Source organism: Garra rufa, chromosome 4, assembly GCF_049309525.1.
Source record: "Garra rufa chromosome 4, GarRuf1.0, whole genome shotgun sequence".
Classification (NCBI taxonomy): Eukaryota; Metazoa; Chordata; class Actinopteri; order Cypriniformes; family Cyprinidae; genus Garra; species Garra rufa.
This window is the reverse complement of record NC_133364.1, coordinates 16541135-16613223: the sequence shown is the minus strand read 5'-3', so window position 1 is coordinate 16613223 and position 72089 is coordinate 16541135. Positions and strand designations below refer to the sequence as shown.

The following is a 72089-nucleotide window of genomic DNA, read 5'->3' as shown; positions in this document are numbered from 1 at the left end:
GAATTCGGCATAAGGCTAGATGGTATACAGACAGGGTTGCCAGGTTTTCAGAACAAAACCCGCCCAATAGCTACTCAAAACTACCCAAATCGCACTTTGTGGGGGTTCCTCATTAAAAATCGCATTCTGCGGGGTTCCCTGGTAAAATTAGCAATCAAGGGGAAATATATTACGTTATTAGAGTTGCTTCAACCCACTGACATGAAAAACAACCCTTGTCAACAGTGTTAAAAAGTCCAATTCTACGGGAAAACCACGGACTTGGCAACAATGTCAGATGTGGCTACTGCTACTTAAAAGCTAGATTAGAGTATCATCTGCTGTAAAAAACTAAACTTCAAATCAATTCCAGACAGAACATGATGTGTTTAGAAAATCTCAGAATCAATCCATCGTCGCCGCCCCTAAATGTTGAAGTTCACCATTTAAATTCCAGAAGAAATGGGATAAACTTTCATAGGTGCAGATCTGTTGGTTTGTATTTTCATATGTGTTGACTCAGTATTAAAGTTTTTTCCAACTATGATAACTTTTTAATGAATAGTTAGCCAATGTCTTCATCTTGTTGTATAGAGGGTTTGTACTTACGTCACTATTTGGTCAGTTACCCGTATGCACAGCCATATTGGATACTCGGATGTAAACAACAGCATACGTTGTTCTGCTAATTTATGCTTTCCAAACCACAGAAAAAGCATGTAGAAGCAGCTAAATCATATAGAGATGGACTTAGCAAGTAGGAAGGGGCACAATATTTTGACAAACTAAAGTTAATAGGTGGTAAAGATATGTACAAGCAATAATAATTAAAATATTAGCCTAATATTTCACCTACCTGACTGGAAATGATAAGCTCAAACATAAATGTTGTCAAGATTCTTGCCCTGGAAATCCTGGTTCGGTTTGGCCAACCACAAACCCCTTTTGTTCCTCAGACAGTTTTTTGCACTCTTCTGCTTGATTTGTTATAACTTTTGGCAGTCTAGAGTACTCCAGATGTTTTTCCTGGTTTGACCAATTAGTACAGCCCAAAACATGACAATAATTGACCATCTTAAGCAGCAATAATCAGCAAAATATGTAAGTTTCATTGAGTTCAGTGGCATTGTTTATGTTCATTGGCGCCAATATGGCCGAATGATGACGCGTTGTGAAAACACTCTATTGTGCTAGTTTAGACAAATCCTCTACCAAAGTGTTAGTGCCCTCCAAAAAAGGCATGTTCAATGTTGGTGATGCTAACCCTTTTAGTCAGCATTGGCAATTACTAGATGCTGTCAGAAGTGGTTTTGTACAGGTTAAGTGTTTTTTCCCAATCAATACCTATTTAAAACTCGATTAATGGAGCACAGAGCGGTGTGTGTGTGTGTGTGTGTGTGTTTACTCTGTCACATGTGAAACCCTTAATTTATCAGTTTTCTGTTGGCAAACAAACTGGCACTGTACAAAAAAATAGCTTTGAATATCTCACCCAGCTTTCATTATTTAACTGAACGCATCTCTGTATATTGATGCATGAAAAACACAAAAAGAACAAAGAGCCAAATTAGAATTAAAACAATAAACCGCTTTAACTGAATCCTTTCCCCTGCTGGGCAGGTGGATGCCTGCTCTTCTGAAGATCTGAAGAGCTGCGAATGTGAATATGAAGATCAGAGAGAGAGAATGAGACACCTGCTTGCTACAGTCCTGCATGGTGATGGTAACATCATAGTGAAAACCAGTCAAACACAAAGGCTTTCAAGAGCCAAAGCGAAAGCGGCTTTATCAGATAGATCTACTCACAGAAATCTATTAATACAGAATATTAATTTTTGGTTTTCCACCAGAATGTTTAAATTGTTTTTTTCCCCCATGATGTAATTTCCACTACATGTAATTCATGTTTAACACCATTCTGTAGTAAAAAAAAAAATAATTTCAAAGATTTTTTAAATAATAATTTCACATTTTATGTATCCCAAAAACACAAACAAGTATATTTGTGCACTTTTTCATAACAAAACTACAACTTGATTTGACTTGGTAAATGTCCAACATTTTCTCATGATACAATCTTTGTTCTCATATGACTAATTAGGTTTAGGAGTTTAGCTTTATACTTGCTTTTATTAAAAATGATCTGCTTTCCTATACAAATCGCATTGTACGAATTCATATGAAGTTGCTACTCATCAAAATACTTGCATTGTCATGTGAAATCTGGTTAAAATGTAAAAACAAATATGTAAATATATGATTTTTCTTTAGTACATCACATCTGATATTTTAAGCATGCTCGTATTTGACATTTTTGTGCTAATGATGCTGACTTTATGAATATTTATGGTTCTGATGGAAAAAATGCTAAAACTGAGAGACTTTTTTATTGAGTTGATTTTTGATTATTTTACTCTTAATCAGATGTTTTTGAATGGATTTACATTTTAATGACAGGTTTTCATATTTAAGTCTGGGACAAGAATGAAGGAATTTAATTAATGAATAAATTAATTTTAATTAATGGCAAAAAGTAAAAAAAATAATATGACTGACTTTATAAATAAGAGCTATTTATTTATTTATTTATTTATTTATTTTAACGTAACAATTATAATCCTTACTCTTTGATCTATCTATCTATCTATCTATCTATCTATCTATCTATCTATCTATCTATCTATCTATCTATCTATCTATCTATCTATCTATCTATCTGTCTATTTGTTTGTTTGTTTATAATTTTAATGCAATAATTGTAATCCTTATTCTTTGCAAACTAAAGTTGAACTGTTGTTTGTTTGTTTTCTTTCCTTAGTCATTTTATTTAAAGTATTTTTTATTAAAATGTTTATTTATTTTCTTTAGTTAGTAATTTTATTTATATTTATTTATTTAAAAGTTATTTTATTAACGTTAACTTATTAAAAAATATTAATTAAAAAGTGTTCATTCATTTATGTATTTATTTATTCATGTATTTTTAAATGTATTTTCATTTTAATGATAGATTTAAAAAAAAAAAAAGTCTGAGAAGATTGAAGGAATTTATTTAATGAATAAATGAATTTTAATTAATGGTAAAAAGTTTCCAAAACCATATTAATATGACTAACTTATAACAATCATTTTAACAAAAAATGGAAATAAATAAATACAAATCAAAATATTATTTATTTATTTATTTATAATTTTAACATAATAATTCTAATCCATACCCTTTGCAAACAAGAGTTGAACTGATGTTTGTTTATTTTTTATTATTTATTTATTTATGAGAAGTTTTTAAAATTAAAATAGTTATTTACTTTCTTTAGTTATTAATTAATTTATGTAGTTGTTTTATTAACATTAACTTATTAAAAATATGTATTTATTTACGTAAGTTTTTAAAAATAAAGTTAATTTATCAAAAGTGTTTGATTAGTAATGTATTTATTCATTCAGATATTTTTGAATGTATTTACATGTTAATAATAGATTTTCATATTTTATGAATAAGTCTGGAAGGATGAAAAAATGTAATTAATTAATAAATTATTTTAAATAATGGTAAAACGTTTTAAAAACCATATTAATATGAAAAAAGTAAATATCGAAATAATAGCTACTTATTTGAATTTTTTACATAATAATTTGAATCCTTGCTCTTTGCAAACTGAATTTTAGTATGTTTATTTTCTTTCGTTATGTAAGTTTATTTAAAAGTTAATTATTAATATTTATTAGTTTGTTTGTTTATTTCTTAACCATGTTAAATAAAAGTGCATTCATCATTGCATGTAAAGGTAATGAAAAATAAAAACGGTGGGGTGTCTGACCTGTTTGCTGAAGAGTTTATAGACACTAAAATAAAAGAATACAACTCTAGCATCTATTTGATTGGATGCATTTAAACTTGCAGAATGAGGTTGTTATATAAACAGAGTAAAAATGTTTCTTTATGAGCTGTTAGCACGTTTAAGACGGGCCTCTGCTTCCCATTACACTAAACTGAAGAGGGAGCTGACAAACCTCTCCTACTACTCAGTAAAAAGCGAGAAACCCACACTTGTAATAATCCAGACGGCTGACAGAAAGGCCCTGCAGTCCCGTCTACGTCTCTCCTGAAGATTGAGCTACATGACTGTGATGTGGGCAGGATCATACTGACATTTTTCCCAATAATGCATTATAATGATGAAATATTCAGGCTTAAATGTCAGGAGCTGCAGCAGAAACCTTTAGACTTGATTGCGCGCGAAGAAGAAAAATCTCTTGTCCGACAAAAATGCCGAAAAGAAAATGATGAAACCGCTCCCGAGTAGAATAAAACACTAATTGAGGCGCAAGATATATTTCAGGCCAAAGCATTGGCAAGGTTTATTTGAAAATATAAGGGTGGCAATAAATAATGTTCCTAAACAGGCTGCGCTCCATCTCAAATCAACAGCATTTAGTTTCAAAGTTTTACTTGTGCATTTTCCATAGGGAATTTGTCGGCAAAGTTGTCAGAGCCAGATATTGTAAGTTCAGCACAGTCATGTCATGAATGCTCTGTGATTTTCAGGCCTTTGGGTCAGAGAAACCGAAGTTGCTCAAGCAGAGAAACCCTCCTTCAGTTACTGAAGAAAAATACAAGCCTTCAGCTGTCTGTGTAATAACTTTTATTTGAGCACTCACTCTCTTTCTCTCTTTCTTCCCCTCATGTATTTATACGTTGTTTTTGTAATTCCATTAATTTTCTAGACTGCTGATGAGCTAATTCTTTGCAAACTAAAGAGTTGAACTGATATTCATTAATTTATTTATTATTTTATTAAAGTTAACTAAATATTAATTCATTCATAAAAGTTACTTTATGGAAGTTTACTACTTTTTAAAGTTAATTTATTAAAGCAATTTATTTATGTTTTAGTTTATATTATTTATATCCTTTGTATTTTTAATTCTTAGTTATAATTTATTAATAATTTTAACATCATTTTAATACTTAGTCTTCGCAAACTAAGGAGTTGAACTGTTGTTTGTTTTCTTTTTCGTTAGCAAATTTATTTATTAAAAGGTATTTTATTAAAATATTCATTCATTCATTTATTCAGTTAAAAGTTATTTTATTATTTTATTAACGTTAAGTTAGTTAAAATATTTTTTAAGTTATTTTGTTGAAGTTATTTTTTAAAGCATTCATTCATTTAAAATTATTAGCAATTTTATTTATTAATTTATTTGAAAAAATAAAAAGTTATTTTCCAAAAGTTGATTTATTAACAGCATTCATTCATTATATTTTTTATTTATTTAAAGTATTTTATAGTTATTGTATTATTTTATTAATGTTAAGTTAGTTAAAATATTTATTTATTTAAAAGTTATTTTATTGTTTAAAATTATGTATTAATTTATGCATTCATTTTTTCACTTATTTAAAAGTTATTGTATTAAAGGTAATTTATTGAAAATATCTATCTATCTATCTATCTATCTATCTATCTATCTATCTATCTATCTATCTATCTATCTATCTATCTATCTATCTATTATTTATTTTCTGGTGCTAGTAATTTTATTTATTTATTTATTAAGATTTTTATTTATTAATTGTTTTCTGTAGTTAATAATTGTATGTATTTAAAACTATTTGATTAATGTTCATTTATTAAAAGTATGTATTCATTCATTTATAGATTTATTTATTTAAAAGTTATTTTATTAAAGTTAATTTATAAAGTATTTATTTATTGATTTATTTATTTTTTTGGTTAGTAATTTTATTTATTTATGTTTAAGGTATTTTATTATGTATTAATTTGTTTATTTTAAAGTTATTTTATTAATGTTAATTTATTAAAAGTATTTATTTATCTGTTTATTTATTTTCTCTTGTTAGTAATTTTATTTGTTTATTTAAAAGTTATTTTATTAACATTAACTTAGTTAAACATTTGTCGATTTATTTATTTATTTACTTTGGTTAGTTATTTTATTTATTTATTAATTAAAAGTTATTTTATTATAATATTTATTTATTTTATTTTTGTGATTTTATGTATTTATCCAAAGGATATTTTATTAATGTTAACTATAATAAATATTTATGTATTTATTTATTTAAAAAGTTAGTATTTAAAGTTTATTTATTTATTTATTTATTTTCAAGCTAATTTATTAAATGTATTTATTTACTTTTTAGTTCATTTATATTCTTTGTTTCCTTTGTATTTTTAATCCCTTGTTTTAAAAAAAACACAATTAACTTCCTTTATAGCTGTCTTTTAGTTGAATGAAAAAATAAATATTTTACATCAAGAAAAATGACATCTTTAAGAAGTATTTAATATTTCATTGTTTCAAAGGCCTGTTTACAGAACAAAAAGGCAAGAGTTTGCAATACTTCAGCACATTTGATGCAGAATCCAAATCAAATCCAGCTTCAGCGGTGTGCTTCATTGGATTCCTAAACCTGCTGAATGTGCAGGACAGCCTTAATGCTTTTTTCCCCCAAAAAATATATAATTAAAGCAGATTGTATTCAGCTTTTATTGAGGACCAGAGAGCCCTGGTGAATTTCTAAACAGTCCAGAGTCCAGTAGTGGGTCGAAAACTGTCAGCCACTGCAAGCAAATCCACATTTATCTTCCTGCACCCGCTCCGACTCGCTTATACTTGCGTTTTAATACCTCGATAAGCAGCTGCTTTCCTTAAGGACTCTTGTTAGTGGAGGTGCTAATGGTTTTTTTTTTCCCCCTCTTAAACTTTTTTCACTCCTGCTGCTGTTTGCTTTCACCTTGCGCCTTGGGTCAGTCTGAGGTAGCGGCGCGGCCGTCGCCCCTGACAACAGTCACTATGGGATTCGAGAGATGCTTACGCAAATGTGAGCGACCGAACGAGCAACAAACGGTACCGTGGGAGACGGACGGTGCGCTGGCCTTTCCCCTCAGAGCCCGACTGCTTTTAATGAGCTAAATTGTCAGCTGTGAACAAACAAAAGCTCGGTCCCAGCAAGCCACAACAAAATAAGCACAATGTAAAGTCTGAGTGACAGCTGAAAGGGCAAAATCATTACGGAAAATGCATTCACATCTTTATGAAAATAACAGCTTTCATGTGGCCTCTGCGTGTGATTTCTATGAGCCGCGGTCTCTGGAGTTCGAACATGTGCGTTTTAGCGGATACATATGGCAAGCCGTTTTAGCCTAAAATATACTAAGTTACTCGTCGTAAATGCATTTTTACAAGTAGAAATTCAATTACAGAGCTTTTTAACCCTTAAAGAACATTTTTGGGGCACCTGTATATTTCTTTGTTTTTTCAGACCTATTCTAGCAGTCAGCATCAATTGTCATATATCATTATAAACATAAGAACTTGAACTTTATGTCTAGCTAATTTAAAATTACAATTTTCCTTTTGTTTTCTCTAAAAATTAGTGAATTTCCAGAATTTTAAGTAAAACACTAGCAACAGTTGGGTGTTTTTTACTGTGATTTTTTTCTTTAAAAAATTGCATTTAGGTGTTTTACACTTCCAAATAAAATTTTGTCTATGTATAACATTCCCCAAGCAAGTTATAGCCAATTATTACAATATTATTATAGGCGCTTTTTAGTGAAAAACCGGCCCATTTAGTTTATTGACAATATAGATCTGTCCAAAAACGTTTCAGGAGTAAAGTCATAGCAGAAACAGTGTTATATAATCGCAAAACACAGTAAAAATAATTTACTTTTTCAAATAAATATATTCTTAATCCAAAGATGAACAATAAACACAAACAGTGTAGAAAGTAGCACAAGAAAAATTGCACAAATTGTCTTGTGCAACAAACAAAAAAAATAAATAAATAAACAGTCCAGATTATTCACAAACTTCACACAAAATGAAAGAGAAATATACGGAGTGCAACCGAAAAATCTGTGCAAATTATCTTTAAAAACTATTTAAGATTTAGTTACATAATATAACAACCAAATAGATGGATCTGCTGGCTGTAGTTTGCTTCGGAATCTATTTTACCGGGAGATCGCCTAGTGACTTGAAACTTAAATTCCAGTGCTTTATCCAATATGTACTGCTGTTTCATCCTTGTTTTTGGTTTGTGTTATGTCAAAGGGCTCTGTCGTGAGTATTTTGTACATTTTCAAAGAATGCTGTCATGCAAATGTGTTATTTTGCGTTTGTTTTCATGCAAGCAAGACACACTTTGCTTTCACTTTGCGTTTGTTCAGATTTGCAAAGAAACATACTAATTGGTGGTTCAAAAGACCAAAACCTATCTTTATTGGTTGAATAGATTCAGTTTGAACCAATCTGGGCACAGGGGTGGGACTAAGCATCAACAATCGTTCCTGTTTGGCTCAGAGGACCGAAACGTATTGATTTCATCTGACAAATCAGTGCTGAGGAAATGTGAGGACGTAATCACGCTCATCACGGAGCCTCTGAATATCCAAATGAGACAATTCAGAAATCACTGAAAAGAGTAGACTCTGTACATTATGAGACTTTTTAAAGCATTCAAACTGGATTAGCGGTTATTTTTAGCCGCCGGCGGCTGTCTCGTCTTTGAGGGTTAAATCAATTTTTGCTAGTTACAATTACAATTAAAATGCTCTCTAATTCAATTCTTACTTGTAAATTAGAGAGCTCTACAAATGAATTTTCACTAGTCATATGTCTCCATTCACTCCCACTCATTTTTAATTACAGAGCTCTACAACAGAATTTTTACTAGTAAGAATTTCAGTTAGAGAGCTCTACAATTGAATTATTACTAGTAACAGTTCCAATTGGAGAGCTCTCTAAATCTATTTTTACTAGGAATAATTCCAATTAGAGAGCTCTCTAATTCCGTTTTTACTAGTAAGAATTTCAGTTAGAGAGCTCTACAATTGAATTATTACTAGTAACAGTTCCAATTGGAGAGCTCTCTAAATCTATTTTTACTAGGAATAATTCCAATTAGAGAGCTCTCTAATTCCGTTTTTACTAGTAAGAATTCCATTTAGAGCTCTGCAATTAAAAATATCTTTAATGTGTTTTACTAGTACAAATTGAATTATAGAGCTCTGTAATTGCATTTTTACTAGTAATAATTAAATTAGAGAGCTCTCTAAGCGGAATTGTTACTAGTAAAAATTGATTTAGGGAGCTCTCTAATTGAATTGTTACTAATAAACATTAAATTATAGAGCTCTCTAATTGAATTGTTACTAATAAACATTGAATTATAGAGCTCTCTAATTGAATTGTTACCAGTAAAATTTTAATTATAAAGCTCTCTAATAGAATTGTTACTAGTAAAATTTTAATTATAGAGCTCTCTAATTGAATTGTTACTAATAAACATTGAATTATAGAGCTCTCTAATTGAATTGTTACTAATAAACATTGAATTATAGAGCTCTCTAATTAAATTGTTACTAGTAAACATTGAATTATAGAGCTCTCTAATTGAATTGTTACTAGTAAGCATTGAATTATAGAGCTCTCTAATTGAATTGTTACTAATAAACATTGAATTATAGAGCTCTCTAATTGAATTGTTACCAGAAAAATTTTAATTATAAAGCTCTCTAATAGAATTGTTACTAGTAAAATTTTAATTATAGAGCTCTCTAATTGAATTGTTACTAGTAAGCATTGAATTATAGAGCTCTCTAATTGAATTGTTACTAGTAAACATTGAATTATAGAGCTCTCTAATTGAATTGTTACTAGTAAACATTGAATTATAGAGCTCTCTAATTGAATTGTTACTAATAAACATTGAATTATAGAGCTCTCTAATTGAATTGTTACTAGTAAACATTGAATTATAGAGCTCTCTAATTGAATTCTTACTAGTAAACACTGAATTATAGAGCTCTCTAATTGAATTGTTACTAATAAACATTGAATTATAGAGCTCTCTAATTGAATTGCTACTAGTAAACACTGAATTATAGAGCTCTCTAAATGAATTGTTACTAATAAAAATGCAATTATGACGAGTAACGCTTAGTATATTTTAGGCTAAAATGGCTTGCCATATGCCATAGATACAAGTACTTGTTTGTTGTAAACTTGTACATTATCCCTTGACCTTAGCATTGTTAGAGTAATGCTAATGCTGGAACGAATCTCTGAAGAAACGAGCGGAAATGAACTGTCCAAGGGCAGCGGTTTGTGTCGTCTGTTTTGTGTTGTGGTTGTTTTGTCTTTGTTAATATTAATATGAATCAGCAGGAGACACGGTTTGGTCATGACAAGACATGCTTGGTTAGTTTTCACATGGCAGAGTCAATAAGCATCTCACACTCATCTCCAAAACAATAACCTGCTTATTTTCAGACCGCCGTCAATTCTCACTCAACGTGACGTCCTGCAAGTCTGAAACTGCATCTTTCAGTGATTAACACCTGGTAGAGAACAAAAGCGTTTGGTAAGACAATGATGCTAGTGACACATTTAGGTTAAGATATTTTGGGACTATAATCACTAGGCTCAGACAAAGTTTCTATTTTATGTTTATTGTATTTTAATGTGTTATATCATATATCATATTAAATAGTTTTATTATTTCATTGTTGTTTCATATTGAGTATTTGATTTTATTTCTACTGCAATCTCACAAAAAACACATATATTATTGCAGTACAAAAAATAATATAGATTTTTGATATATAAAAGCACAGCAAATCTGTATACGGGAAGCATTATTTTATTTTATTTTATTTTATTTTATTTTATTTTATTTTATTTTATTTTATTTTATTTTATTTTATTTTATTTTATTTTATTTTATTTTATTTTATTTTATTTTATTTTATACTGCAATCTCCATTCCAGATCTGTATGCATAAATATTTATTTTCTTATTTTATTTATTTATTTTATTTTTTGCTTTAGTTTAGGTTTTATTTTTATTTCTTCTGCAATTTTGATTATGGATAGCATGCCAAATCGGTATGCTTAATGCATTATTTTCTTCTTATTTAATTTAATTTTATTATTTATTCTTTCTACTGCCTTCTCCATTATAAATAGCATGGCAAATCTGTATGCCGAATTCATTATATTTAATTTTATTTAATTTTATTTTATTTTGCTAGATACTGCGCTCTCTGTTATGCAAAGCATGCAAAATCTGTGTGCTGAAAGCATTGTAAAATGATTATCAAATTAGTCCAAGTATTTCATAAATGAACATGCAAGCACCGTTGGATGTGTCAGGCTTGGTAAATGATGACCTTTCCAATTCTGCTGACTCTTCTGCTGAGTTCTATCAGCATGACAGCCACTTAATCAATCGTTAATAGACTGTCCTTCTTTCTTATTAAACTGCCAAAGAACTGTCTGGAATTATCCTGAGAATACTTTTGCTTCTATTATGGATTTAAAACTACCTTTCCTGCCCATATATTTTCCTTTGTATTTATTATTCCTTGGTTTCTACTAGAGTTCATGCTCATATTGCCATTTTCTGAGACAAAAGACTATCAAGTCTAATGCTCACTCATCAGTTGTGTTAATATCAATGCTACTGTGTTTGTTTGTGAGAGAATGAGGGAGAATTCAATGGGTCTGAATGTATCTCTCCATCTCTCGCCCATTGAAAAAGCTGATTTGCATTGGTTATGTTCTGTGTCCCTGTGCGCTTTGTGAAAGGTGCACCCAGACAAATATTGATTCTTCTCTCCTTCTACATACTTGTTAATGACTGCTATTGTTTAGTCAGCCTGCAGTCGTCCTCACTGCGGTAGAGCCATTGATCCAAACGGAGAGTTTGCTGCACTTAATACTCCTCTATGCTTAAACCTGTCAGCAGCTAAAGTGAAAGATGCAAAGACCTTTCACTTTATAGGGTATCTGACTGCCGCTTTCTGTCATTATAAACAAATAAGCTCAAGATGAAAAAAAACCCTCCTAGCAGTACCTTAAATCACTGAAAAAACCTCTCAAACCGTGACTCGTCTGATTTCACACAATAAAAACCATTTCAAATGACTTGCATTACAAGTGAGTCTATAGAGCGAGGGTATTTATTTATTTACAGTATCTATTTATTTATAAATTCCATTTATTTTCATTTGTTATATATATATATTTGCTTTTATAAAATATGGCAATTCATAAATATTTAGTTTTATTTACATGCAATTTCTATTGATCAATTAATGCTTTTAAATGTTATATATATTTTAAAAAATGTTTTAAATTATTATATAACCATGTATATAGTTACTTAAAGAAATAGTTAAAAATATTATCTTATAATATTTATTTTCAATTTCTATTCGTGAATGCATTGTTTGTAGGCCTATTTATAAATAATTTCTTTAGATTTTATTTATTTGTATGCAATTTCTGTTTATTTATTAATGCTTTTATTGTATATATTTGTTTATATATATATATATATATATATATATATATATATATATATATATATATACAGTATATATATATATAATTGTGTATATATATAATTTATATGCAATTTCTGTTTAATTGTTTTTTATTGTATAAACAAGTATATATTTGCTTATTTAAATAGTTAAATATTTTAAATGTCTTTAGTTTAGCATTTATTTATTTGCAATTTCTATTTATGCACACATATATATATATAAACATACATATATTTGCTTATTGAAATTGTTAGTAAAAAAATTAGTTTTTAAATTAATTTATTTGCATTTTTTTATTTATTTATGAGTGCAGTTTTTTATTATATAGATATATTTTCTTATAGAAAATGTTTATAAATATTTAGTTTATGTTGTATTTATTTATATTTGTTTATTTATTAACAATTGAATGTATTATAAAATGTGTACATTTGCTTATAAAATATTCATATAATATTTTGTGTAAATATTTGCTTATAGAAATTGTTTAAAAATATTATCTTTTGTTTAGAATTTATTTATGTGCAATTTCTATTTATGAATGCATTGTTTTTATTTATTATATAGATATATTTGCTTATAGAAAACGTTTATAAACATTTATATTTGTTTATATTTAATTTAAAATATTATATCTTTTGTTTAGAATTAATGGATTTGCTATTTCTATTTATGAAAGGATTGTTTTTATTTATATTATATATTATATTGTTTTATTTATATTTATTATAGAAATTGATCAATATTTCATTTAGAATGTTTTTATTTATTTGCAGTTTCTGTTTATGAATGCATTATTTTTATTTTTTTATATAGACATTGTTGCTTATAAAAACTGTTTATAAATATTTAGTTTTTCGTATATAAAATATTTATTTATTTATTTTGGATTTACATTCATTTTCTGTTGTATTATGAATGTTTTTATTATACACACATGCAGACATGCATGCAATACAATACTGTCAATAAAAATGTATTGCTCCCAGTCAAAATTCGCTCTTGATTAAAACAAGTAGTGCTTTGAAGGTACTGGAGTATAACACGTGTTGTGGGCATGAAACTTCAGCATTCTGACACTTTTTCATCAAAAACAAAAGAGCACTAACAATAACACGCAGATGTTATCTAGATCAAACACAAAGTTGCAATTCTGCTTGAGATTTCCCTAGACACTCTACTACAATACCCCTTAATTAAAAACAAAGCATGATCAATCCAGCTCTTCGCCGATTCAAAGCGTATGCCTCATGCTTTGTGTTTTGTCACTTGCAATTAGGTGGAACAGCTTTGGCTGGTGGCAGATGGTCTGGCAATCAGGGACCCAACTTTCAATACACATCTGCTCGCCAGAGTTTTTTCTTTGACTCCTTATTCGCTTCAACGCAGGAGTAGATGGGAAGCCGCTTTGATATGAAATAAAGGCTCCTTCGCAACAGGGATTCAATGCAAGTTGCATGCACTGCTTTAACCTCCACATGAAAAGTACTGGAGATAACTTCACAAAAGGGCAATTTTAACATGTTGCTAGGTAGCTAGGAAGCATGAGGAGTGGACAATAATAAAATGAAAATGTGTGTTTGACCTTAGAAAAGAAAAAGGTTCATCGCTTGTACAAAAAATGTATAAATAATAAATAAATAGAAAATACTATAGTAGTTTCAAGTGAATATATTTATATAATAAAAGCAATGCATATATTAATAGAAATTGATCAATAGAAATGAATAGAAATATTCAATGGCAATTTATAACTATTTTACATTTTGGCGAATTGGTGGCTATTTTGTAAACATCTTCATACAAAGAAAAAACACACAATCACCACTATGTAGATTTTAATTACACAGTATTTTTTATTTATTTTATACATTTATTTATTTATTTTTTAATTTCTGTTTATTTACTAATGTATTATTTTTGGTTGTATAAATTTATATATTTGCTTATAAATTATTTAAAAAAAATTGTTTTTGTTTTGTTTTTGTTGGTCATGTGTTCTAAAACAATTCCACGGTGATTTATAACTATTTTACATTTTGGCGAATTAGTGGCTGATTTGGAAAAATCTTACTACTACTAATAATAATAAATAAATAATTAATTAATTAAGTAAATACATTTTAATTCCATAACATTGTATTGTATTATATTGTATTGTGTTGTATTTATTTATATCAATTGTGTAAAATGTATTTTTTTTCAATTATATTTTATTTATTATATAAAAATGTATATTGTTATAAATAAATTGTTTAATTAATCTCTAAAAAATGTGTTTATTTATTTATTCTTTTATTTATAATAAATATTAATTGCATAAATGTCATTTATTGTAATTTATTTTTACATTAATAGTTATTTGTTAACTTATTATTTTTGTTGTGTGAATGTAGCCTATATATTTGCTCGTAAAATGTAAATTTGTTTTAATTTTTATTTTAATATTATTTTAAATTGTATGTTCATAACAAAAGTTCTATTTAGGTTTTAATTCCACACTATTATATTAGATTTGATTTTTATATATTTAAATTATGTAAATGTGCATTTTAGTTTTTATATTATATTATATTTTTAAATATTTAAATTATATAAATGGGCATTTTCTTTTTGAATTAGATTTCTGTTCATTATATAAATGTATTCTTTATAAATAAATGTTTTATCTAAAATATTTATTTATTTATAAATTATATAAATGTAATTTGCCATCTGTTTATTTATTTATGTTTTTTTTTAATTCTGTAAATGCATATATTTGCTTATAAATTCTTTAGAATTTTTTAATTTGTTTAATCAAAATTTTTTTATTTTATTATTTTAATTTTTATTTTAATGTATATTTTATGTAAGTGTGCAATTTCTTATTATGAATTATATTTTTATTTATTTTAAAATGTATATTTTCCTAAAAAATAATAGTTTTATTTAATATCTAAAATATTTATTAATTTATTTATAGTACACATAAATTTTATGAATGTAATTTCTGCTATTTCTGTTTAATTATTAAAGTATTATTTTTATGCATGCAATGTATGTAGTTTTTTATAAAGACATTCTTTAGAAAATTTTATCCTGTATGTATGTATTTATTTATTTATTGTGAAACTTCATATTTTTGGATACATACGAAAAAAAAAAAAAAATCATACAATACAGGGAGATTGGATTGTGTGTCCCGATCTGCTACTACTTCTACTACCAGCATCTTTTGGTAAATGTTAAGCGCAGTCAAAAGCATGTTTCTCAATTAACGGAAATTCAAAAGTGGTTGTTAATGGTGTTTATTTTGACAATTTTTTACTTTGCCAACTGGCACTGAACACGTAAAACTTTCAGCATCTCCACCAATGTGAGAAATTCCTTTTGTCTGTTAACAAACCTCTTCAGCCAAAGCAAATGTCAGTGCACAGACTGGTGGTCAGCATGTGTGTGAGTGGCTTTGGGTCAGGTCTCTGGCAGACTGTTGCTCCTGACTCTCTGAGGTCCCTGAGGGGGAGGCTCATCTATTCTCTCCCCATGCAAACCGAGGCTGGAGGCAGGTATCAGATTCCAGGCTTTCTCGCTTTGATCTCCCCCTCTGAGAAAGCCGATCGAAACCCAACCAACTCCCCTCCATACCCAACACACCAGCTCCTGAATAATTCAGTGCTGGAGGCCTATTTAAATACCACGACCACCCTGCCTGCCTGTTCTCTTCTAAAGGGCTGTCAGAGCAGATTCAAAGAAGATTTGAGCAGTTTTAAGAGATTATTGCTAAGATTGGGGATAAGGAGAAGGGCGTTTGGGGGTATGAGGGTTTGTTGCATTTCTTTTGCGCTTTTTGCATTTTGTTTTAGACCCTATTCTATTGCTATCTACAAACACACGAACACCATACCTAGGCCAGGAATGCTAGGCCACAATTCTGATACAGCATTTTATCTAAAGCATCAAAGACAGCTCAAAAAAATACAGCAAAAATGTCTAGTTTTTGGAAGTAAAAACTGATTTATTTACTGTGAAATATATATGTATATATAATATGATCAAAACAATACATGTATTTAGCATGTTAAAATTGTTTTTGTAAGTAAAAAAGGAAATCTTCGGTTAAGTCTTAAGACAAGACATTTGTATAACAGTTTATTAATATTTGCATGTAGTTTGTTTATTTATATTTTTGGATTCATTCATTCATTTATATTTGTATATTTAAATGTATATATTTATACATTCATGTTTATTCATTTATTTGTGTTTTTATATTTACATTTATTTATTTGTTTTTCCTTCATCATTCGTTGCAAAATACATGTTTATTTATATTTGTACATTTCAGTTTATTTATTTGTATGAATTTATTTATATTTGTACATTATTTATTTGCTCATTTATGTTTGTATTTTTAAGTGTATTTGTATAGGTTTATTTATTTATGTATTTATTTATTGTCATTAGTTTATATTTGTAAATTGTGTTTATTTATATTTGTACATTAAGTATTTATTCATTTAGGTTTGTATTTATTCATTTTGTTTATATTTGTAAATTATGTAAAAAAAAAACAAATGTACAAATATAAAGATTATAATTTATATAATATAATTTATATTTGTACGTTTATTTACTCATTTATTTATTTGTTTTTGCATTCTTTATTTATTTATTTATTTATGTTTGTATATTTACATGTATTTATTCATAATTATTTAATTATTTATTAATTTACTTGTTGTTACGCCAGGCCAGCAGAGGGAGCCCTTACCCCCACTGACTGTTGCTGCTCCCTCTGCTGCCTCTATGGTTACTTCCTGTTTGTCTACCATAAAAGCCAGCTTCACACACACACTCATTGCGAAGTATTGATTTACATTTGTGGACATTACTGAGCATTTTTCCCTGTTTGTTTTCCCTGTTTTCCTAGTCATAGTCATAGTCAGTTTATCCCTAGTCTTAGTCGTAGTTTTCTAGTTTCTGGTTTTCATTTCCCTGTTTCCTTTGGACTGCTCACCTGGATTTTGACCCACGCTTGTTCTTTGGATTACGCTATTGGATTATCTTTGCTGTTGATGTTTGCTGGTGATCGACCCTGTCTGTTCTGACCTCGTCTAAATAAAGCCTTGCATTTGGATCCCCACTCTCAGTCATCCCGTTTGTAACAGAATACTTCGCCACACCCGGATCCAGCGGCTTTATTCACCACCAGCAGAACAACCATCAAGAATGGATTCAACAGGAAGTTTGTCCAACCCCGTAAGTCTGCTCTGCTCCATCTTTCAAAATGGCCGTCCCATCGAGCATTATGTGAGGGATTTCATTGCTTATTGTTATCTGGCACCTTACGATGAGACCTTAATGAAGGAGTGTTTTTGGAGTGGGTTGGACACAGATATCGGTTACAATTTACCCGATGAGGACCCTAGTTGGACCCTCGCACAGTTTATTGACTTTGTGTTGTCGCATTGTGGATCTCCGTTCACTGTGGGAGTACTAGAAGGGCCTCAGCACAGGATGTCTGTTAGCTCAGAACCACAGCACAAGATGTCTGCTAGCCCAAAGCCACAGCGCAAGATGTCTGCTAGCTTCGAGCCACAGCACAAGATGTCAGCTAGCTTCGAGCCACAGCACAAGATGTCTGCTAGCTTCGAGCCACAGCACAAGAGGTCTGCTAGCTTCGAGCCCAAGCACAAGATGTCTGCCTTTCAGGAGCCCGTTCACAAAATGGCCGCCTTTCCCGAATCAGCTTTCGGAATGACCATCCTTCCTGAGTCCGCATTCAAGATGGTCACCCGATTGGACCCAGCTCACAAGAAATCTACCACGTCTGACTTATCTCACAAGATGGCTGCCACCCCAAGACCCGATCACAAGATGGCCGCCATTCCCAAGCCGGTTCACAAGATGGCTGCCACCCCCAAGCCAGTTCACAAGATGGCCGCTGTCCCAAAGCCTGTTTCCAAGATGGCTGTCCTTCCCGAGTCAGCTCATAAGATGGCCACCTTTCCTGAGTCTGCACCCAAGATGGCCGCCCTTCCTGATCCTGTTCGCAAAATGGCCGCTCTTCCAGACCCTGCTCACAAGATGGCCGCCGTTCCAAAGCACGTTCATAAGATGGCTCCCGTTCCTGAGTTCCCGGTCAGAATGGCCACCACGCCAGAGCCTGCTGCGAAGATGCCCGCCACGCCAGAGCCTGCTGCTAAGATGGCCGCCACGCCAGAGCCTGCTGCAAAGATGGCCGCCACGCCAGAGCCTGCTGCAAAGATGGCCGCCACACCAGAGCCTGCTGCAAAGATGGCCGCCACGCCAGAGCCTGCTGCAAAGATGGCCGCCACGCCAGAGCCTGCACCCAAGATGACCGCCACGCCCGTGCTTGCACACAAAATGGCCGCCACGCCTGAACCTGTACGCAAGATGGCCGCCATACCTGAGTCTGTTATTAACAGGGTGGCTACAGCGCCAGACTCACACCCTTCCAGGACGTATCAGAGACTAATGTCTAGCTTGGAGGACCCACCACTGCGGTCGGCTCGTTCAGCTGGTCCCTTACTGTCAGCCGAGCCAGCATCTGCTAGCGCCACGTCAACCAAGCCAGCGTCTGCTCACGCCACGTCAACCAAGCCATTGCCTGTGAACGTCATATCTGCTTCTCTCGAACCTGCACCAGCTGCCGTTCCTACCAAGTCAAGTCACGTCACAATCACTGTCCCTGCCAGGACAAGTCAAGATACAGCTGCTGTTCCTGTCAGGCCAAATCATGTCGCAGCAGTCGTTTCTTCAGAGCCAAGTCAAGCAGCTGTTCCCTCCGAGCCAGGCCAAACCACAGCTGTCCCTGTCACGCCAAATCAAGTTACAGCTGCTGTCCCTGCCGAGTCGAGTCACGTCACAGTCACTGTTCCTGCCAGGACAAGTCAAGATACAGCTGCTGTTCCTGTCAGGCCAAGTCAAGCAGCTGTTCCCTCCGAGCCAAGCCAAGCCACAGCTGTCCCTCTCACGCCAAATCAAGTCACTGCTGCTCCTGTCATGAAGAGTCAGGTCATAGCTACTCCTTCACTGCCAAGTCACATCTCCCCTGAGCATCCAGAGCCTTCACTCTCAAGCCAGACAGAGCCAACGCTCCCAAGCCATACAGAGCCAACGCTCCCAAGCCATGCAGAGCCAACGCACCCAAGCCATGCAGAGCCAACGCTCCCAAGCCATGCAGAGCCAACGCTCCCAAGCCATGCAGAGCCAACGCTCCCAAGCCATGCAGAGCCAACGCTCCCAAGTCCCACAGAGCCAACGCTCCCAAGCCCCACGCCAAATGACCCGGAGGGCATTCCTCCGCCAACTGTGCTACCTGTTATGGCTATCGCCATTTTGAGTGTGTGGGCTGCACACTGTGTCCCAGTGGCCTCTTCTGCCCATGAGTCTGCCCACAAGTTTGTTCTGGAGAGCTCTTCTGCACGCATGTCCGCTGCGCCTATACCTCCTTCGGAGGTGGCGTCCATAGCGGAACTTCACGCTCTGCCCGCTCAGCCAAGGCTTCACGCTCTGCCAGCACCGCCAAGGCTTCTCGCTCTGCCCGCTCCGCCAAGGCTTCACGCCCTGCCCGCTCCGCCAAGGCTTCACGCTCTGCCAGCACCGCCAAGGCTTCACGCTCTGCCCGCTCCGCCAAGGCTTCACGCTCTGCCCGCTCCGCCAAGGCTTCACGCTCTGCCCGCTCAGCCAAGGCTTCACGCTCTGCCCGCATCGCCAGTGCTCCCTGCTCTGCCAGCGCCGCCAAAATTCCCTGCCCTGTCTGCTCCGCCAAGGTTCCTTGCTCTGTCTGCCCCGCCAAGACTCCCTGCTCTGCCTGCACCGCCTAGGTTCCCTGTCATCTCTGTCTTGGCGTTTGGGGCCGTTCCAGAAGTCTCTGTCTGCCCAGGAACTGCCCCGAAAGTCGGTCCTGAAGTTCTCGTCTGCCTGGTCACGGCTATGGAGGCCACGTTCTCCCATGAACTCTCTACTTCTCTCCTTGCTCTGTCTGCCTCCTCTATCCCTGTTCTCCCCAGGTCCCAGTCCATGATGCGGCCACCTGTTCCGCCCTGGAGGGCTTCTACGCCTCCTGTTCCGCCCTGGAGGGCCCCTGCGCCTCCTGTTCCGCCCTGGAGGGCTTCTACGCCTCCTGTTCCGCCCTGGAGGACTCCTGCGCCTCCTGTTCCGCCCTGGAGGGCTCCTGCGCCTCCTGTTCCGTCCTGGAGGGCTCCTGCGCCTCCTGCTCCGCCCTGGAGGGCTCCTGCGCCTCCTGCTCCGCCCTGGAGGGCTCCTGCGCCTCCTGGTCCGCCCTGGAGGGCTCCTGCGCCTCCTGCTCCGCCCTGGAGGGTTCCTGCGCCTCCTGCTCTGCCCTGGAGGGCCGCTCCGCCTCCTGCTCCGCCCTGGAGGGCTCCTAAACCCCTTGCTCCGCCTTCGGCTTCGCCCCGGAGGGCTTCTACGCTTCCTGCTCTGCCCCAGAGGGTCGCTAAGCCTCCTGCTCCGCCCTGGAGGGCTCCTAAGACTCTTGCTCCACCTCAAAGGACTGCTCTGCCTCCAGCCCTGCCCTGGAGGGCTCCTGAATCTCCTGCCCTGCTCTGGAGGGCCTTTGCCCCACCTGTTCTGCCTCAGTCTCCTGGCCCCCCCACCGCTCCCCTGGACTGTTTCCTCCTGTTGTTTTTTGGAGCGTCTGGAAGCCGCTCCTTGGGGGGGGGCTATGTTACGCCAGGCCAGCAGAGGGAGCCCTTACCCCCACTGACTGTTGCTGCTCCCTCTGCTGCCTCTATGGTTACTTCCTGTTTGTCTACCATAAAAGCCAGCTTCACACACACACTCATTGCGAAGTATTGATTTACATTTGTGGACATTACTGAGCATTTTTCCCTGTTTGTTTTCCCTGTTTTCCTAGTCATAGTCATAGTCAGTTTATCCCTAGTCTTAGTCGTAGTTTTCTAGTTTCTGGTTTTCATTTCCCTGTTTCCTTTGGACTGCTCACCTGGATTTTGACCCACGCTTGTTCTTTGGATTACGCTATTGGATTATCTTTGCTGTTGATGTTTGCTGGTGATCGACCCTGTCTGTTCTGACCTCGTCTAAATAAAGCCTTGCATTTGGATCCCCACTCTCAGTCATCCCGTTTGTAACACTTGTATAGGTTTATATGTATTTATTTATATATATAGGTTTTTTATATATTTATGTGTTTATTAAATTATATTTGTAAATTTGTTTATTTTTTGTATACATATATTTATTTGTTTAATTAAATGTGTGCATTATATATTCATTCAGTTATATTTGTATATATAAATTTATTTATTTGTATAGGTTTATATTTATTTATTTGTTCATCATTAGTTTATTTATATTTGTAAAATACATTTTTATTTATATTTGTACATTTCGGTTTGTTTATTTATTTGTACAAATTTATTTATATTTGTACTTTATTTATTTACTTATTTCTATTCCTACATTATTTATTTGTTCATTTATGTTTGTATACTTAAGTGTATTTATTTGTATAGGTTTATATTTATTTATTTATTATCATTAATTTATATTTTATTATAATATATAATATATAATTGTACATTACCATTTCTTTATTTATTTGTACTTTATTTATATTTGTGTCTTAATTATTATTTCATTTATGTTTATATATATATAATGTATTTATTTGTATAGACTTATGTATTTATTAATTACTATTTATACATTTATTTGTGTATACATTTATTCATGTATTATTTATATTTTTGCATTCTTTATTCATTCATTGATGTTTGTATATTTAAATTTATTTATTTGTGATTATTAATTTATTTGTATAGGTTTATATGTATTTATTTATTTATATTGATAATTAGTTTTTTTTTCATTTATATTTGTATATTTGTTTAATAATCTATTTATTTGTATATATTTATTTATTTAAATTTGTGCTTCATTTATGTTTGTATATTTAAATGTATTTATTTGTATAGGTTTATATGTATATATGTATTTATATTTGTAAATTATGTGTTCATTGATTTATTGTGTAGTTTTTGCATTTTCTTTTGAGTTGGCAGTGCAACTTTTCTATCTGAAACTGATTTTTCTTCCTATGAGGAATTTGCTGATTTATGACAATGAAGTTGTGATGGGAGTGGGACTCGCTTCAAATGAAGCATGAAGCCTAATAATGCCAGAAAACTTGACTGGCAGTGTTAAAATGTGAAACAAGCAACAGCGAGACATGATGAATTAAATATTTCCCAGGGCAATGAGGCATTGCGGATGCCTGTCACAAGCTCATATGCAGGTGTTAAGTGCTATATGAAGAAATGGATGTTGGTACATTCCCATCAGATCACATCCTATTGTTTTCTAAGCCAACACAAACTGCATGACGGTATAAAATATTATGCTTCCAGATTTGTTTCCATATCACATTTTGGCCAGGAAAAAAAAATGGAAAACACACGCTTTGAATTGCCACATAAAATCCCTTCTGAGCCAAGGTCAATGCGGTTTATGTCCCGTTTCAATCAAAGTATTACTGGAAGCTTCCTCCCTCCCTTCCATCTTTCATTGCCCTCCTGAGCTCGGTTTCAATGAGAGGCCCTAGTCTGGGATTTCCGAGGGGAAAATCATATTTCGCAGGAGCGCGGCTTCATCCGTTAATCTATCCGATCCAATCATTCAACATCCAGTCACCTCCAAGATGGCTGTTTAAAGCGCCGCTGTTGGGAGCGTCACATATTCATTAGGCCGCCCTTATCAGGGCCACAGCAGGGGCCACAGCCAGACTTTACCTTCTAGAGAGCGTCCACAGACACCCATTAGTCTGACTTACAGCAGGTCGCTCAGCTGGGCTGAATAAATTGCTTTCCTCTATCTGATGTGGACAATTTGTTTGGGATCATGATTTGTTTTTTAGTAGAGTCACACTTTCCTGTTCATCTCCTTCCTCTTTCTCTGTCTCACACACACAAACTCAACCTCAACTTATTAGTTGAGGAATTGGAGGAGAGAGACTTTCAGAACACCAGCTCTCAATCTACTTTACAGAAGCAAAAGGCCTTTGAGCTTTTGAGTGCTACTTTATTTCACAATTCCTCTCTGAAAAGAAAGAAAAAAAGTTTTAACTAGGAACAAAAACAACTTAAAATATAGCTGCAAGCAGCAATTACCGGGGTTCAAGCACTTTAAGGCATTTAAGCACATTTGAAAAAAGATATTATTTAGCAAGACTGTGACCTCCTAAATCAATCATCTAAAAAGTTTTTTTTTCAAATCCAGTTAATTTACCATGGAAATATTATGTTTTTTTTTTTTTACTTTTATGACTGTTATAGCACCAACTGTGGTCTGATCTCCTTAAAACTTTGCAAGCTTGTTTAAAATCACTTGTCGCATAAGCTCACCAGGTTTCATGAAGTTTTAAGTCTTCCTTTTGGCCTTGAAGGATTTTGGTTAAATTTGGACAGGCCCCTTTTCTAAAGGACACCGTTATAGCTTTCCAAAGGGTAAAATTCAACATTTAAAAAAAATAATTATTGACCTAGAGGTTCCAGAGAATTGTATTGCAGTGTTTTTTTTTTTCCAGACTGAGTGAAAAAACCTAGGACTAGTTTGCAAAAGTATTTTTTTTTTAAATATATTTAATCATTTAACAAACAATTTGATTGACAGCAGTGGTTCTAGAGGCAAAGTTGTCCAGAATGAGGAGTCCTATCATACAATGAATATCGCTTGTATGTGTGAAAAACTTGCAATGTACAATAATTTACGATTGCCCTTGAAAAAATGTGATATTGCCCCCCAGTGGCCGAATTCTTGTAAATTTCTCACCGACCTTTGGGGCTATGAGTCAAACAGGTCCACCAAGTTTCGTTCCGATCGGCCTCCGTTAACCTTGTCTAATAGGTGGTCAAAATTAATCTTCCAATGGCGGCCATGTTTTTTGGAAATACACAAATGTACTTATAGACACTTGTGGCACTTTGGACCAAGACCGTGCACAGCGATTTTCATGTTGATAGGACAAGTGGTTGCGTAGTTGTAGCCATTTTCCAGTTTTTTTCCCTCTTATAGCACCACCAAGTGACCAAAGCTCAGCGTTTATTTATTTTTTTTACTGTGACCTCAGATTGAGCTCTTATATAGGTTTTCTGAGTTTGACAAAGATACCGCATTCATCTTAGGAATTTCACCTTTCAAACGTTTTGGTGTCCTGTTGTGACGAGTCGAAACTTTTTTTTTTTTTTTGATAATTATTATCACTCTCCAGAGAATCTTTCTGCACTGCACTGCTGTTTGCTTCTGATCGGGCAAAAAACCCAGCACTAGTTTGCAAAACATCCAAAATACCTGAAAATTTTGCCAGGCTTACGATCAAATTTCAGGTATGCGTTTTGTCCAACGTGAGCCAAGGATTTAGTTAGCTATCAGTTTTGTGCATTCAGATACTACAAATTCTACTACATGTACTAATATAAAACGCACTAAGGTTTAATGAACTGCTGGGTTCATGAATATTAATCATGTTGTCTGCGTTCGCTTGAAATGATTTGCTGAAATCAAAGCAGGGATGCCAATAGGTGAGCGCCAGCCAATGAGATTGCCATTTGTGCATTAGTCCCACCCACTATCACAGAAACCCTTATCTTAAAGGGATAGTTCACCCAAAAATAAATGAAAATTTGCTGTTTATCTGCTTACCCCCAGGGCATCCAAGATGTAGGTGACTTTGTTTCTTCAGTAGAACACAAACGAAGATTTTTAACTCAAACCGATACAGTCTGTTAGTCATATAATGGCAGTCAATGGGCACCAAATCTCTGAGAGTAAAAAAAACATACACAGACAAAACCAAATTAAACCCTGCGGTTTGTGATGATACATTGAGGTGTTAAGACACAAAACGATTGGTCTGTGCAAGAAACTGAACAGTATTTATATCATTATTTTTACTTCTGATTCACCCCAACATTCAACTGTCCTGAGTGTGTTCACAACAGCTCGTCCCATACACTGATGAGTAAAATAATCATTTAGTCGCCAGAGTGAAGATTTACTCTCATTGTAGAGGGTTTGATTTGTTTTATTGTTACTTCCCAACCTGTTTCATCCATCATATCGAATTCATATGCTAAATCCTGACATTTGGTGGCTTGCAACCTTTTATGTGACCCGTTTATAATAAGCAATCAAAAGCTTTTTCCACAAACTGATTACAAATAAATATTCAATGATTTATTTGAAAGAGTCAATGAGATCACATCTAAAAGGTCACACACTGCTGACTTTCTGATTCGAATGATTAATTTTTATTAATGGCTACACAATCAGACCAATAAAAGCTTCCTCCTACTTTTCAGACTTCGAGAAGAGATAATCAGCTTCAACTAAAGAGTTCATCTAACTTTATGAGGCACTTTTAAGCTGTGTGCCGACTGTTAAGCTCCTGACCTTCTGACTAAAGATTTTAATTTCCATACAGATTTGGCTCGAGATTAGCTTTAAATGATAAATCATCTCAAATCATTACCACTGCTAAGAGCTGAAGGATGGGCAGCCATTAGGATTCAGCTGAATCATCGGTTCAAGGTTAGGCATCGGTATTGACTGATGTACAAACTAAATCAGCACTGACACTCGAGTCGATTGTAAAACAACGCATTTGGTATTTTCAACAGCCGTCCTTTTGGTTTGTACTATCCTCAGCAAACATTTCACTGGGAAAAAAAAAACATAAATACTAGTAAATTAGCTGTAAGGACCAAAACAAAGTTGTTTGTTTTAGTGTAAGGCTATGGACAGGAAGAAGCTTTCAGAGTCTGGACACATTTCATCTCAAGTAATTTCATCAGGATATTCTACTTCCTTCGAGTTCAAAATACAAAACAGGGCATTATAGAGACATATGCGAATGCTCAAAACGCAGCCATCCGCTTTGTCTAATACCCTAAACTTCACTTGCACAACCATAAGACACATACATGCATTATAATATAAAAAACACTATCGCAGACATATGCATATAACAGATCCACAGTGCTTTTACTATTCTTAATGCCTTTACCATTAGATTTATGGCCCTGAAAGACTGCAATAAAAGCATTGAGGGTCCTTACGCAGAGGAAGTGATGCATCTTTTATAAGATCTGCAGGGGAGAGATTAGGAGATAATGGAAGACGAGATGAAATGAACAGGAGGGTCGAAGCAAAACAGGATGAGATGCTCTGTAACCTTTTAAAATCAAGTGCTGCTCTGTATAAAGATCAGCGCTTAAAGTGCATTTACACGTCGTGATCGATGGACTTTACACAGACAGGAAAAAAGCGATGACCATACGCTGACTAAAGGCCAAACTGATATATATTTGTATCATATTTATGTATTTATTATGAACTTTTTATTTTATTTTATGAAAAGCTTGTTGACCTTATTCCACATTCTTGAATTAAATTAGATACGCTACTGATTCAGAGTTCACTTCTGAATTAAAATTTCCTGATGATTTATTCACCCCCATGTCTTCCAAAAAGTTAATGTCTTTCCTTCTTCAGTCAAAAAGAAATGAAGGTTTTTGAGGAAAACATTCCAGGATTTTTCTCCATGTAGTGGACTTTAATGGGGATCAACGGGTTGAAGGTTCAAATTGCAGTTTCAGTGCAGCTTCAAAGGGCTCTCCGAGGAGTAAGGTCTTATCTAGTGAAACGATCAGTCATTTTCTAAAAAAAATAAAATGTTTATATGCTCTTTAACCACACATGCTCGTGTTGCATTTTTTTGTAAAGGGCGTTTGACTTTCTTTGCAAGTTTGCTTTATAAACACTGGGTCGGTACTTCCACCTACGTCACGAGTAAAAATGGCTTTACTCATTTTCAAGTTGGTCATGTGAAATTGCAGAATTGACAAATGGACGCTGCTTGATTTGAAAGTGACTTCTGTGAAAGCTGTGATTTATTGACTATAAATTGTAGTCCGTTTTTTGTTTACCTCTGAAATTTCATTGACATTTTGCTACTGTGCCCACACTTCTAGTTTTAGGGCTACACGATTAATCGAAGGTGATTGCCACGCGCATTTTGTCAGTAAAGCCGGTTGTGTAATCAGTAGTAAATCTCCAGCACATGCTTTCAGATAGAGCAGCATTTACTACACAGAGCCATAGTTCACTGACAAGCTATGCAATATCGCATTCAACTCAAAGCTATCGTTCTGCGATAATGGCAGGTGCTTGCTTAGCTTCTCAGTGAACTACTGTTCTGTGTAGTAAATGCTGCTACATCTGAAAGCATGTGAAAATACCACATTTAATAACATGTTTTTACTCCAAACTCACTAATAACTCCAGTCGAGTGTTTGAAATGAATCCTTCTGTGAGATGATGTGGCTTCTTACACAAAATAAGGCACACAACATTGTGTGTTTATTGGTCATGTTGAATCAATGAAAGCAGTTAAATCTTCTGTTTATTCAGTAGCAGCGATCATTATTTCCTGGTTTTCTTCTTCGGGCGTATTTGGAATTTCAGAGCGAGAGCACTCTCTTGCCTTTGAATGGAGATTTACTACTGATCACGGAACTGTGCTTCCCTGACAAGATGTGCATGACAGTCACAGCTTTTGCTTAATCGCAGTTGTGATTTCATTTCAATTTATCTTGCAGCCCTAGTTACTTTAGTACTTGTTGTAAGCGACCTGAGAATTTTCTCTGTAGAGCTGATGATAGGGCAGTCCATTTCCAGTTCCTCTGGCAGTTACAGGAGCAGAACCAGGAAATGGTGACTGAGGTGTTCAGTGGTTTTGCTTTCCAACAAAACAGATGGGGTACAGAGGGAGCTGTGGTGCTGACGGCTGGAGAAAGGTTAGGTGGAGGTAATGGGTTTTGGCCCGGACAGGCTGTTTCATGCTGTGCCTGAGGATGACTGAGGCTGAGTAAAGAAGAGATCCATGCGTTTTGATGTATAGCGAGGTCCAAAAGTCGACATTTATTGCGACCGTTTTTCAATTTTCTAGAGCTTTAGTGGAAGCAAGGACATCTGGCCATCAAAGTCACACATTTACTTAATTGATTAGTGACCTAGAAATAATGCATTATAAAACTTTTTCAAATCTGATTGATGGCTCAATTGGAATGAACAGCCTTCATCTGAAACCCTTAATCAATCCAACTGAGCTTGTTTCAAATTAAACTTTGATCGGATTGAAATTGGATCAGCTCGGTGGTGCATACCTGAAAAAATAAAGCATGTAAATGCTTGAATCCAACAATTATCTCAGTTGGATTGAAAAATATACTGCACACGTCATACGAACATGTGAATGTTTAAGTCTTATGTTTTATGAACTGGTCAGTGAATATTTACCTATTATTTTCTAAAAAGCTCTTCTTACATTAAATTTGTCCAAATAAAGTGCTTAGCAAAGCATAACACTAATCAAAAATTACATTTTGATATATTTACAGTAGGGAATTAACAAAATATCTTCATGGAACATGATCTTTACTTCATATCCTAATGATTTTTGGCATAAAATCGATTATTTTGACCCATACAATGTATTTTTGACTATTGCTACAAATATACCCCTGCTACTTAAGACTGGTTTTGTGGTCCAGGGTCATATTTGGGGTTCATATAAACCAAATCGGATTAATTCCAACTGATGAAAATTAGTGCATGTAAACATATCAATGCTGACCTCTCAAGCTTTTGGTGTCTTTGTCCAGCTTCTCTTTTTCCTGCCAAATTCAGAAGTATTTATTTCACTTCGCAGCTCAGGCAGGTATGGTTTACTGAGGCCTGTCCCTGCTGATATCTGTACCTCTCGGTTGTAAGGACGTGCTCGGGCTTCTATGGCGAGCCATTAGCCAATGGAGCGAAAAAGCAGAACCCCACAGCGAAGGCGACACTGACCGCTTACGCTACCTCTCGACTTACTTACTCTCTCATGGTTCAATGGAAAAAGTAATCGGATCACGAAGTTTGATCGCAGCCAGGATCGAACCTCACCCGTTCCATCTCCTCTCAGCCCCTGGTGGGTTTCAGCTTTCTCCTCTGAAAGCTTCACTCGGTGAAGTCATGCGTCCTCTTCCATCTCCACCTCTTTACCACAGGGCCTCAATACCCCCATGCATAATTCAGTGGAGTTTTCTCAGGTGAAGGATAGGTTCACCTTGGAACAGTGAGGTGTTGGCTGGACAAGGCTCTTTGGGGAAAGAACATCTCATCTGAGATCAAACGTTATTGAGCTTGTCGCTCTGAAGACAGACAAACACATCAGAGCAAGCAAAAAGCACTGAAGAATCCCGAGGGGGAGGCTTAAAAGGTAAAGCAATGAAAGTGGATGACAACATGGACGTCACATACGCGCTATGAGTCAACAGGGCACTTTGCTAATGGGAAACATTCTATTTTAGCACCCAAATGCTCAGGATGTTCAAAAACAAAATGTACAGAGATGGAGGGATGGCACTCGGGTGACATTAGGAAAACACTCACTGTTTCAGCTTGTTTAATTTACTGTAATTTGCCACAAATCATTTCATTTGTTGGGGCATTACAGATGACGTGGGAAACCGAGGGGACCGACTCATTAAATGCTGTCTGTCGTGAATGAAGCGATTGATTTGCATTAATCTGTTGAGAGTGAAATTTAATGGAGCTCTGTTCTCTCATTTGGGAAATGGCAAACACGACCATTTAAGTAATGGGAAATATAATCTGTTGTCTGATCATATCAGGCTTTTTCCGTCGTTCGTTTTCCTGCATCATGCACTTAATAGCCAAAATAGCCTATTTAGTTTTTGGTTACAGATAATGAAATCTAATTATATCGGACGCTGTGACCGCATAAACTGTTTGGGGTGCGGTACATGCATTAATACATCCTGTTCCACCTCAAATTTAATATATTTTACCCTTAGTGGTGGAAGATCAGTTTGGTGGCTCAGGCTATACATTTACCGAGCTTTGATGACTGATGATCCGAAAAATAGTTAAAAGTTAACTATTAAAATGAATAGCTGAGCTTAAATTCGTAAATACAATATATTGTTCTAATTGTTACTGCCTTGAGTTATTTCGAAATAAATGTTAATTGCTTGAAAACACTAACTTGATGAGATTCAGTCATTTTAATAAATATATTGATTACATTGTTAATGTTATTTTTCTTCTTTTTCTGATAGTTTAAGTAATGTTTATTTAGTTCACTTCCAGAACAAAAATTTGCAGATAATGTACTCACCCCATTGATGTTCATGTCTTTCTTTCTTCAGTCGTAAAGAAATTATGTTTTTTGAAGAAAACATTTCAGGATTTCTCTCCATATAGTGGGCTTCTATGGTGCCTGCGAGTTTGAACTTCCAAAATGCAGTTTCAATGCAGCTTCAAAAGGATCTAAATGATCCCAGTTGAGGAATAAGGGTCTTTTCTAGCGAAAAGACGTATACTAACGTATACTCAAATGCTCTTGTCTAGCTCTGCCATGCATACTCTGTAGTCCTGTTCAAGACAGTTAGGGTATGTCAAAAAACCCATCTCATTTTCTCCTCCAACTTCAAAATTGCCCTACATCACTGTTTGACCTAACTGTATTGAACCGGAATGCTAGACAAGAGGAGCATTTGAGGTTAAAAAAGTATATACATTTTTATTTTTTTTTTATAAAATGACCAAACATTTCATTAGATAAGACCCTTATTCCTTGGCTGGGATCATTTAGAGCCCTCTGAAGCTGCATTGAAACTGCATTTTGGAAGTTCAAACTCGCAGGCACCATAGAAGCCCACTATATGGAGAGAAATCCTGAAATGTTTTCTTCAAAAAACATAATTTCTTTACGACTGAAGAAAGAAAGACATGAACATCAATGGGGTGAGTACATTATCTGCAAATTTTTGTTGGGCTCTAAATGATCCCAGCCAAGGAATAAGGGTCTTATCTAATGAAATGTTTGGTCATTTTATAATAAAAAAAAAAAAAAAAGTATATACTTTTTTAACCTCAAATGCTCCTCTTGTCTAGCATTCCGGTTCAATACAGTTAGGTCAAACAGTGATGTAGGGCAATTTTGAAGTTGGAGGAGATGGGTTTTTTGACATACCCTAACTGTCTTGAACAGGACTGCACAGAGTATGCATGGCAGAGCTAGACAAGAGCATTTGAGTATACGTTAGTATACGTCTTTTCGCTAGAAAAGACCCTTATTCCTCAACTGGGATCATTTAGATCCTTTTGAAGCTGCATTGAAACTGCATTTTGGAAGTTCAAACTCATGGGCACCATAGAAGTCCACTATATAGGGATAATTCCTGAGACATATTCTTTAAAAAACATAATTTCTTTACGACTCAACAAAGACAGACATGAACATCTTGATTGACAATGGGATGAGTACATTATCTGCACATTTTTGCTCTGAAAGTGAACTACTCCCTTAACTAAGAAAATTACACTATTTAACCAATATTTTTCATGCTTTGTTCTAGTTAAAGTTGTGGTGTGGTGTGGTATGAACTGACTTCCCAATAGAATTAGAATGATTATTTTTAAAAACTTTATTAAAAAGTGTGATGCGCTTTCATATCAACATACTGTCATGCAGGAATACTTCATCAGAGCTCAGTCAATGAAGCACAACTGTTTAATTAACAAAGGCTTTATGGGCCATGTGCTCTTCAGCATGCCAGATAATTAGAGTGAATGAATGAATTTGTACAATGTTTTTTTTTTTTAATGTTTTTTTCACGTAAACATTTCTATTTCTTTAAGACAAAAGTCCACCTACACCTAACCCTCAGCAGATCATATCAAATGAGATTTTATGATTTCACACAAATTAGTCACTAATTTGCAAAAACATAATGTTGCTGCTTAAATCTGCTCAAATGTTTGTCTCAGTGCAAACCAAAATCTTAAAATCTGACTGGTCCATCTGGATCATGATTTATTCGTCCCAAGGTAGCCTAAACAGATGTCTCAACATGTTATTTCATTGCCAAAGCAATAGGAAAAGACAGTAATCAAGGGAATAAAACCTTTTTACAAGAAAGCAGGTCCACGGGGGTCGCAGTACACCATGTGCTAAAACACGATGTTGCTAGGACATCACAGACCCGTCAACAGCAATCCGGCCGCTGTCACTGTCCAATAAAACCTCCATGAAGCTGACGAACGAGCATGTCACCGCAGCAAATTAAAGTGCTCTGACCTCATAGGAAGAAACCCTTACCTAAAAATACCAGTGGACTGTAATTCAGAGGGACAGGTGAGGTATGGCTGCTATTGCTAAAGAAGACCGCGTATGGAACATTCATCATCGTCACATTTGATGAGCGCCCTTGCTTGGGCTGCATTTGATGGATGGGTGCGTGTGTAATGCCAGCAGGGTAGGAACAGGAAGTGAGCAAGGGTGTCACAGCTTACATTTTCCAAAGAAAAGCTCCTAGCCTTCTATATAATGTACAGTAAATGAACTAAAATTCCCAGAAATGCTGCACTTCAGATATCCCATAAATCGCATACTCTATCGAACCACAAACTAATATTCCTGACAGACTCATAACTGAGAGTTAGTCCTGGCATCTGATTGATGCATGACTAGGAGGCATTGAGAAAACTCACCGCAAGCCCTTCATCACTGTCAGGTCACTGTCTCTCTCCAGTCCCAGACATGTTTTAGAGCGCAAAGAAAATTGTAAGTCTCTGTAAATGTAACATTGGTAATCTTCTCTTTCTGTGTAGTAGAAAACCCATGAAAGACTGTTATTTTAAAAAATAAACATTGTTTTATACATATTTATGACGTAAAATGTTTGCACTTGGTGAGCTACTGGCGCTATCTTTTGCTATTTTTACCGCAACACAACTTGGAAAATAAAATTCTGATATGATGACCACAGCTACTGAAAGATCTTACAGGTGGCTTTGGATGTAAGCGTAGGCTTAAACCAAATGCCGTACCATCAATTTTTTCCCACAAGGAGTCTAAACTGATATCCCCTGATATCGAGTGAAATCCATGCCGAGAAACACATTCAGTGGCTACAGTGTCATGACAAGTTTTGGCATGTTTACATCTAGCGTTTCTTGTCTCTGCTGTTTGTAAGCTCTTTCAGTAGCTGTGGTCTACTAAAAGAATAAAAAGGCATCAGGGCCAAAGTGGAGAGAACAAAGACGCAGGTCTTTAAGAAGTTTTATACATCCACAGGCATCTTCTCTTATTATCGCTAGGAAAAGCAGTGAAGACTTATATCATCGATTTATATTCTTCTTGCCCTTTGACTGAAAATTACAACAAAAGCCACACAATGCGGCATTGTATCAGTATTGTATTTTCCAAGTTGTGTTGCGGTAAAAATATCAACAGGTTGCGCCAGTAGCTCACAGAATGTAGCCATTTCACGTTATCGAAATACTGGTGCCACCCACAGTCCAAAATACGTATAAAACGATGCTGATTTTTAAAATAACATAGTCTTTCATGGGTTTTCTACTATGAATTTCAGTAAGAGACATCATTTATGATATATTAAGCCATACATGTCTAAATACCTGGGGTTCCTTTTTAAAAAAGTATGTTCTAGATAGTACAAATGTGTATAATATGTAATCTGGCTAGTTGTCATTGTCATGTGACCTACCAGCGTCAGTTGCGTTATTTCAATGGCATTCACAATTCCTCTTCCATGGCCTCAGTACCCACTTCCTGTCCAAATACTCACACTTGTGGTCTTGGCCACTTGAAAGCGTGTGTACACGACAGGAAGTAAGTGCGCAGGACTGTCCCAGGTCTTAAAAACGCCAAAGCGCAGTGCCTTTAGCGCACACCGAAACCTTTCCAATGTAAGTTAAATATTAATAATAATTAGATATTACAAATAATTGTTAAAAAATAAATAGTTGCCCGTTTTATTGGAGCAAAGATAAGTATATTTATTTTGTACAACATTTGCAAATGCTTTTTATCACTTAACTGGAAGCACCACAAATTGAATTTGTATATTTTGTAAATTTGAAACCTTTCCAAAAACGACAGTGTGATTTTGAGATCCATCTTTTTACACTGAGGACAACTGAGGGACTTATATGCAGCTATTATATTATTACAATAGTACAGAAGGTTCAAACGCTCTCTGATGCTCCAGAAAGGACAACGATGCATTTAGGGCTGCATTTAGTATTGCCCATCTTAAGCTACAGAAGATACTTACATATTTCTCAGAAGACAAAATAACTTAAATTTACCCTAAATTCTTCAAATTCAAAAATCTGTGAGAGTTTGAACTTTCTGTAATAGTTGCATGTGAGTCCCTCAGTTGTCCTCAATGTGAAAAGATGGATCTCAAAATCATACAGTCATTGTTGGAAAGGGTTTAAATACACAAAAATGCTGAAAAACCAAAGAATTTGTGGGACCTTAAGGATTTTTCTGAAGAACAGCAGGCAGTTTAACTGTTCAGGACAACTGAACAACTCATGAACAACTATCACTAACAGAAAAACAGTAATAAGAATCAAGCGTATGAAATCTTTTGAATGGGGTCAGTTTTATAAATGTAACTTATTTTCAATTGTGGACTATATGTAAACGTATTTTATGTTAAATATCTTATTCAGGTCAGTACTAAATAAAAAATAAAATGGATTTTGTATGATCCCTCTTATTTTGGGCAAATTAACATTTTGCACATTCTGCAAGGTGTATGTAAACTTTTCACCTCAACTGTATTTTAAGAAAAAAAAAGTTTTTTTTTTTTTATCTTGCATGTATGTAAACCTATTGTAGGAGACTCCCAAAACAATATTAGCATCGTTAAAAATTACATAATATCAACACAAAAACCAGTTTAGGAAACCTTGCATTCAAAAACCACGGTTAGCCACGGTTGCTATAACAGCACCATAGTACTTTTTTTATAGTAGCAAGTTTTCCTTAATCCATTTTTTCCCAGAAAGGTTTTGATAGTACGCCGAAGATGTATTTGCATTACAGTAACATGATTAAATTTTAATGACGACACACACAGATCCTATCCATGCAGAAATATAATTTCTCGCCATTCTAAATTTAAAACATCCCCAGGGCTTAAAACCACGATCAAAGTCAATCCATTCCCTCCAAACCCACCTGAGGCCCCATTGTAGAGGGACCTGTGACTGAGCTCAGAAACAGACAGGCTGAAAGGTTTGGGTTTTTTTAATGAGATGATGGGTACTAGTGTGAACTGGCACACCTGTGCCCTGTGTGGCAGGTCTCATCAGTTTCTATTGACCCAGTTTAATTGGCTCCAGTGGACAAGCGGGAGTTAGTGAGAGAGGCGCCTCTGCATGTATTGATCCTGCAACTTACTGTCTGACTCTTAGAATTCCTAGCTTACAATCTTTCAGTCCGTTGGGTTTTAAGGTCATGTGTAATGTCAATGTCAAAGATTAATTTATTTAGATGCCAATATCAGTGGTTATTGACTCCAGTTAATAAGCTCTACCCTGCTGAAAAAACCAGCATATGCTGGTTTTTTCAGCAGGGTAGTAACAGCTACTAGTTTATATCTGCTCATAAAATGCATTCACAAGCATCGATTAATTCTATAACAAAGCAAAGCTACTCCAAATACATGTCATTCCCTTTAATCAGTCTCCCATTTTAGCCTTTGAAACCAACAGAACTGTAAAATTAACTCTAAACGATCTAAACGATAATGCTACTTTATCACAGAACCCAAGTTATGAATTAACATTTAATTTCCAGGGAAATGTCTTATCTTCCCACTCTCTTTGGTTACATAAGCTGACTTTGGGTGATTTAGTGGCTAAATCGTATTGCACTGCGCGCACACAACGACAGGCGCACAATGATAATGTGCCAGAGCATGACGAGAGAGAGTTAATTGGGTTCGCCCTCTCTCTTAGGGTGCATAGATTAAGAGGAATCATAAATTAACAGACCTATTGAGTCTTAATCGTGGCTGGTGAGTGGAAATCTCACCCTCATTATGGCCTCTGTGCTTTTACCCTGGTGATCATCGCGCAGGCATCACACAGAGACAACTAAAGGTCATGTACTGCTGCCAAACAATAAAGAAATTCATAAGGGTGAAGAAACTAAGATGCGTTTTAGTATGCAAAACTAGCAACCACAGTGTGCTTATACTAAAATCAGTGAGGTAACTGGTAAAATAGCCATATTTAGATAATGGCTTGAGTAAAGTCGAGCGTTTTTGATCTCACTTTATGTAGTTTTAAGGTGATGGTGATAGATACAATGACATCCCTGCTGAAAAAAACAGCATATGCTGGTTAGTGTTTGGTGCTGGGATGCTGGTTTTAGCTGGTTTATGCTGGTCCTTTGCTGGTTTATGCTGGTCCCTTGCTGGTTTATGCTGGTCCTTAGCTGGTTAATGCTGGTCCTTTGCTGGTTTATGCTGGTCATGTTGCTTGTCAAGGACCAGCATAAACCAGCAAAGGACCAGCATTAACCAGCAACATGACCAGCATAAACCAGCAAAAACCAGCAAGGGACCAGCATAAACCAGCAAAGGACCAGCATATACCAGCTAAAACCAGCATCCCAGCACCAAAACATACCTAACCAGCAAATGCTGTTTTTTTCAGCAGGGATAATTCATTTCAGATATACTTCCCCATTAACCAGTTAGTGAACGTGACTGACTCAAGTTTGTTTTAAAAATAACGTTTTCATATGAAAAAAATAATATTTGACCAACTGTCGTTTATTTAGTAGACTGACTCAGATAACATTGTATAATTGTAGTACCTCAATGTATTTCCCGTCGAATTTAAATGAGGAGTGTAACTGAGTAATTTGTTTGTAAGGCTGCCCTCTAGTGTATACTTTGAGAGCACAAAGTGGCTTCCAATACATACTGTACCAGTTTTTTGTTGGCTAATGAAAAATAAGGTAGATTTCTGAACCGAAAACAGGAGACATTTCCTAGTTCAGTAGTCAAAATATCATTGAAATCTCATTTGTAATTATCAATGATGTTTGCAAACATTTTGGCATCCCTTTGCGACGAAGAAAGTTCAGCAGTTTGTCGTCTCTGTTTGTCAATCTTTGAAGCAACGTTGAATCCGTTGCCAAAACTTTCTAGGTAAAACGGAAGTTTTCCATCCGCTCCACCAGGCGGCGTAATCGGGCTTTAGGTTTAGTTTGACACCTTAAGATGGTTGACAACATGACACTTGATAACAGGTTTTTGATCCCGTAAATTGGACGCGTCTAAAAATTTCAGGAGGACGCGTCGCTGTGGAGGCTGACTTTACGGGCGGGAACTTCAAAACAGCGTTTGGTGATTTCTGGAAATTACCCCAGTGATCTCAATACAAATTCTTGTGGACATAAGACGGACTGAAATACGAGGTAGTGGTGAGTCGAGTGGGGAGTGGTGTGGGGCGCATTGGCCGACGGCCTGTATAGGTCCGGTAGCGGTGTTGCCCCGCGGCCTCTTTGTCGGCTAACCCTATCAACATTAGCAAATGGCGGGGAGGAATGTGGATTGTATGGAATTTAGTGATCGGGAGGGGATTGAGAGTGATGAGAGAAGAGAGAGTGAGTGGGAAGAAGTAGGGAGAGGAAACCGATCAAAACAAGGGGTAGGTTGTAAAAGAAAGAAAAAAAGTAGAGCTAGTTCAAATGAAACAGGAAGTGAAGGAAGGGAGGATGAAGGGGAGAGACTGCAAGAGAGATTGTTTAATGTTGTGATACGATTTGAAGGAGAGGGGGGAGTAAAGAGAATGGATCCACTTAAGTTAACATACATAATAAGAGGACAAATTGGAGAAGTGAAATATGCAAGAATATTGGGAGATGGAAACTTACTCATAGGCTGTAATAATGAGGTACAGGTGGGAAAAGCAATGAAGATGAGCTGCATAGGAAAAATTAAGGTAGACAAAGTAATAAGAGTGGGGGAAAGGAAAATAAATGGTGGTAAGGGAGTGATATATGGAATTCCAGTCACAATAAATATGAAAGCTCTAGTTGAGAATATGAGGGCACAAAACAGTTCGGTTAAGAGTGCTGTAAGAATGACAAGGGGATTTGAGAAAACAGAAACAGAATCTGTTTTGATTGAGTTTGATTCAAAGGATGTCCCAAAAGAGGTCTATTATGGATTCATGAGGTATAGAGTAAGGGAATATACTCCTAAACCAATGAGGTGCTATAAATGTCAAGAATTTGGACATATGGCTAAACTATGCAAGGGAAAAAGGAGATGTGCCAGATGTGGCGGGGATCATGATTATGGAGAATGTGGGGAAGGAGTAAAGCCAAGATGTTGCAGCTGTGGGGGGAATCACAGTGTTGCTTTTTGGGGATGTGAAGTAATGAAAAAAGAGGTGAAGATACAGCAGATAAGAGTGAAGGAAAACATCTCCTATGCTGAGGCTGCCAGAAGATCTGTAGGGGAAAAGGAAAACCCGGAAAGGGAATATAGGAATAGAGAGACAAGAGAAGTTCAGCAGGTATATAAAGAAAAATGGGAGGAAAAGAAGAAAATGGTGACGTTTATAGCAGGAGTGATTAATGCTACAGCTGAAATCAGATCTAAAACAGAAAGAATTCAGATAATTGTTAAAGCAGCAATACATCATTTAGATATGGCAGGTTTGAAATGGGAAGAAGTACGGGATGAGCTAAGTGTACAGTCGAGTCAAGAGATAACATGTGTGGGCTAATATTTTTAATAATGTTGCTCCTTCAATGGAATGCAAGGAGCCTGGTCGCAAATGGACAAGAGTTTAAACAGTTTATTGCAAGTAGGGAAAACAAACCAGATGTCATTTGTGTCCAGGAGTCCTGGCTAAAGCCCAATCTGGATTTTGTTATAATTGGGTATGTAGCAGTTCGGCAAGATAGGGTAAATGGGAGTGGAGGGGGATGTGTTACTTTTGTGAAACAAGGAATTCCATATAGAGAGTTAAATATAGGGATGATAGGGAGTGAATATGAATATGTAGTAGTTGAAGTATGGGGGGTAGGGAAGAAATTCATAGTCATTAATTTTTATAATCCATGTAGAAGGCTGCAACTAAGTCAGCTTGAGCAGATGGGCGGGCAGGATAGCAGTAATATTGTATGGTGTGGAGACTTCAATGCGCATAATACATTGTGGGGAAGTGGAAAAATAGACGCTAATGGGCAAGTAATAGAAGAGCTATTAGAGGAGAAAAACTTGGTTTGTCTAAATGATGGAACTAAAACAAGGATAGAGGTTAATACTGGTAGGGAGTCTGTACTTGATCTCACGCTGGTGACCAGTACTATGGCAGCAAAATGTTCTTGGAGTGTATATAAAGAAGGTACAGTAGGAAGTGATCATTATCCAGTTCTGTGTAAAATTAATATAAGCCTATCACAAAATACTGAAGGAAAAGGAGGTAGATGGGTGTTTGAAAAGGCTGACTGGGGGAAATTTCAGAAAGAAAGTGATCAGTATTTGAATCGTATTGAATATAATTGTGATATTGAAACTTTTGGAGACAAAGTGAGACAGGGTATAATTGCAGCAGCATTAGAATCTATTCCAAAAAGTCAAGGTAGTAAGAAAAAGAAAGAAGTACCATGGTGGAATGATGAATGTAAAAAAGCAATCCAGAATCGAAATAAAACATTCAAGGTAATGAAAAAAACGCATAATTTTCTACATATGATTCAGTATAAATATGCTCAAGCAGCAGTAAGGAGAGTAATAAGACAAGCGAAAAGAACATTTTGGAGAAATTATTGCAGTTCAATTGGGAATACAACTCAGATAGGGGAAGTGTGGACCATGATTAAAAAAATGGGAGGAGAAAGGAGAGACTGGAACTACCCAGTTTTAACAAATGAGAATGAGGTTGCAGTAACAAATAAAGAAAAGGCGGAAATGTTGGTAAATACATTTGTTAAGGTACATAGTTCAAATAATTTATCTGAGGAAGGAAAGAGGGGTAGAGATAAAACTAGATCTGAAAATTTAGAAGCACTGAGAGGGGTAGGATGTGATGAACGTGATCAAAATGTACCTTTTAATATGGGAGAATTAACTAGGGCATTGGCAAAAACTGGGATGACTGCTCCAGGGATAGATGGGGTATGCTATAGCATGTTGAAGCAGTTAAGTGAAGAGGGGAAGAAGAAACTATTGATGCTGTTCAATAAAGTATGGGAAGAAGGAAAAATGCCAAAGAGCTGGAAAGAAGCAGTTATTGTTCCAATAAGAAAGCCTGGGAAGGACTCTAGTAAGCCAATAAATTATAGACCTATAGCTCTGACTTCTCATATATGCAAACTAATGGAGAGAATGGTAAATGAGAGATTAATGTATATCTTGGAGAAGCAAGGTTTGTTGAATGAGTACCAAAGTGGATTTAGGAGAGGAAGGGGTACTATGGATGCAGTGTTATGTTTAGAAGATGAAATAAGAAAAGCGCAAGTAAGTAGAGAAATAGTAGTAGCAGTATTCTTTGACATTGAAAAGGCGTATGATATGCTATGGAGAGAGGGGCTATTGATTAAGATGTACAGAATGGGAATTAGAGGGAGAATTTTTAACTGGGTTAAAGATTTTCTGAAAGGAAGAACAATTCAGGTTAAGATAGGCTCAGTTTTGTCAAGCAAGCATGTTGCAGAGAATGGGACACCTCAGGGGAGTGTAGTTAGTCCCACACTTTTCTCAATAATGATAAATGACATATATGTAAATGTATCAGCAGACATGGGAAGATCATTGTTTGCGGATGATGGGGCATTATGGAAAAGAGGGAGAAATGTAGAATACACAGTTAAGAAGGTGCAGGATAGTATAAAGCAAGTTGAGAGGTGGGGATTAAACTGGGGTTTTAAATTTTCAGTCGAAAAAACCAAGGTAATGTTTTTTACAAGGAGGAAAATTAGTGAAGGTATGATTTTAAAATTATATGGAAATAATCTAGAGAAGGTTAATACATTTTGTTTCTTAGGAGTACATTTTGATCCAAGGTTAACATGGGTAGGACATATAAGGAAAGTGGAGGATAAATGTAAAAAAGTACTGAATATAATGAGATGTGTAACAGGATTAGAGTGGGGTGCTGACTATCAATCACTAAAATACATATATGTAAGTTTGATAAGATCAAGAATAGATTATGGGAGTGTGGCGTATGGATCAGCAGCCAAAACGGTACTTGCAAGACTCGATGTAATACAGGCTAAAGCATTAAGACTATGCTTAGGAGCAGTAAAAACATCACCAGTATGTGCTCTGCAAGTGGAAGCAGGAGAAATGCCATTGAACATTCGACGTAAACAATTACTTGTAAATTATTGGATCAATTTAAAGGGACACAGAGATGGCCATCCTACCAAGAAAGTACTGCAAGCTAGCTGGGAAAAGGAAAGGGGACAAAAGTTTAGTTTTGGATGGATAGGAGATGAGGCAGCTAGAGGTTTGGGGATGAGCGGGAAAGAGTTCTGCCCAACTGTTATATGGCCTGATTGTACAGTATGGGAAATTGATACTATGGAAGTTGATTTTAAGTTGCATCAAACCAAAATATTAAACAGTAATGTGGACCTTATAGCCGAATATTATAGATATGTGGAAAATAAATACAGGGAGTATATTCAGATCTATACAGATGGATCAAAAGATCCTGAAACAGGAAGGACTGGATCCGCAATTTTCATAATTAGCCAAGAAAGGGGAGAATGCAAAAGAACCACAAACGATTTAAATGTATATACAGTTGAGCTATATGCTGTACTTATGGCATTGGAATGGATTAATAAGTATATAGGTAATAATATAAGTAAGGTCCTTATTGGTAGTGACTCAATGTCAACGCTATACAATCTCAGAACAGGTATATCCAAAAGTCGCCAGGACCTGTTGTATACAACATTGATAACATATAAGAGAATAAAAGAAAAGGGAATTGTGATTCAAATGATTTGGGTCCCAGCGCACATAGGTATCTTGGGAAATGAGAAGGTAGATAATTTAGCCAAACAAGCAATTAAAAAGGAAAATGTTGAAGTAAATATAAAATTGTCGAAAGCCGAAGGGAAAAGTATAGGGTGGAAGGGAGCTTTGGAAGAGTGGCAAGGACAATGGGACAGAGAAGTTAAAGGGAGACACCTGTATACTATACAAAATAAAGTTGGCTCTGTGAGGAGATGGGGAGGGTCTAGAAGAGAAGAAATAGTAATGACTAGATTAAGAATTGGGCATAGTAATTTGAATAGCACATTATACATTATAGGGAAGCATCCTTCTGGGTACTGTGAGAGGTGTGGGGTGGAAGAAACTATTGAGCATGTCATTTTAAATTGCAGAGGATATGATGAACAGAGAAGGAAACTTATGGAGGAGCTAAAGAAAGATGGGGTGGCAGGAACGGGTATGAAAGATATACTACATAAAAATGTGATCGGGCAAACCAAGAAAAGTCTGTGTAATTTCTTATGGGAAACTGGGCTTATGAATAGAATATGATGAGAAGAGAGCGGGAGTAAAGAAACTGGAGTAACAGAGGAAATCAGCCAGAAGATGGCGGTAGTGCAACGATCGTGGATGCAAGCCGCCTATAAACCCCAAAGAAGAAGAAGAAGAAGACACTTGATAACAGTCACAACAACACGTGCAGACTGATTTAAGTATTAATTCCGCAGATGACAGCTCAGTTACGGACTCATATTGTCACTTAACTGCACACATTTCAGCCCACAAACAAACAAAACGGACAAAATCTGTGATAAAGTGTAGGAATGGAGGATGTCACGCTACTCACCTGTAAGTAAGTCGACTTCTCTTCTAGTGTATTTCTTTTGTAAAATCACTACCACACGTCTAGCAGTACTTATTAAAGTCATTAAGTGTTTTTTTTTATGTGTAATTCAGATACAGAGCTCCTCTGTCAGGTAATTTAGTGTTTGTTTACATTTTGCTGGTTTGCTGAACTCAGACCTTCAAAACAACAAATGATTCAGTTGTTGCATTACATTTGTAAACTTTGAAATGATTGTAATCTAATATTCATTCAATTAAGCGTAATTATTTAATTGTAGTTTTGTCTCTGCTATGGTAGTCTTACTGTAGACAATAATCAACTGGACTAATGTTTGTTAACAGAGTCAGTTGGTGTGTGAAGTGCTGATGTTCCTGCTGCTTCATGGTTTAGTAGAATAGCAGTGCTTTGCTTCTATTCAAAACCGTCCATGTGCAGAAAAAAGTGCCTCTTTGCAGTGTTATTTATTGTGAAGGAAAGTCTAATTTTAATTTCAACTGAACCCAGTTTTATTATTGATACATCATTACTGTGTAGTTTAGATTTGACAATAATATGTTGGGTTTTAGATACACAGTATGGAGTGATGTCTGTTTATTTATGTCTTTGCTCTACAGAATAAGGGATGTTTGAACGATTACATATGGACAGACATCCACTGTACTGATGGACATCTGCTGACGCACAGGTAATGCTTGAAACATTTCAACTTGTGTTGTTGGCTTGTAAATGTGTAGGTTGCCATCATTTTCTTTTGGAAGGTGCCCTTCTTTGAAAATCAAATGATGGTAACCTAAGTATTTGGGGAAGGGACAAGGTTTCCAAAAAAGTATAGCAATTTTCATTTTTTCAGGCAAGAAGTATAACCCCTGCTGGACATCGTGCTGAAACTCAGGGGAGGACACCATGATCCCCCACACCTTTCTCACTCACGCCACACCATTCATTCGTAACGCGGAGATCTGGCTGGAATCAAACCAGCAACCTCTGAAACCGTGAGGCAGCGCTCTAACCTCTGAGCCACAGATCTCGTGTCTGAACACATGCTGGAACTTTTATTTGACTATTCACCCTGTCATCTTACAATAAAGAAAATAAATTTTAAACATGCTGAGTTGGGATTTGAACCAGCAACCTCTGAAACCATGAGGCAGTGCTCTTACCTCTGAGCCACAGATCTCTTGTGTGAACACATGCTGGAACTTATATTTGACTATTCACCCTGTCATTGTTACAATAAACTAGTTACATTTAAATATTGAGTGGGGGTTTGAACCAGCAACTTCTGAAACCATGAGGCAGCGCTCTTACCTCTGAACCACAGATCTCTTGTTTGAACATGTGAAGGAACTTATATTTGACTATTCGCCCTGTCATTTTTACAATAAACTAGTTAAATTTTGAACACACTGAGCTGGGGTTTGAACCTATTACACCATTGCAACCATGCTTGTGAGTAACATATGTTTAACCACTAGTGCCACCATGGCTTTCACATTGAACACTGGCATTTGAGCCCCTTTTGTTGGATACAATGCAATACATGGATCTTAATGTAAGCAAAAGCAGGGCTTGAACTCAGAACTCTAGGATCCCAACGCGACATTTTGCATCCTGAGCCACTGTACCAGGTGAGATAAGGGTTGTTTTGGATGAGTTTTATTGATAGCTTTGGTTTATGTGATTTTTTTAAAAAAAAGCTAATAAGGCAATAATGGATTTGAACACAAAGCATGTGAAAGCTTGCTTTACTGAGATTGACATGACAATGTTAAGTATGGACATCCATCATTACAGTGAATGTCCACATGTTCCTGAATGTAACGGTTCCAAACATCCCTTATTCTGTAGAGAAAAGACATAAACATACATTACTCTGCATAATATAAATATTAAATGATGATTAACACAAAGATTATAAATGTAACAACAACTGATTCACTTGTTCTTCTGAAGATCTGACTGGGAGTTTAGCATGAGATAGAATGTAAACAAAGACTAAATTGCCTGACAGAGGAGCTCTGTATGTTAAATACGCATAAACTAACACTTAAATAATAACTTAAACACATTAAGTACTGCTAAACGTGTCCTAGTAATCTTACACGAGAAATACACTGGAAGAGAAGGAGACTTACAGGTGAGCAGCATGACATCTTCCATTCCTGCACTTTATCACAGCGTTTGTCCGTTTTGTTTGTTTGTGGGATGAAATGTGTCCTTAGTGCAATATAAGTCTGTAACTGAGCTGTCATCTGCAATTTATACTTAAATCAGTCTGCACGTGTTGTGGCGACTGTTACCGTCATGTTGTCAAACATCTGAAAGTGTCAAACTAAACCTAAAGAACGATTATGCCGCCTGCTGGAGCGGATGGAAAACTGCACTCTGTTTTTACCTTACAAGTTGCTTAAGAGATTTAGCATTCTCACACTTAAGAAGTAAAAGTGTCTTTAATTTGGTTAAATGTGTACCAGGCAGGTGATAAACAGCTGAACCTCAGCACCCTCTTGTGGTTTAACTGAAGCTACAATCCTGAGATAGCTAATCGTAGATGAGAGGACTGGCATTTACATTTAAAATATTTCACTAATTTATATTTCGTCAGGCTCTTGACCAACAGAGCAACTTGGATCTAGTAGTTTTGTTAAATGATCCAGATAAGCCTTTAAACTAAATACCAATGGCTTGGTGTGAGAGATTGATCACTGATGTGTATGTATATGTACAGGTATATTTATAAAGTATGAATTATAAAACATCTAACCATTTAAATGTTGTCTAATGGCAGCTTTTTTACTGGTGATGGACTGGGTGTTTTTCTGCTTCGGTCTCCAGCATCTCCCCTCCTAAATAGGGAAAACAGTTTAGTGATTGAATGGATTGATAATCAGCACATGCATTAGATCAGATCAATGTATTAATGTGCTCCCTCTTGTGGACAATAAGTCTATCTGCATTAATAAGTGAAAACAGCAGGAGGAATAAGATTGTCCAATCCTGCTCCAGTTGAGCCACTTTCCCGATTTTAGGGAGGAAAAAAGCTTGTCCAATCCTGCTCCAGTTGAGCCACTTTCCCGATTTTAGAAAGAAAAAACGATTGTCCAGTCCTGCTCCAGTTGAGCCACTTTCCCGATTTTAGAAAGAAAAAACGATTGTCCAGTCCTGCTCCAGTTGAGCCACTTTCCCGATTTTAGGGAGGAAAAAAGCTTGTCCAATCCTGCTCCAGTTGAGCCACTTTCCCGATTTTAGGGAGGAAAAAAGCTTGTCCAATCCTGCTCCAGTTGAGCCACTTTCTCGATTTTAGGGAGGAAAAACGATTGTCCAGTCCTGCTCCAGTTGAGCCACTTTCCCGATTTTAGGGCGGAAAAAAGCTTGTCCAATCCTGCTCCAGTTGAGCCACTTTCCCGATTTTAGGGAGAAAAAACGACTGTCCAGTCCTGCTCCAGTTGAGCCACTTTCCCGATTTTAGGGAGGAATAAAGCTTGTCCAATCCTGCTCCAGTTGAGCCACTTTCCCGATTTTAGGGAGAAAAAAAGCTTGTCCAATCCTGCTCCAGTTGAGCCACTTTCCCGATTTTAGGGAGGAAAAACGATTGTCCAGTCCTGCTCCAGTTGAGCCACTTTCCCGATTTTAGGGCGGAAAAAAGCTTGTCCAATCCTGCTCCAGTTGAGCCACTTTCCCGATTTTAGGGAGAAAAAACGACTGTCCAGTCCTGCTCCAGTTGAGCCACTTTCCCGATTTTAGGGAGGAATAAAGCTTGTCCAATCCTGCTCCAGTTGAGCCACTTTCCCGATTTTAGGGAGAAAAAAAGCTTGTCCAATCCTGCTCCAGTTGAGCCACTTTCCCGATTTTAGAAAGAAAAAACGATTGTCCAATCCTGCTCCAGTTGAGCCACTTTCCCGATTTTAGGGAGGAAAAAAGCTTGTCCAATCCTGCTCCAGTTGAGCCACTTTCCCGATTTTAGGGAGGAAAAAAGCTTGTCCAATCCTGCTCCAGTTGAGCCACTTTCCCGATTTTAGGGAGGAAAAAAGCTTGTCCAATCCTGCTCCAGTTGAGCCACTTTCCCGATTTTAGGGAGGAAAAACGATTGTCCAGTCCTGCTCCAGTTGAGCCACTTTCCCGATTTTAGGGAGGAAAAAAGCTTGTCCAATCCTGCTCCAGTTGAGCCACTTTCCCGATTTTAGGGAGAAAAAACGATTGTTCAATCCTGCTCCAGTTGAGTCACTGTCCTGATTTTAGCTACAACCCTGATTAAAAACAGCTAATCAAAGTCTTCAGGATTAAAAGAAACGTTCAGGCTGGTGTGTTGAACTCCTTTGTTTTGCACAAATGTCAATTCCTTATTTTCCTTAGCAAAAAAACAAAAACAAAAAAACTTTTTTATCACATAAATGAAAGCTCCTTAATAAAGCCAGTCCAAAACCACTCACCAGTTTCAGTGGCTCAGGATGCAGAGTGTTGTGTTGGGATCACAGAGTCCTGAATTCAAATCACAATATTGCTTACACTGAAGTCTATATATTGCATTATATCCAACAAAGTGGCTCAAATGCCAATGCTCAACGTGAAAGCCATGGTGGTACTAGTGGCTAAACACACGTTACTCACAATCATGGTTGCGATGGTGTCATGGGTTCAAGCCCCAGTTCAGTGTGTTGAACATTCAACTGCTTTATTGTAACAATGACAGGATAAATGGTAAAATATAAGTTCCTTCACAATCTCAAACAAGAAATCTGTGGCTTGGAGGTAAGTACACTGCCTCAAGGTTTCAGAGGTTGCTGGTTCAAACCCCAACTCAGTGTGTTTAAACTTTAACTAGTTTATTGTAAACAATGACAGTGAATAGTCAAATATAAGTTCCTTATGTATTCAGACAAGAGATCTGTGGCTCAGAGGTTCAAATCCCTTACTGGGGTGGAAAAATATTTAATTTCACTAGTCTTTAGAGAAAAAAAAAAAGTCAAAAGTTCAAAAAAAAAAAAAAGATACACATATGTGGACGGTCCTGCGGCCCAGCGATCAGAGAGTTAGCCCATGATCTGGGAGACCCAGGTTCAAATCCCCTATTGGGATGGAAAAATGTTTAATTTTGCTAGTCTTTAGAGAAAAAAAAAGTCAAAATTAAAAAAAAAAAAAAAAAAAGATAAACCTATGTGGAAGATTCTGCGCCCCAGTGATCAGAGAGTTTAAAAAAAAGAGGTTTAAAAAAAAGAGGAGTAAGAGTGAAAGAGCTTGTGGCCCAGTGATCAGAGCGTCAGTCTACATCCTGGGAGTCCCAGGTTCAAATCCCATATTGGGATGGAACAATGTTTAATTTCACTAGTCTTTAGAGAAAAAAAAGTCAAAAGTTAAAAAAAAAGAAGAGTAAGAGTGAAAGAGCTTGTGGCCCAGTGGTCAGAGTGTCAGTCTGCATCCTGGGAGTCCCAGGTTCAATTCCCATATTGGGATGGAACAATGTTTAATTTCACTAGTCTTTAGAGAAAAAAAAAGGTCAAAAGTTAAAAAAAAAAAAGAGTGAGAGAGCTTGTGGCCCAGTGATCAGAGCGTCAGTCTACATCCTGGGAGTCCCAGGTTCAATTCCCATATTGGGATGGTACAATGTTTAATTTCACTAGTCTTTAGAGAAAAAAAAGTCAAAAGTTTAAAAAAAAAGAGGAATAAGAGTGAAAGAGCTTGTGGCCCAGTGGTCAGAGTGTCAGTCTACATCCTGGGAGTCCCAGGTTCAATTCCTGTATTGGGATGGAACAATGTTTAATTTCACTAGTCTTTAGAGAAAAAAAAAGGTCAAAAGTTAAAAAAAGGCAAACTCATGAGGCAAATCCTGTGGCCCAGCGATCAGCGAGTTAGTCCATGATCTGGGAGACCTAGGTTCAATTCCCATATTGGGATGGAACAATGATTAATTTCACTAGTCTTTAGAGAAAAAAAAGTCAAAAGTTAAAAAAAAAGAAGAGTAAGAGTGAAAGAGCTTGTGGCCCAGTGGTCAGAGTGTCAGTCTACATCCTGGGAGTCCCCGGTTCAATTCCCATATTGGGATGGAACAATGTTTAATATCACTAGTCTTTAGAGAAAAAAAAAGTCAAAAGTTAAAAAAAAAAGAGTGAGAGAGCTTGTGGCCCAGTGGTCAGAGTGTCAGTCTACATCCTGGGAGTCCCAGGTTCAATTCCCATATTGGGATGGTACAATGTTTAATTTCACTAGTCTTTAGAGAAAAAAAAAGTCAAAAGTTAAAAAAAAAGAAAAGTAAGAGTGAAAGAGTTTGTGGCCCAGTGGTCAGAGTGTCAGCCTACATCCTGGGAGTCCCAGGTTCAATTCCTATATTGGGATGGAACAATGTTTAATATCACTAGTCTTTAGAGAAAAAAAAAGTCAAAAGTTAAAAAAAAAAGAGTGAGAGAGCTTGTGGCCCAGTGGTCAGAGCGTCAGTTTACATCCTGGGAGTCCCAGGTTCAATTCCCATATTGGGATGGTACAATGTTTAATTTCACTAGTCTTTAGAGAAAAAAAAAGTCAAAAGTTAAAAAAAAAGAAAAGTAAGAGTGAAAGAGTTTGTGGCCCAGTGGTCAGAGTGTCAGCCTACATCCTGGGAGTCCCAGGTTCAATTCCTATATTGGGATGGAACAATGTTTAATTTCACTAGTCTTTAGAGAAAAAAAAAAAGGTCAAAAGTTAAAAAAAGGCAAATACATGAGGCAAATCCTGTGGCCCAGCGATCAGCGAGTTAGTCCATGATCTGGGAGACCTAGGTTCAAATCCCATATTGGGATGGAACAATGTTTAATTTCACTAGTCTTTAGAGAAAAAAAGTCAAAAGTTAAAAAAAAAGAAAAGTAAGAGTGAAAGAGCCTGTGGCCCAGTGGTCAGAGCACCAGTCTACACCCTGGGAGTCACAGGTTCAAATCCCCTATCGGGATGGAAAAACATTTAATTTCACTAGTCTTTAGAGGAAAAAAAAGTCTAAATTAAAAACAAAATTAAACAAAATATAAGAGTAAGTGTGGAAGTGCCAGTGGCTCAGTGGACTGAGCATGTACTCCCTGGACGGGAGGTACCGGGTTCAAGCCCCAGACTGGTCACCGAAGCACGGTTGCGTGGCGGTCGTTCGGTAGTGCACTGTGACAAGCTGCAAAGCGGATCAGAGCACGACCTGAAACGAGAGAAGGTTACAGACAAAGGGGGAGTACAGATCCAGACGCTCCCCCTGGGGCTTCCCAGACAATATCGAGCAGCGGTTATCCAGCAGAAATCAAAATTTTAAGTTTATACTTGTAAAAATTCCAGACACAGGCTAAGTACAAACTTTTTTTTTTTTTTTTTTTTTTTTTAATTATTAAACAGCCCACTTTAGGCTCCACCCACACAGAAGCTTATTTTACCTGCAAAATGCTCCACCAGGATCAGATCCAGGACTCATCAGGCTCCCTCGCTCTACAGACCGAGACCTGGACATGGAGAAACGTGTGTTTGGCCCATTTGAAGGTATATTAGTCAGACATTTGCTCACACTGACATGAACAACAGCTCAAGACTCTGATCCATGGCTGAAGTCATCGCAACATTACCTTCAGATGCACACTTTGCTGATAAACAATCATTTATTTGAAGACAAGCAGCTCTGTTAAGAACAAATAAACTGGACTTAAACTACAAATCAACCACAGCTTATCCAAAGACAAATCTAAATTTGCCAGATGCACACAACCCTTACTTAAAAAGATTGAACAGCTGATTAGAAGTAACAGCACGTGGAAAACTGAGATCAGAGGATCTCTGAAAATCATGAATGGCACACAAATATCACATTTATCCTTTTATTGAGCACACACTTTACACACAAATCACAGTGATCATTCTCTAATGCAAGGCATTTGTTAAAACAAATGGCCCAAAGCATTTACCCAGAGAATGGGTCCGAGCTGGTATAATCAGACAGGTCCAACAACTCAAAGATGAATTACAGCAGCAAACAGTGCACTTCATGGAGTCCAGAAAAGAGTCAAAGGTCAACGAGGATCCAGCAGTTGTTCCCCTCATGAAAGGACGCTCCCCTGTTTCTCCTGCCACCTCCTCATGATCTCCAGCAACTCTGAACCAGAAATACCCTACAGACAGAAAGCAGAAACTTAAAAACAGCACACAATTCACTAACAAGTTCTTCCTGTAGGAAACCACAAGTCAGATTGATATATGGTGAAATGATAGTCTCAATTAATAATAATAATAATAATAATACAAAATGCAGTAAAAGTGTAAACTGTTGTCGCTTAATGTAAAAAGAGTCAATTAAGATGTACACATGCTAAAACTAATCAATTTTAGGTGACGGGGTCCTTGCATAAAAATAATTATAGATATCCACCTTATTTTACTAGCATAATAGGCCGAAGTCATTTACTGTGGATGTGTAATGCCTCAAATTTATTAGCTAACTGTTAAATGCAATTTCTAATAAAAGCGTAGAATATTCAAGGCTTTTTTGTCGACTTGATTACCTTTTGTATTTGTACTACAAATACCATGGTTTACAATAACAATCACCGTTTTGGGGTTTTATTTATAGTAAAACCATGGCTAATTTTCCTAATTGTACTTGCACAAACAACCAGTGTGTTTATCATTAGCAGAACACACAAATATCCGCTCTCAACATCAAACAGCGCAAACTAACAATAATGAGATACAAAATTAAGGACATGCTAAAAAGTTACTTAAATATAAAACGTTTTATTGTCGAAAAATGTTGACTTACCACATTCAAAGAAGACTTCTCTTTGCGGTCGTGTTCGTGCAGCTTCTTGTTTGTTACGCTAATCTCTATCAGCTGTGGGTTGTTAATCACGTCGTCAACCAGTAGGATTACTGCTAGGAACTATGTGCGATTAAGGCCAAACACTCCCTATGTTGCACGATACAGGTGTTTTCGGCTTTTTATGGGGTTATTTTTGTGTCTTTATTATTCAAACAAACATACTGTGTTTGAGAGTAAAACTAATTATTTTGTAATTAAAAAATAAAAGATTGCAAAAAAAGACTTCTTAAATCTCAAAAATAAAGAAATTGATAACAAAATTATTTGCAGTGCTGTCTTTTTTTGCAGTCCTAAAATTTTGGTTTCCGAGTTGAAAAGTTTTGCTTGTGTATCTCAGTGGGCGGTCTCTATCTACCAGGATGAAAAGCCTTTTTCTATTGGTCACTTTCGATTAAAGACACCGGTTGACCACGCCCACTACGTTTCCCCGCCACTGCCGCCGCCAGTCTGATCAGCCATGGCGAACAGCAACAGGGTTTCAAGACTTTTTTTTTTTTTTTACAAACTTTTATTTTTTAATTACAAAATAACCAGTTTTACTCTTAAACACAGTATGTTTGTTTGAATAATAAAGACACAAAAATAACCTCATATGATTTGAACCCTGGTATTCATGCCACAAGCTATGACCACTGGACCACCAACACCTCACGCTGAGGAAAGTTCATTTGTATTATTTTACGGAACACACAAATAAAAAATAAGTTGCAATTTTTTTTTTTTCAATTAATGAAAAAGGCAAAAGCACACACACACACACACACACACACACACACACACACACACACACACACACACACACACACACACACACACACACACAATGAATAAATAAATAAAATTGCAAAAAATGAGTCAAATTTTAAAATGAATGTCAATTTTGGGAAAAGGCAAATGCACCCAAAATATAAAATAAATAAATACTTAATTGCAAAAAAAAAAAAAAAAAAAAAAAAAAATCACATTTCAAAATTAATGTCAATTATGGAGAAAACCACAAATGCACACACAAAAATAAAATAAATGAGTAAATAAAACTACAAAAAAAAAAATTAATGTCAATTTTGGGAAAAGGCAAAAGCACACAAAAAATAGAATAACATGAATAAAAAAAATTATTTAAAAAACAATCAAATGTTAAAATTAACGTAAGTTTAGGGAAAAGGCAAATGCACAAAAAACTAAAAAAATGAATAAGTAAATAAACTTGCAAAACAAAATCAAAATTTTAAATTAAAGTCAATTTAGAGAAAAGGCAAATGCACACAAAAACTAAAATAAAATTAATGAATAAATAAAACTGCAAAAAATTTTTTTAAATAAGTGTCAATTCATAGAAAAGGCAAATGCACAAAAAAATACAATACAATAAAATTAAAGAATAAATAAATAAAATTTTAAAATTAATGTCAATTAGAAAGAAAAAGCAAATGCACACACACACAAAAAAAATGAATACATAAATTAAATTGCAAAAAAAATCTAATTTTAAAATGTATGACAAAATAAATCACATTTTTAGTTAAAGTAAAAAAATTAAATAAAATAGAACAAATGAATAAATAAATAAATTTGCAAAATTTTTAATCAAATTTTAAAATTAATGTCAAATTAGGGAAAAGGGAAAGGCACACAAAAAATAAATGAATAAACTTGCAAAAAAAATTATATTTTAAAATGAATGTCAATTTACAGAAAAAAGTAAACACACACAAAATCAAAATAAATAAAATTGCAAAAAAAGGAATGAAAAAATAAAATGGCTAAATAAAATAAAAATGTATAATTAATGTAAATTCATAGAAAAGGCAAATGCACAAAACATACAATAAAAAAAAATCAAATTTTAAAATTAATGTCAATTTAGGGAAAAGGAAAATAAACACATTTTTAAAAATATATATCTAATTATTATATTTAAAAAACAATCACAAAAGTGTTTAAAATGAATACATGAATACATATAAACTGAGCAAAAAAAATATCTGTATTCATTCACCTTTACGCAAATAACAAAAACTGGAAATGTGCTTCACTTCTTATTTACTTGAATGTATTTAACGACACAAGACCCACCCAGATTATATTACAGCAGCAATTATTTTATAAATGTAATGTGAAGCAGCTAGAAAACAGGGCTTCACACAACTAACTCTATTAACAACCAGCAGACTATTACCTACAGTCACACCACAACATCAGCAGAGAAAAAGCATTGCTTATCATTCTACTTCATACGCTTTATTTGAATCACCTCCTTAGATTCACATTATAAAGCTAACGCTACGCTAGTGATATTACAAAGAAAAGTTAAAACTACTTACAGGTGAGGTGCGTAACACTTTATCACAGCGTGTCACGGTTATTTTTGTAGATGGGCTGGAATATATATGACATAAATCTGTCACAGAGTTGTAATCTGCAAGATATATTCCTTTACAGCTTTACTTTGAACAGTTTCTACCATTGACATTTGTACTCAAGTGCCTACTAGTCCATTAATTGTGAGCTCCCTCTTGTGGGCAAATGTACTTGAAGAGAGCAAATGATAAACCGAAGTCACTGGTGACAAGACACAGATTTCAATAGATTTTAATACATTTGACAAATTTGTCAGGATGTCGACCAGCAAAAACTACAAGTTAATTGACCTAGATCGGCTTTCAAATGATAGATAAAAAGAAACAAGGTTTAAAAGAAACCTCTTAATAATCAATTTTTTTCTTACAAACACACAGCTTTTCACTTCACAATATTAAAGATGGACTGTAGTTCTGTGGATTACTTGTCGATTATTGTCTTGTTTTTATCGGGTGTTTGGACTTTCGTTCTGGTGGCACCCATTTACTCCAGATGATTCATTGGTGAGCAGGTGATGTAATGCTACATTGCTCCAAATATGTTCCAGTGCAGAAAACGAACACATCTACATCTTGGATGGCCTGACGGTGAGTACATTTTCAGCAATTTTTCATTTTTGGGTTAACCATTTCTTTAAACCTGCACATAAAGCAGGTTTATCAGTGTAAAAACCCTTTGACAAATGCAAAATGTCACTCCGTTTTTTTATGAAGCAACACAAAGTGACAAGTAGGGAGCACAAACTAAAATCAGCGGTACATTTAAAAGTACATTTACTCAAATGTACAATTCAGAAGACAGAAAATGAGTTAACCCTAAAGCAAAAACAGCTAGATGTGCTCACGCATACAGCAGTATCCATTGTCCTGATAGCACACATACATTACAGAAATGTCTATTTAAAGGTCTGCATTTACATCTTTAAGATTTTTTGAGGTTTAGTTTTTGTGGGTTTTTTTGTATTCGCAATACATCTATGGGACGTTTCCTGTCATAATGCAAATAGACATATATTGGATGTTTGGGTTTTAGAATATCAGTCATTCTTGAGAGGTGGGACAAAACAGGGTGCAAAATTTAAAAAAATAAAACTTTGTACTCAGACAAAAAAAACTACATTTATGTATCTTATATGTACTAAGCTACTGAGCTATGCTTTGATACAACCTCCCAACTTCTCTCTTTATTTTAAAAAAATGTGTTTTTTAACTTGGAATGTGTAATATAATTTCAACTTTATCTTTAACAGCTTTCTAGATGTTTTTAACATTTCAAAACACATTCTCATGTTAGTAGACAGATTACACTTTCACATGTGACCAACAATTCCACAACAAATATAAAATATCATAATGAAATATCATCAAACTATTCATCTGACGGAGGTGACAGAACTGACGGAGTTGACACATCTGACGGTGTTGACCAAAACCTGAATTTGTAGTCATTTTAACTATCAAAAACCTTGAATCAATTAATTACTGTATTAAAACAACCACAACAAACAGTGAGTATGTTATTATTTATAAAGCTTCTATTCAAGAGTCACATTTAAGTATTTTGATATATTATTGGAACACAAAATCTTACGGTGGTGACATCTGACGGTGTTGACAAATTTGCCATTTCTTTCACAAAACAAATGGAGTTCATGAAGTAGACATTTTGTTTTTTTTCTGTTGATGCTAGAGGCTAATGGAACCTGCTTCAGGAGAATAAAATGGTTTAAAGATTTCAAATAATTTTCTCAGAAATTGGATGTTTGGTGTTGACATATCATAGTTGTGACACACGAAATATTAACATTAGAATTAAAATATTCTAAAACTATAAAACTTAGCAGAGCCTGTGTGACATTGATGTACTCTGCAGAAGAGGACTGTGGCAAAGGGGTCCTTTTAGAGTGATAGCCCCTGATATTCCCTGATTTTATTACATTTTAAGTAATGTCTGACGGTGTTGACAAAAAGTTGGGACACACCTGTGAAACCTTATTAAACACACATGTCTGACTGAAAAACAACCTTGCTTTAATATGAGATATTATTAAGTGTTGCCTTTGATAAAACAAGGTCTTTTTCATCATTAAATTTTTTTTAATCCATTTTATAGCATATGAATGAATAAACCCTTCTCTGTGGACACAGTTTTAGATGTAGTGAGAAGACAATAAGTGTCATAGATTTCACATAATAATGAGCAAATGATATTGAAGGGGATAATTGTGTTAAATACATTCTATTATTAATCCCCATAGCATTTACAATTGAAAATATGTTTTATTTTTAAAACTAATATCAGTTATAATTGGTGGACATGAACACCACAAAACCAAACAAAAAGTTTTTTCCTTCAGTACTTCCTACACCCTTCATTTTTTTGGCAACAATAACAAAAAAAGAAATTAAATTATTAACAGCTCTATTACATTCTCCTAAAAATTGTTTCTGCCAATTCTATCCTGCTCCATCTGAGACTTGGCCTTCTTTTTCAGCAGTAGGATGTGTTCGGCGAACTCTCGCACGGCTCCGTGACCCGCTGCGTTGCGACAGATGTATTTGGCATGGTTGAGTGCCACTGTTGGGGCATCCATGGGTACTGCGCTCAAGCCTGCCAGTTCAAGGCACTTTACATCCGGCTCATCATTTCCTGAAACACAGATGCCAGGAAAAATATTTTAAGAAATCTTTTGACAAGTAGTCGTTTTAAAGAAACTGATGTGTGTTCAAAGGGATAGCTTAGGAAAAAATGAAAATTCTGTCATTATTACTCACCCTCATGTTGTTTCAAACCTGTAAGACCTAGGTTCATCTTCAGAACACAAGTTAAGATATTTATAAAGAAATCTGAGAGCGTAATGACCCTGCATGGACAACAACACAACTGACACATTTAAGACCTCTTTATTTGTGTTCCGAAGATGAACAAAGGTCTTACAAGTTTGGAACAACATGAGGGTGAGTAATTATCCGATAAAAGGTTGACAAAGTAATCAGTTTTCGTATTTGTAGTTAATATTGAGGCACAATCTTTTTAAATCTGTATTAGCCACACTAACTTTGCAGAGATACCATTGTGTTGTTACTGAACACAGCATTCGGCTGATGTAACTTGGAGAAACGTTGACCTCCTGTCTCACCTAAGACTGCTATCTCTTTCCACTCCAGCTTGTATTTCTTCATAAGTTCCTGCACCTTCTTCAGTTTGTCGTCCACTTTCTGCAGGAGTTGACAGCCCATTCTCTTTGAGAGTTTGTCAGCTAAGGCCTTTGATATGGGGTCTTTTTCTATCAAAATAACCTACAGGAAAAGGGGGAAAAACAAAAAAAAAACATTTTTAAATTTGTGTTCATCAGAAGAAATACAGTTTTTAAAACAGCTTAGAAAAAATGAAAATTCTGTCATTAATTACTTACCCTCATGTCTTTCCAAACCCATAACGTCTTTGTTTATCTTCAGAACACAAATTAAAGGAACACTCCACTTTTTTTGGAAATAGGCTCATTCTCCAACTCTCCCCCCGAGTTAATAAGTTGAGTTTTACCGTTTTGAAATCTATTCAGCCGTTCTCCTGTTCTGGCGATATCACTTTTAGCATAGCTTAGCATAGATCATTGAATCCTATTAGACCAATAGCATCGCGTTCAAAAATGACCAACGAGTTTAGATATTTGTCCTATTTAAAACTTGACCCTTCTGCAGTTATATCGTGTACTAAGACCGGCGGAAATGCAAAGCTGCGATTTTCTAGGCTGATAAGATTAGGAACTACACTCCCATTCCGGCGTAATAGTCAAGGAAGTTTGCTGCGGTAATATGGCCGAAGCAGGCAGAGTATTATCAGAAATGAGTTCCCAGCTAGTTTAGCATTTGCACATGTGCTGCGTGGTATTACTGCTCCTGCTTCAGCCTTATTATGGCAGCAAACTTCCTTGACTATTACGCCGGAATGGGAGTGTAGTTCCTAATCTTATCGTCCTAGAAAGTCGCAGCTTTACATTTTCCGCCGGTATTAGTACACGATATAACTACTACAGAAGAGTCAAGTTTTAAATAGGACAAATATCGAAACTCGTTGGTCATTTTTGAACGCGATGCTATTGGTCTAATAGGATTCAATGATCTATGCTAAGCTATGCTAAAAGTGATATCGCCAGAACAGGAGAACGGCTGAATGGATTTCAAAACGGTAAAACTCAACTTATTAACTCGGGGGGAGTTGGAGAATGAGCCTATTTCCAAAAAAAGTGGAGTGTTCCTTTAAGATATTTTTACAACTACCACAAGGTGTTCAATGCCTACGTTCAAGAAATTGTTGAATAAAGCCATTGTTTTTGTATCTTTGTGCTCAAAAAGTATTCTCATAGCTTCAAAAAATTAAGGTTGAACCACTGATGTCACATGGAGTAATTTACGGTTGCCCTTACTACTTTTCTGGGCCTTGAACATGGTAGTTGTGTTGTCTATGCAGGGTCAGAAAGCTCTTAGATTTCATCAAAAATATTTTAATTTGTGTTCCGAAAATGAACAAAGGTTTTGCGGGTTTGAAACAACCTGAGGGTGAGTAATTTTTGGGTGAACTATCCCTTTAAGAATGAGTACATGATAACAGATTGCTCTTTATCTGCTAAACCATCCATTTGTTACTAATGTCTTTCTTTAACTTGTAGATCAGTCTCCGTAAAGACTGTCAAAAATTGCCAATGCCGACTATATTTCAAGTCGTCACAGCGGGGTATTGGGTAAAGTTTTCAATTAGCAATAATCGCGCCTCGGATAAACCTCATAGGCTACGATACTGCCACTGCGCAAAGATAACTGGCCAAAGGAGACATCTGAGTACTTGTGCTTCTGAACTCCTGTGATCATTAGTGGTGAGATCAGGAGACCTCACTAAAAATCATCAAACTGCACAACACTAGACTTAAACTACTAAAAAGAGCCATTTTAAAAAGTAAAATATCAAATTGTCCATTTTATACTTAAGTTATATTGAATTAAAAGACCGAAAAAAGAGGGGTCCCAGTTGCATGATGGGATACGAAGGGGCAAAGACAAAACAGGGATGGGTCTATTGTTGTGTGGGGGTTGGTAGAGGTCGGGGGTGGGTAACACAAGGCTGCCAAATGAGCAAGAATCACCTTCACGTCTTCTTTCTTTAGCATTTCGATGCCGGCCTGGTCTCTGGTGTTGACGGACACCATCTCCTCTCCTTTTGCTGACATGTAGATCTGACCGTCTGTTAGACATCCTGATACGCTACACAGCAGGAGCTTTACAACTTCTGGTTTATCCTTGCCAAAGTAACCAAACCTGTGTCAAACACACACCCATTATTTCAGACTTTGCACTCTTTGCAATGTGGTTGTTTGCTGACATGAAGTTGCTTGGTGACTTTTGTTTCTTTACCTTAACACTCTCTGTTCAGCTACGGGCCAGTCTATGTCGACATCGATATCCACACTGTGCTCAGGCTTCATCTCAAAATACTTAATTTTTCCACCCTGAGAAATGTAATATGTTGGTTTGTTAGGATAGGACAATGTTTGGCTCAGATACAACTATTTGAAAATCTGGAATCTGAGGGTGCCAAAAAATCTAAATATTGAGAAAAATGCCTTGAAATTTCTCCAAATAAAGTTCTTAATGCATATTACTAATGAAAAATAAAGTTGATATATTTATGGTAGGAAATTTACAAAATATCTTCATGGAGCATGATCTTAATTTAATATCCTAATGATTTTTGCCATAAAAGCTATCATTTTGACCCATACAATGTATTGTTGGCTATTGATACAAATATACCCGTGCTACTTATGACTGGTTTTGTGGTCCAAGGTCACATATTGAGAATGTTTTCTTGCTACGGATTATTATGTCAAGCGTTTTTGGTCACATTTATAGCTCAATCATCAAAAATGGCCTTTAAATGCCAAAATATTACCTGAAGAAGCCCTTTTTCTACAAGCTCTCTGGTAGCGAAGTAAAAAGAGCCATTTTCACAGAGCTCTCCTGACCAGTCCTGACGCCGTGGCCTGCAAGCTGGATCCAGGTTCAGCGCTGTAGTACAATGGCAGTCTGGAATTTAAATAAGAGTTTAGAGTCTCCAACAAGCAATAAATACCACCTTTGTACAAAAGTTAGGGGTCTGTAAGATTTGTAATGTTTTGTAAAATTTCTTATGCCCATCAAGGCTGCATTTTTTTTTTTCAACTGAGGGACTCATATGCAACTATTACAGAAGGTTCAAACGCTTACTGATGCTCCAAAAGGAAACACGAAGCATTAAGAGCCGGAAGGTGAAAACCAAGGTCCTGATAAATGTAACTTATTTTGTCTTCTGGGGACAGAATTATCTTTTATAGCTTCTGAAGGGCAGTACTAAATGAAAAAGGCCAAAATAAGATAAATTTACACATCTTCATTCTGTTTAAAAGTTTACACCCCTGGCTCTTAATGCATTGTTTTTTTATCTGAAGCATCAGTGAGCGTTTGAACCTTCTGTAACAGTTGCATATGAGTCCCTCAGTTGTCCTCAGTGTGAAAAGATGGATCTTAAAATAAAACAGTCATTGTTGGATAGGGTTCAAATGCACAAAAATGCAGAAAGCCCAAAGAATTTGTGGGACCTAAAAGATTTTTCTGAAGAACAGCAGGCAGTTTAGCTGTTCAGGACATAAAAGGGAGTCATGAACAACTATCACTAAACAAAAAACACAGCTGTGGATCATTCAGGTAACCCAGTATTAAGAATCAAGTGTATGCAAACTTTTGAACAGAGTCATTTTTATAAATTCATTTATTATTTTCTCTTGTGGACTATATATAAACGTCTTTTATGTGAAATATCTTACTCAGGTCAGTACTTAAAAAAAAAAAAAAAACATGCATTTTGTAGGATCCCTCTTATTTTGCAATCTTATTTTAATTCTGCAAGGTGTAAATAAAGTTTTGACTTCAACTGTACATGTAACAGTATATTTTCTAATCTCAACATTTACAGAATGCCCTCCAACAAACCTCCTTTTTCGACCTCTTGCCATCGGAAATGGTGTCGCCGGACCACAGAGAAAACAGAATCACAGCCTTCTTTAGTGATGTATTCCACAGCCTCTTTGAGATGTTCGGGATGCAAACATGGAGACGTGGCCTGGATGTTACAGATGACGTCAACATCTGCGCAAGAACATAATATTACTGGTAACCACTTTGCTTTTACTGTGTCCCATTTGTAGCCATTTGACTTGAAGAGATGCATTTCTGTTCTCCATTATTTAATAGCATTATTTAATACAATTTCAAAGAAACAGCAAGTAACACAATGAATTAAATGCAACATGTTTCTTTTACGCCAAAAATCATTGAGTATTAAGTAAAGATCATGCCCCATGAAGATATTTTGTAACTTTCCTACCGGTAAATATATCAAAACCTAATTTTGGATTGGTAATATGAATTGCTAAGAACTTTATTTGACAAATTTAAAGGCGATTTTCTCAATATTTAGATTTTTTTTGCACCCTCACATTGCAGGTTTTCAAATAGTTGTATCTCAGCCAAATATTGTTTAAAAAAAATCGACCCTTATGACTGGTTTTGTGGTCCAGGTTCACAAATGTTAAAGTAGACAAACTGAAAGAGTATTTTATTGCAAATATACTCTATAACTTATCAAACTTATAGATTATTACAAAGTAATAATCACCAAGTTACAAATAGATTATTAATCTATAAGTTTTTACATTCCGTCAGACGCTAAAAAGAAAATTTCTCAAGCCTTAACCATGAGAACGTTCACCTTATCTCTATATTTTGAGAAAGAGTGAGGTCTTGAAGCTTGCAACCTTGAGGAACAAGCTGTGTGTCTCTCTCTCTCAGGTCCTTTGTTAAAGAAAATAAATACAGTTCGTCTGAATCATACCTCCTTGGTAAACACTGCAATCAAAGGTTATCACACACAATTCATTGCATGAATGTTTATCAGTTGCGGAGTCTGTTTTTCCGGAATCATTTACAATGGGTGGGTGAAACTCTCCTGGTATGCAATGATGACAGGTATGACAACTTGGCTTACGTGGCTTCTTTCCTGGTTCTATATTTGTTTTATTCTAAAGCTATCAGTAGTAGGTGGAGGAGTGGACAAACTTGTTTTACAAGCTGTAGTTACACCCCTTATATACAACTGACTCTTGTAATAGAATGTGACAGCAACAGAGCCTGTTTTCCAACCTGGGTTTAGTCTGCTGAACTCCTGAATGGTTTCCAGTGAGCTTGAGGAGTCTTTAGACACCTCTGGGCTCCTCCTGTGCACTTTAGCCCCCCAAGTCTTGGCCACTCTAGCGATTTCATCATGATCAGTGGACACCCAAACACTGCGAAAACATAAACACCATAACGTCTATTGCCATACAGCACAGCCAATCATAGAGTTACGTTCCATTCATTTACCTGTCAAAAACACCTGAGTCCAGCGCTGCTCTGATCACCCATCCAATCAAAGGAACTCCTGCCAGCATCTTGATGTTCTTCAGGGGTATGCCTTTACTCCCTCCACGGGCGAGAATAAGAGCAGAGATGTGTCTCTTGACTTTACATCGTTTTGCGTCGGAGCTGTCCTCATAGCTGATTGCATTCTCGTATTCACGCTTCAACGCTCGCTTACTAGCTGCGGCCATTAGTGTTCTACACTGTTAGTGTCAACCAGTAAATATCGCCCAGTTGTAAGGATAATAAGCTGCCAAATTAAAGTAACGTTGTGTATGTATTCCATACGCGATCTGAAGTGTGTTTCGGCATTCTGAGGCAATTCCAAGTACTCCTCGCTGCAGACTGTAGCGCGGTGACGTCAGGTACCTACGTCACGTATGTGTTTACCGCGCATGCGCAAAGTGACGTAGGTATGCCTGTGTAATTTGCATAGCGTGGTGACGTTAGGCGTTTTCGCGTCGTGTGTGACGTAATGCGTCATTAAAACGCATGCGCATACTTACTTACTCTTATAAAATGTAAAAGTAGCCTATTAAAAAAGCCAAGGTGAAAATAAAGAAGGGGAAAAAACAGTAATATGTACAAATCCATGATTTTAACCATGTCTTTAGTTTATTTTGTAATATTTGTGTAGTATTATATACAAGGTATTAAGATTGTTGCACTTTATTTCACTGTGTATATTTTAACATTACTCTGCACCTTATATGTTTCTTATTTTAACCTTTCCTCTGTCATGATTCGTGTTTATTTAGTATAATTATGGACATTTTTCTGTGGCTTTGGCAATTCTGCCTGTGGAATATTTAAGCCAATAAAGTAGTATTAAGTTAAATTGACTACATACAGTATATTTTCAGTGTCTACATCCCATTTTATGCATGGTGCCTCCAAAAAACCATACTGATAACAGTGATCTTTTTTTTTTTAATTAATGCAGGAAACAAATACAGAAAAGAGTTGACAGATTGTTTGCACATAATATACAAAGAAACAAATATATGCATTATGTCAACTGAAATGACAGTGTAAGAATACAAGGTAAAGCATGGAAGAAAAAAACAAAACAAAAACAAAGGACAAAAACATAAAAACTTGAGGGTGAGACACCTAAGCGTTAATTACATTACACAAACCAAAGTCATTACAAAATGAAATAGTTCTTCTAGCTTTCTTATTCTGTGACAACGAAATAGTATTTAAATAAATTCTAAATTCTTAAAAAAAAGAAAAAAAAAAGAAAATGTGGTTTGTTGATAGGAAACTTGCATTTATGAATATAAAATTTACAAAGAAAATAAATTAAATTTATAACAAAACAAGCATTCCTTTTAGTTGAGTCAGAATCATAATGTCCTAAAATTAGTTCTTTACAAGTAATAGGTTACATCTCGGTTACATGGATATTATTCTTAATAAATAAACCAATATTTTCCCAGAGTTGTATAGTATACTGACACGTGCAAAATAAATGAAAAACAGTTTCAGTATTAAATTGACAAAATGTTAACCTTATACTTCTTCATATAAAATTGAACAGGGTAAAATTTGTTAATTAGTTTGAAAGATACTTCTTTAACATTGTTAGTAAGAAAAAACCTCTGTTGTAAGGACCATATTTTTTTCCAATTCAAATTTCTAAATAAACTATTCCAGTAAGGAATGACAGGCGATAAAGAAGAAACTTTTTCAATGAAAAGAGACCTAATTTTGTAATTTCTATCTTTTTTCACAGAAAAACATATTTTACCTATAGTTGTCTCTAATGGGTCAGAAGAAGAAGCATTTTTAATAGGGGAGAAATTGCTATTTTTCATAATATAATAATTCCTGAAGTTATTGCTCCCATAACAATGGCATAATCCTTTGGACTAACCGGTATCTCATATTCTGAAATAAATTCTCTATAAGTCATTAATAAACCTCTGTTGTTAATTAACTGACTCACCAAAATCAAACCATTATTAAACCACTGACTAAGAAATAAAGATCTATTTTTATATAAAATATTTTGATTATTCCAAATAAAAAAATCTATGGGGGGTAAAATTGTGTTTATATATTAAAGCCCAGGCCAAAAGTACCTGTTGGTGGAAATTTGAAAGCTTAACTGGAATTTTGGATATGTTATAATTGCACATCAACAAAAATTTTATACTTCCAACAAATGAAAATGCTTGCTGTGGAAAGATATACCAGATTGAATTTTGATTTTTCAAATACTGATTAAGCCAATTTATTTTAAAGGCATAATTTAAAGAATTGAAATCTATAAAATTTAGGCCACCATTGTTATAAGAATTTAGTATAACAGACTTTTTCATATAATGGCATTTGTTTTTCCAGACAAAGTCTGTTAAAGTTCTATCAATCAATTTACATGTAGGCTTATCTACATACAGAGATTGGGCTGCATACGTGAGACGTGATAGCCCCTCAGCTTTAGTGAGCAAAACTCTTCCTGTGATCTTTTTTTTATTGCAAAGAACAAAACTAAATATAATTGTATATACATAAAAATTGTTTTATATAATAATTAAAACTATAAACATGACACATGAGAACAAGAGAAAACAACAACAAAAAATATTACATCTACTCGTTCTGAAATTCACCTCCATCACTGATAAAACAATCAACTGAACAGTAGCCCTCAAAATCTTTGAAGGAATAAAACCCACGCAGGACTCCCCTTCTGCCATTGCCAACATACCCAGGTGGGCAGTCTTTAAATATTTCATGGCACCGTAGGCACTGGGTCAGTGAATAAGGCACCCAGAACTTCTCTTTGTATTGTGCAGAAAATGCACTCCAGTTCATGACACCTAATTTACATAAAAGAACAAACAATATTTAAACAATATTAAATCATTTTGAATTAAGTCAAAAAAAAGAGTCATACAAGGAAAATATTTTAAAATGTATTATAGGATGGTGTTAGGAAAAGAGTGTTATTTGCTTTGTCTGTAAATTACCAAAGAGATTTAATTCATAAACAACATTAACAATAAGCTAAATTAAAAAAAAGTTTGTCAAGTCAAAATTTATGTTAGCTTGGCTTGAGAAAGCATAGCATAAAAGTTTGAAGATTTTTTTTTTATTTGAACGTTTTACAGTTGAGGGCAATACAGTCTATCATAAAAAAAAAATTAACGAAAAAAAAGACATAGATGAGAGGAGACAGACAGACAAACAGACAGACACTCAAATACTTTTTACAGTACTCACTACATGTTAAAATGTTCATTTTGTCAATTTAATACTGAAACTGTTTTTCATTTATTTTGCACGTGTCAGTATACTATACAACTCTGGGAAAATATTGGTTTATTTATTAAGAATAATATCCATGTAACCGAGATGTAACCTATTACTTGTAAAGAACTAATTTTAGGACATTATGATTCTGACTCAACTAAAAGAAATGCTTGTTTAGTTATAAATTTAATTTATTTTCTTTGTAAATTTTATTTTCATAAATGCAAGTTTCCTAACAACAAACCACATTTTCTTTCTTTTTTTTTTTTAAGAATTTAGAATTTATTTAAATACTATTTCGTTGTCACAGAATAAGAAAGCTAGAAGAACTATTTCATTTTGTAATGACTTTGATTTGTGTAATGTAATTAACGCTTAGGTGTCTCACCCTCAAGTTTTTATGTTTTTGTCCTTTGTTTTTGTTTTGTTTTTTTCTTCCATGCTTTACCTTGTATTCTTACACTGTCATTTCAGTTGACATAATGCATATATTTGTTTCTTTGTATATTATGTGCAAACAATCTGTCAACTCTTTTCTGTATTTGTTTCCTGCATTAATTAAAAAAAAAAAGACACTGAAAATATACTGTATGTAGTCAATTTAACTTAATACTACTTTATTGGCTTAAATATTCCACAGGCAGAATTGCCAAAGCAACAGAAAAATGTCCATAATTATACTAAATAAACACGAATCATTACAGAGGAAAGGTTAAAATAAGAAACATATAAGGTGCAGAGTAATGTTAAAATATACACAGTGAAATAAAGTGCAACAATCTTAATACCTTGTATATAATACTACACAAATATTACAAAATAAACTAAAGACATGGTTAAAATCATGGATTTGTACATATTACTGTTTTTTCCCCTTCTTTTTTTTCCCCTTGGCTTTTTTAATAGGCTACTTTTACACTTTATAAGAGTATTATGTTAAGTATGCGCATGCGTTTTAATGACGCATTACGTCACACACGACGCGAAAACGCCTAACGTCACCACGCTATGCAAATTACACAGGCATACCTACGTCACTTCATACCTACGTTCACGGCAATTCATCTACTCCTCCTCTTCTTTTTCTTCTTCTTTCGAGTTTTATGGCGGATTGGCAAACCAACGTGTCCGCCAACTACTGGTCTGGAGTGTGGAATGTACAGGGTTCAGCTGTGGACTATTCAACTATTATTAACCTTTCAAATCTTTAAACTCTTTCCATTAATCTTGTCTTTTTTAAATACTTGAACAATTATTCATATATTCTTGACTGCATTGGCCCATAACCTAAAAGTGTCTTTTAAGATATACTATTAATTCCCATCAGTTCTAGTTTTTTGAACATCTGACGTCTTTCCCTTTCATATGCTATACACATCAAAAGGACATGTTCAGCCGTTTCTGGTAATCACATTTATCACAATAACCCGTTTCATGTTTCCCTATTAAGTGCAGATTATCATTTAATGCTACATGTCCTATTCTCAGTCTAGATAGAATAACCTCCTTTCTTCTGCTTCCATAACTTGTTCTCTCTTTATAAGTCTGACACAGACGAAGGGACCGATGGCCAGCCAGCCGGGGTTCATCTTTGGGAGAAAAAGAAGAAACGACACACATATTTTATTTGCACTTTTCAGTAGTGCTGGGAAAATGAAGCTTTTTGAAGCACCAAGGCTTTTTCTCAACTGCATCATAAAGAAGGTACATTACTCAAAGCTTTTCAACACGTTGCACACTGATAACATCTTGTGGTCAAAGGTGGAAAAAGTTGCTTTTGCGTCTCAGATGTCCAAGCGATTTTTGGACAGTTTCATCAAATAAATCAACTTGTGCTACGAAAACCATAAGAAATAAAAAATGAATAAAACTGTCATTTTACTTACACAAGTTATAAATGAATTAATCTGTAAATAAACTTATAAAAAAGAAAAAAAAAGAGAGTAAATACAATTTTCATTGACTAAAATTAGACTAAATGTCATCGGTTTTCGTCGACTAAAACTAGACGAAAATAGTCATTGATAATAAGACTAAAATGCTCGGACTTTTAGTTGACTAAAACTTGACTAGACTCAAAAGAGTATGAACGTGACTAAAACTAATAAAAACTAAAATGACAGCTTCATTGAGAGAAATTATAGAAATTAATACTTTTATTTAGCAAGGATGCTTGACATTAATCAAAAGTTATGATAAAGACCTTTATAATGTTACCAAAAGATTTCTATTTTAGATAAATGCTGTTCTTCTGAACTTTCTATTCATCAAAGAAACCTGAAAGCTGTTTTCAACATGATAATAATAATAAATGTTTTTGAACAGCAAATCAGAACATTAGAATGATTTCTGAAGGATCACTGGGGTTATGAGACTAAAAATTCAGCTTTCAAATCACAGGAATAAATTACATTTAAAATATGTTCGAATAGAAAGCAGTTATTTTAGATAGTAAAAATATTTCAAAAAATCAAATAAATGCAGGCTTGGTGAGCAGAAGAGATTTCTTTGAAAACATGAAAAATCTTACTGTTTTTAAAAAAAGTGACTGGTAGTGCATTTATTTGTTAATTCATTTATTTTTCACAAAATTAAACAGCTTTAAATCTCACAGTTAAATACAGATAAATATTTTACTCACGCATGTTTAACTTTTCTTTGCACAATATTAAATAGCCATTATAACGTTTTAATCACTCGCAGTTAAATATAGTCAAGTGAGGATCATGGTTAGTATATACCGCTCTAAATTAATTTGTGAAATAGAAAAGGATATTAAATAAATGTACGAAGCTGACACACTCAGTCCCCACTCATTTTCATGGGATCTGTATCATAATGTTACGCAAAATACAATCAGTGTTGCCAAGTCCGCAGTTTTCACTCAATATTGTGCTACATTAACATTGTTTCCGCGAGTTGAAACGACCTTAATAACGTGATATGCATCCCCTGAAATGAGAAATGAATCGAAAAACCCCGCCGTAAACATGTTTTAGAATCTCTAAAGCTAATCTTTGCCGGTAGATCATCACCGTAAAGCGACTACATAGATTTGAATGTGAGCACCTGGCAACACTGTTCATATTACATCCATATGAACCTACATAGTTCATGCTAGTTATTCTATTTTTCACCAGAGAAATCAGTCTCCGTAAAGACCGTCAAAAATTGCCAGTGCCGACTATATTTCAAGTCGTCACGGCGGGGTATTGGGTAAAGTTTTCAATTAGCAATAATCGCGCCTCGGATAAACCTCATAGGCTACGATACTGCCACTGCGCAAAGCTGAAGCCTCTACGTCCAGAGAGGGGACGTTACCAAAAGACACACGAGTTCCCTCGACGGTAAGCGTACTTAGTGTTCCCTCTCCTATAGACAGGGTCACTGCGAAAGTAGATATGCAATCGAAATGCTGCAGTGTAAGTACATCGTGAAAGAGAAATGTTTTTATGTACGTTTTAAAAAGAAACATAGATTAGTGGTTGACCCCCGCGCAGTGCATGCTGGGACATACAGCGGTTTTCAAGTATGCTTAAAACAAAGTGCCACACATCGTTTACAAGCGCAGTTTTATATATAAAAAAGACGCAAGACGTAAATAAACGTTAATTTTCTCTTTAGTCATTGGCAGTGCATTGCAGTGATTCCTTGTTTCTTTTTCCACATTATGTGCAGCCGGATGTTAATGTCAGAACCACAAGTGGCCACCAGAGGGAGGTATTTATCTTAAAATATTCATTTGCATTTAACTTTGTGATTAAAGGTTTTTAAACGAGTATAAAATTGGACTAAACTTGAAACATAATAAATGTGCATGTAATGTGAATTAAACATCAAATTCACTTACGTTATCATTCAAGTTGGTGCAGCTGATGGTGATTCATTGGCTTGTCATCGAAACATCACGTCTACCTAGCCTATATAAAATGTTGCACAATATAAAACTCATTCTGTAAACGTTGAGTCTTCATATCGTGGAACTGTTCTAACAATATTATTCGGAACGTAATAACTTATTTAAACGATTCAGAGCTAACTTTCGGGACATTCACCATGTTCACTAAACGTTTGACTAGCCAGTTCTTCATTATACACGACACGTGCATACACAACTTACACATAGGCTAATGCAAATAACATTAACAATCGTGTAATGTTTACCTGCCTGACTCCCAGATAATCAGCGTTGGAGATGTTCTTGCTAATCGCAATGAAGCTTGGAGGAAAGTTTGCCCCAAGAGGTCTTTAACACATGTATATTCACCAGTTCACCACCAGAGGTCGAACAGCATCACAATCTGTTATCCCACATTTTCACCGTTACCTTGTTTTACTTCCGTTTGATGATTTTTATCTGTGGATTGTTTCAGCCTTATTAATAACCCTAATTTCATTTATAGAGTTAAAATAAAAACCCCAGAGCTTTTTTTTTGAGAATATTTACCATTTATTACAGATCAAATGAAAAAAGTTGTTTAAGTTGAATTAAATGTGAAACATACTGTCATTGTCCATAGTATGTTGCATTTAAGAACAAAGTCATACAAAGATAAGTTGTGCTGAAATGGTAGTACACTTAAAAATAAAAGTTCTTTATTTGCATTGATTGTTCCATGAAGAACCTTTAATATCCACAGAAACTTTCCATTCCACAAAAGGTTGTTTGTGAAAAAAATGTTCTTCACAGAAAAATAAAAGGTTCTTTTAAGAATTGTGCACTGAAAGGTTCTTTGGCAACCAAAAAATGTTTCTTCTGTCTTTGCAGTGAAACCCCATTGTTTTTTAAGTGTAGTGAGAGTTGTCTTTTTTCCATATAGTGATGTACATCCAAGTGTAATAGATAACCAAAAAAAAAAAAGTAGAGTGAGGACTCGCATACGTCACCATAGAGAAGTCGTTTTTTAACAAAAGATTCAGTTAAGGCATTTGAAAAAACAACCTAAAAATGATACAGGTGAATTGTTGACAACAATAACTGTAATATGATTTTAGACTAATATGCCTATTTGTGGAGGCCTTTAGAATTACACATTGTTTGATGATTAACAGCTGTAGAAACCATCTATTAAAATTAGAATTATAATGTCAAAAATCATGTCTCACCATCATATATAATAGGCCAGCTCTGGCCCTTCCCAGCAGGCACACGGAGTTACAAGATGTTGATATTTGGTTACATTTCGATAGCGACATTGGGTGACTAAAATTTGATGTCAGTTCAATGTCTAACATCAAGGTTAATTTGATGTCTAAAATGACGTCAGCTGACGCTGATATTGTTGTAAAGTAACCAAAATCCACCATTTAAGCCAACGTTAAACTACAGTAAAATTGCAGACTTAAAAAAAAAGCTTTATTCTCAACCAAAATATATCCAGTGCCGGGTTGAGATCCACTTTCCTGCAGAGAGAACCCTGATCAAACTTGCCTACCTATAGTTTTCTAGGGCTCTGTACCCATGCAAAATTGTGGTCTTGTGGACCTTCTAGACAATGCCCGCCGTATACATGTGTCCAATAAGTCCAGAAGACCATAGGACAGTGTTTCCCAAGCCTGTCCCTGTGGACACACCAACACTACACATTTTCAAACTCTTTCACATTTTCAAACTGACATAGGGTGTCCGATCATTTTAGGTTTCAGAAGGGTGCTCGCTAGCACCCTCTTTGTGGCCACTGTGCGAGACCTTGATGCACACTTCAAGCCTGCAAGCTAAGCAGACTTCTACCTGGCAGACAAAGCAGCATTACGTCACAAAAGTGCAGACTCAGAGGAAGATCGTGAGGGTTTAGGGTGTAATTTGGGACAAGACCAGAGTGTTTTCTTAGAGGAAGACCACAAGAGCTTAGGGTACCATTTGGGACAGGGCCTAGCAATCCAAAAGATCTTGATTACCTTGTTCTGGTGTGTTTTGTTTGGGTTGGAGCTGAACTTTACAGAAAAGTGGGACTCAAGGACCAGAGTTCCCCCGGATGAAAACAGTCAAAAAGCAGAGGAAAAAATAGAAAAGACTACGACAAGCAAGGACCTAGAGAAAGACAGGGTGAAAACTAA

The 72089-nt window shown here is 35.6% G+C and overlaps 2 protein-coding genes, 1 long non-coding RNA gene and 2 other non-coding genes across 7 annotated transcripts in view; 1 reads left to right on the top strand and 4 right to left on the bottom strand.

Moving 5' to 3' along the window:
• The first annotated feature begins 37489 nt into the window (after positions 1 to 37489).
• On the top strand, positions 37490 to 44365 carry LOC141334187 (uncharacterized). Of its 3 annotated transcripts, XR_012355505.1 has the most exons (4): positions 37490 to 37548; positions 42951 to 43114; positions 43727 to 43797; positions 43963 to 44365. It is a non-coding gene; the product is annotated as an uncharacterized lncRNA (long non-coding RNA). The 3 variants fall into 3 exon arrangements; XR_012355504.1 differs by lacking the exon at positions 37490 to 37548 and having other exon boundaries at positions 42937 to 43114; XR_012355506.1 differs by lacking the exon at positions 37490 to 37548 and having other exon boundaries at positions 42937 to 43118.
• A 12259-nt stretch (positions 44366 to 56624) lies between these two features.
• Positions 56625 to 63090, bottom strand: cmasa (cytidine monophosphate N-acetylneuraminic acid synthetase a). Its single transcript, XM_073838324.1, has 8 exons — positions 62736 to 63090; positions 62517 to 62659; positions 61308 to 61463; positions 60232 to 60365; positions 59694 to 59788; positions 59426 to 59597; positions 57425 to 57584; positions 56625 to 56934 (listed from the first exon to the last, which is right to left on the bottom strand). Exons 1-8 carry the CDS (start codon positions 62960 to 62962, stop codon positions 56720 to 56722), a joined length of 1302 nt encoding a protein of 433 aa, XP_073694425.1. The 5' UTR covers positions 62963 to 63090; the 3' UTR covers positions 56625 to 56719.
• LOC141334206 (U4 spliceosomal RNA) lies at positions 58960 to 59100 on the bottom strand. The gene has a single exon (XR_012355522.1). It is a non-coding gene; the product is annotated as a U4 spliceosomal RNA (small nuclear RNA).
• Positions 63091 to 69181: 6091 nt separating the features above from the next.
• LOC141334205 (U4 spliceosomal RNA) lies at positions 69182 to 69322 on the bottom strand. The gene has a single exon (XR_012355521.1). It is a non-coding gene; the product is annotated as a U4 spliceosomal RNA (small nuclear RNA).
• Positions 69323 to 70486: 1164 nt separating this feature from the next.
• kcnj8 (potassium inwardly rectifying channel subfamily J member 8) overlaps positions 70487 to 72089 on the bottom strand; it is a 6245-nt gene continuing 4642 nt past the window's right edge. The window contains exon 2 of the mRNA XM_073838756.1: positions 70487 to 72089. This exon is cut by the window's right edge and continues 2863 nt beyond it. The gene's annotated coding sequence lies outside the window, so the exon portion shown is untranslated.

Bases quoted from the DNA above. Each gene is read 5' to 3' on its own strand.
- cmasa (XM_073838324.1), bottom strand. From the start codon at position 62,962: ATGGCCGCAGCTAGTAAGCGAGCGTTGAAGCGTGAATACGAGAATGCA. The intron at 61,464-62,516 runs GTTGGAAAACAG...GTTCTTGCGCAG, and splicing joins GTTCAGCAGACTAAACCCAG to ATGTTGACGTCATCTGTAAC. The intron at 59,598-59,693 runs GTAAAGAAACAA...TGTTTGACACAG, and splicing joins GCTGAACAGAGAGTGTTAAG to GTTTGGTTACTTTGGCAAGG.